General features: G+C 60.9%; 7 protein-coding genes across 13 annotated transcripts; 2 read left to right on the top strand and 5 right to left on the bottom strand.

The window, feature by feature from the left end:
- Positions 1-16,695: 16,695 nt before the first annotated feature.
- On the bottom strand, positions 16,696-25,225 carry LOC127676125 (neuroligin 4-like). The gene is given in 10 exon segments (XM_052172034.1): positions 16,696-18,126; positions 18,456-18,514; positions 18,516-19,089; positions 19,091-19,511; positions 20,036-20,221; positions 20,791-20,955; positions 21,782-21,844; positions 22,918-23,083; positions 23,085-23,724; positions 25,118-25,225. Coding segments are annotated over 9 exon segments (3,066 nt in total). The 5' UTR covers positions 23,382-23,724; positions 25,118-25,225; the 3' UTR covers positions 16,696-16,991.
- Positions 25,226-25,288: 63 nt separating this feature from the next.
- Positions 25,289-27,999, bottom strand: LOC127676124 (uncharacterized). The gene is made up of 10 exons (XM_052172033.1): positions 27,748-27,999; positions 27,465-27,602; positions 26,677-26,721; positions 26,554-26,577; positions 26,391-26,450; positions 26,191-26,283; positions 25,942-25,977; positions 25,798-25,833; positions 25,599-25,718; positions 25,289-25,487 (listed from the first exon to the last, which is right to left on the bottom strand). The coding sequence occupies exons 1-10, from the start codon at positions 27,997-27,999 to the stop codon at positions 25,317-25,319; spliced, it is 975 nt and encodes a 324-aa protein (XP_052027993.1). The 3' UTR covers positions 25,289-25,316.
- Positions 28,000-28,322: 323 nt separating this feature from the next.
- On the bottom strand, positions 28,323-32,388 carry LOC127676123 (translation initiation factor IF-2-like). Its single transcript, XM_052172032.1, has 8 exons — positions 31,443-32,388; positions 30,971-31,009; positions 30,304-30,354; positions 29,934-29,975; positions 29,760-29,846; positions 29,224-29,283; positions 28,878-28,994; positions 28,323-28,601 (listed from the first exon to the last, which is right to left on the bottom strand). Exons 1-8 carry the CDS (start codon positions 32,386-32,388, stop codon positions 28,585-28,587), a joined length of 1,359 nt encoding a protein of 452 aa, XP_052027992.1. The 3' UTR covers positions 28,323-28,584.
- A 2,979-nt stretch (positions 32,389-35,367) lies between these two features.
- Positions 35,368-40,507, top strand: Dhrsx (dehydrogenase/reductase X-linked). 5 transcript variants are annotated; one of them, XM_052172039.1, is made up of 7 exons: positions 35,368-35,514; positions 37,665-37,772; positions 37,995-38,066; positions 38,201-38,302; positions 39,079-39,307; positions 39,729-39,936; positions 40,236-40,507. In XM_052172039.1, the coding sequence occupies exons 1-7, from the start codon at positions 35,406-35,408 to the stop codon at positions 40,422-40,424; spliced, it is 1,017 nt and encodes a 338-aa protein (XP_052027999.1). In that variant the 5' UTR covers positions 35,368-35,405; the 3' UTR covers positions 40,425-40,507. The 5 variants fall into 5 exon arrangements, with proteins under 5 accessions (XP_052027999.1, XP_052028003.1, XP_052028001.1 ...); XM_052172043.1 differs by lacking the exon at positions 35,368-35,514 and adding an exon at positions 35,580-35,632; XM_052172041.1 differs by lacking the exon at positions 35,368-35,514 and adding an exon at positions 35,821-36,102.
- A 105-nt stretch (positions 40,508-40,612) lies between these two features.
- Asmt (acetylserotonin O-methyltransferase) lies at positions 40,613-43,220 on the bottom strand. Its single transcript, XM_052172031.1, has 8 exons — positions 43,137-43,220; positions 42,738-42,918; positions 42,483-42,612; positions 42,314-42,382; positions 42,035-42,153; positions 41,642-41,788; positions 41,144-41,266; positions 40,613-40,919 (listed from the first exon to the last, which is right to left on the bottom strand). The coding sequence occupies exons 1-8, from the start codon at positions 43,218-43,220 to the stop codon at positions 40,708-40,710; spliced, it is 1,065 nt and encodes a 354-aa protein (XP_052027991.1). The 3' UTR covers positions 40,613-40,707.
- Positions 43,221-43,679: 459 nt separating this feature from the next.
- On the bottom strand, positions 43,680-50,602 carry Akap17a (A-kinase anchoring protein 17A). Of its 3 annotated transcripts, none has more exons than XM_052172038.1 (6): positions 50,081-50,602; positions 49,802-49,989; positions 47,075-47,994; positions 46,474-46,622; positions 45,885-46,125; positions 43,680-44,722 (listed from the first exon to the last, which is right to left on the bottom strand). In XM_052172038.1, exons 3-6 carry the CDS (start codon positions 47,987-47,989, stop codon positions 43,901-43,903), a joined length of 2,127 nt encoding a protein of 708 aa, XP_052027998.1. In that variant the 5' UTR covers positions 47,990-47,994; positions 49,802-49,989; positions 50,081-50,602; the 3' UTR covers positions 43,680-43,900. The 3 variants fall into 3 exon arrangements, with proteins under 3 accessions (XP_052027998.1, XP_052027997.1, XP_052027996.1); XM_052172037.1 differs by having other exon boundaries at positions 50,433-50,602; XM_052172036.1 differs by having other exon boundaries at positions 49,802-50,602.
- A 169-nt stretch (positions 50,603-50,771) lies between these two features.
- On the top strand, positions 50,772-52,787 carry LOC127676128 (probable bifunctional dTTP/UTP pyrophosphatase/methyltransferase protein). Its single transcript, XM_052172045.1, is given in 9 exon segments — positions 50,772-50,968; positions 50,999-51,064; positions 51,066-51,095; positions 51,209-51,340; positions 51,475-51,522; positions 51,931-51,995; positions 52,090-52,151; positions 52,301-52,406; positions 52,503-52,787. Coding segments are annotated over 8 exon segments (648 nt in total). The 5' UTR covers positions 50,772-50,968; positions 50,999-51,001; the 3' UTR covers positions 52,645-52,787.
- The last annotated feature ends 1,752 nt before the right edge of the window (positions 52,788-54,539 follow it).

Raw genomic sequence — 54,539 nt, 5'->3', positions numbered from 1 at the left:
TTCATAAAGGGAGACAACCCTGGAGATAGAATACCTAGGAAAGAGATCGGGAGTCGTAGATGCAAACATCAATAAAATGCAAGAAAGAGAAGAAAGAATCTCAGGTGTAGAAGATGCCGTAGAAAATACTGAGACAGAAAAGTCAAAGAAAATGTAAATGCAAAAATTTCTTAACCAAAAATATCCTGGAAATCCAGGACAAAATGAGAAGGGCAAACCTAAGGTAGAGAAGAGAGCAAAAATTCCCAACCTAAAGGGTCGGTAAATATCTTCAACAAATTTACAGAGGAAAACTCCCCTAACCTTAAGAAAGAGATGCCCATGAATATACCAGACGACTAAAGAACTCCAAATAGAGTGGAGTAGAAAAGAAATTTCTGTTCTCACATAATCTATGCACCAAATGCACAATTCAAAGAAAGAATATTTAAAGCAGTAAGGGAAAATGGTCAAGTAACATATAAAGGCAGGTCTATCAGAATTTCACCAGACTTCATATCAGAAAATATGGAAGCCAGAAGATCCCGGGCAGGTGTCATAAAGACCCTAAGAGACCACAAATGCCAGCCCAGGCTACTATACCCAGCAAAACTCAACGTTAACATAAATGGAGAAACAACGTATTCCATGACAAAAACAAATGTACACAATATAATTCCACAAAATCAGCCCTAAAATGTATAATAAATGGAAAATGCCAACACAAGGAGGGAAACTCCACCCAAGAAAAAGCAATAAAGTAGTCTTTCAAAAAGCCCAAATAAGATAACCATGCAAACATAAAAATAACAGGAAGCAGCAATCACTATTCCTTAATAACTATTAATATCAATGGCCGATAAACAGAGTCTTTTTTTTTTTTTTTTTTTTTGGTTTTTTGAGACAGGATTCCTCTATGTAGTCGTGGCTGTCGTGGAATTCACTCTGTAGACCAGGCTGGCCTCAAACTCAGAAATCCACCTGCCTCTGCCTCCCAAGTGCTGGGATAACCGGTGTGCCCCTCCACGCCCGGCTCTGGCTGGAGTCTTTATGTCCACTTTACAACATTTTCAACTCTATAAAGATTTTTTACCACATGGTGAAGATAAGTTAGGAGAGAGAAAAAAAGAGGAGCAGGCAGGTGGGAAAGTGGGACATCCCCATGTACTGCTTAGTGCAGGATTGCCCAGGAGGAGAGCTACATGTGTCGTGTGGACCTTCAAGGAAAGCTGAAGAAGGTGACTGACCTCTTGGTGACAATGAGCCTGAGCAGTCATAGACTGTACCTGAGTTTTAAATATGTCATCTGCTTGGGAGGCAGAGGCAGGCAGATTTCTGAGTTCGAGGCCAGCCTGGTCTACAGAGTGAGTTCCAGGACAGCCAGGGCTACACAGAGAAACCCTGTCTCGAAAAAACAAAAATGAACAAATAGATAAATAAGTATATAAATAAATCATTCGGATCTAAGGGTTGTGGAGAAATGCCATGATGACCCTCTAGCTATTCCAATATTCTGTGGGCTTTTGTTTATTTCTTGATTTGGGGTTTTAGTTGTTGTCAGCATGCAATTACATCCAGGCTCCTTCTGTTCACACTGAACAACCGTAATGAAAGAAGGAGAATGGGAGTGGGTGAGAGACCTGCTGAGTGCAAGAGACAAGAAGGCCCATTTCCTTGATTTGCTTAAAAACCGAAGGCCAAAAATGAAAATTACCAACGATGTGTATGAGCCACTGCACCCGCCAGTGGTGGCCATCAAAGAACAGCCTGCCATTAGCCTGAACAAAAAACAGAATATGTTCTCTTCATAACAAATAATTATACACAGATAGTGAAATAACTTATACCACACACTTCATTAATAAAAACGGGGACGGGGGGGTGGAAGCAAACAACCAAAAAGAGTAAGCCAAAAAACAAAAACCAAAAAAAAAAAGACCAAAACAAAACAAAACAAAAACCACAAACAAACAAAAAACCCAACCAACTACCAGTTCAAAGGCACGAGAGAAGCTTGGGGCCTAAGCGCACCCCAGCCATGGCGCAGCGGGATCTGGGGCAGAGTGAAATGGACATCTATGCTCAGCTCAGCCTAGAACATGATCCTGGTCATTGTCCTACAAAGGCTGTGTGTTTGGGGATAGCTCTGAGACCGCAGTGGAAAGGGAACTTGTTTGTCAGAGTCAAGAGTGACTCACTCCCTGGAGCAGAACTGGCCTGGTCCTGGGTGGGCGTGGTCCTGGGTGGGCGTGGTCCTGTGTGGGCGTGGTCCTGGGTGGGCGTGGTCCTGGGTGGGCCTGGTTCTGGGTGGGCCTGGTGCATGGATCTCACCAGGGGACAGCAGCAGGTCCAGCCTGGTGCTTCCATAGAAGGCTCCAGGCAGAGAAAAGAAGACCAAAGGTTGTAAAGGCAGCATTATAATAATAATAATAATAATAATAATAATAATAATAGTGCTGTAAAGGCAGCATTATTCGAGCACCTACTCCCTTTGTGGGCCTCTGGTGTACTTTTCTTTTTTCATTGTCATTCTGTGGTCTGTTTTCTGTTTTTGCTTTGCACTTCCTGCTTTTTTATTAACCCATACACAATTACTTGTTGTCTGATTTTGCTGAAGCTACAAGTCAGACAATAAATACTCGCTGCAGTGATGTCTGTCCAGGTGGCTGAGTATACGCACTTCAGAATATGTGCATCCAAAGGGCATTGTTAAATGAAGGTGATTAATTTCGCCATTTTCGTTTATCTTATAGCATTTCAGGACAGACAGCTCACCCCACCACCTCTTCTGTTTACTCTTCTTGGGGGCGGTGTAAGACTTCTTCTTTTCCTAACACCTCCACAAAGTCTCAACACAAGGAGAAGGAGAGGTCGGCTCTTTGTAAATGTTGTAGTCAAAGTATGTCCACCTTGCAGCTGCTTACCAGCAAAGATCAGACTTGCTCGAAACATTCCTCCCTCATCCTGGTTCTCGGCCTTTACATGTCTGTAATTTAGCTTTCCTTGATAGTAAGCAGTTTTGCCCTTAAGATTTGCTATGCAGAGAGATCCCAGAACCAAAGCGGAGGAACCCAGTGTCTCTAAATCATGTTTATGTTTCTACCTCTCCTTAAGCTCTCAGTTACCTCATCTCAAGCAGCCGGACTCTGGGGCGAGTGAGCAGACGGTAGTGGAGCTCCTTATTGTGCTTGGACTTGTAAAGTGGTCCAAAGTGGGTCCATCTTTGTCTGACAGTGTATGCCAGTCTTGGCTAATTGTGGTGATTGCAAGAAGCCCAAACTTCTTTCCAGAGGTCAGGTGTCGCAGTGGGAGGAGCCTGGGAAGCCTTTTGTGGGCAACTGTGCAGGCATTGCATGAGAACATCCTGGGGTTCCTGATGGATTCTTGACTTGCATGTCTGTGCAGCACAAATTCAGACAGATACATCGTCTTCCCCACTCAGCAAACACCCCATGCTCTCTCTTTGTTCCCTTCGGAACAATCACAATCCTTCTTTCTGGATCCTGTATTGGGTTTTAGGTATTTTGTTTGTTTGTTTCTATTGCTGTGATGAGATACTGCACAAAGCAACTTTAAGAAAGAGGGGTTAATTTTGGCTTAGAGTTGAGAGTACATTCCATTGTGATAAGGAAGACAGACGAGCAGGGCGTGTGCCAGCCACGCGCACCAATTACCTGGGAAGCTTTAGCCTGGATATTTGAGTTTAAAAGCTTCCTATCCGGCCTTCTGCTCTGGTACTGGAGTTGCAGGGGACACTGAGGCCATTTATCAGGGGCCTGATGCTACTGAGCCATCCTTGCAGTGAAGTTCCCTGAATTATACATGATCCAAGAATGCTGGGAGATTCAGAAGCTTAAATTTGAATTTTCTAAGGATTTAAAAGAAAGAAGTTATTTGTATTAGTCATACTTTTTCTTTATTATGGCTTCGTCATAAAGCAGGACGAGGTGACGTCATAATCAGCTCCCGTTTTTCTTGTTGCTCTGCCCAGAGCCCCACCTCATGCACGGTGATGGTCTCACAGTTAGGGTGGGTTGTCTCGCTTCCATAAACCACGTCTAGAAATTCCACCTCAGACTCAGGGCCCACATCATAGTTACTTTTTTAAAACAACAACTTCCCTTTTCTTAAATCATGCTTAGCATTTTATAAAGAAGACGTTGTGTTGCATATAAAATTACGACTGCAATCGAACGTGAAGCTGAGATCGCAGCCAATGATTTAGAAAGAATTCTGCAAGAGCTCAGAGGAGTTTCTGACGGAACTTTCTTAGGGGCTCTGCTTTATCTGCGAGGTCAAAATGCCTTTCACCAACATGGCGGCTTCACGGTCGTGAGCTTTCTAGAGGACCGCGCCCTTCTCTTTATACCTCTACAAGACTACAAGATGATAAAAGTTCTACAATCAATGATGGTGACAAGATGGCTGCGTGGTTTTGATTGGATTGAGTGGGAAAGTGTCTTTCAATCCTGAGAGGGTTCAGACTTCGGGTCACCTTAGTTGGTGAGATGCATGGGAAAGGCTCTCCCTGCACCAGGATGTTTTTCTCAAGTCCTCCCTTTAGTGACGTAAAGTAGATGCCTCCTCAGGAGTCCTGGGGAACCGGAAGGGCTCTGTGACGGCGCGAACCCGGAACCGGAAGTGCACTGTGACGCCGTGAACCCGGAACCGGAAGTGTACTGTGACGGCGTGAACCCGGAACCGGAAGTGCGCTGTGACGGCGTGAACCCGGAACCGGAAGTGCACTGTGACACCTTGAACACGGAACAGGAAGGGCACTGTGATAGCGTGAATCCGGAACCGGAAGTGCACTGTGATAGCTTGAACACGGAACAGCAAGGGCACTGTGATAGCTTGAACACGGATGTATGAGGAAGAAAGAAAAAACTTGTAAATAATTATGTCTGGTTATGCTTAATAAATAAAAAGAATCTTGGTTTAGTTTTGTTTTTGAATGTTTTTGAGGCCATTGTCTGGGTATCTCTATAAATAGGAGTCCAAAGTTGTGCCTCAGACAAGCAAGCCCCACCCAATTAGTGATTCATTCGGTTGAATAAAGACCGTGGTACAGATAAGAAGAGAAGGAAAGGATCAGTTAAATTATTCAAGAGAAGAGAGAGACAGACAGAGAGACAGACAGAGAGAGAGAAAGAGAGAGAGAAAAGAGACTGAAGGTGGATTAGAAAAAGGGAGGGAATATAACTCCACTCATTTTTAAGTTGAAAATTAAAATCTTTATTGTTATTTTTGATTAGGAAATTAATACTTAAGCGACTCAAAATATCAAACACATATAAGTTAGAAAGAAAGTGGCCATATCTCTCCGCCTTTTATAGTATTGCTGTTATATTCTTCCAGACCCTCTACCTGTGCATCAATATTAAAAAAAATATTTATTTAATAAATTCACTTTAAAGATATTGTTTTGGAGCAGGGGATATATTTCTCTGGTAGAGTCCTTGCCTCGCATGTCACCAGCAAAATAAATAATAAGATAAAACATTTCCCTTTCCTATGCTTGCACTAAGGCTTAGGTTGTTCTGAGTTTTTATCCTATTATAACAGTAACATAATTTGTTTGAAGCATGACTTGCGGATATTTGCATTGTTTTCCCCTTCTGTTAATCGTTTCCATGGTGACAACCCTTTAGTCTCCGTCCACTAACAGGACACGGAGAGTCACGGGACCTGAGAACACAGTCCTGTGGCACTTAGCACAGCACTAATTAACGAGGCCTAGCCTTGGGTCTGCTGGAAATCCACGTATTAATACAGACATGTGAGACGGTCCTGAACCTGATGTGTGTTCCTTCTGTTTAGAAACAACAGCGAAGGCTGAAGTGCAGCCTGTCTGCCGTCTTCCATTCAGCCGCCATGTTGCAAGATGTCGGTGAGGCCACTCAGTTCGAAGTCAGCATCGGGAACTACGGCAACAAGTTTGATGCAACCTGTAACCCTTTGGCATCAACAACTCAATGCAGCCGCGCAGTGTTTGATGGTAAGAGTGGTGTGAAGTTCTCTCCTGTTCGTGCTTACAGAGGGTCCATCTCAGCACAAGAGGCACACGCTGTATTTAGCTCTGATGGCGTTATTATTATTGTTATTATTATTGTTATTATTGTTATCCCCAGCATCTCATTAGATAATGTAAGAAAGAGCATTGGACGTTAGGTACCCACAAGAGTCGTTACACCCATGGGCCAGTGTCCCAGGCTGGACACCAGAGTTCATGAAATCCCAAGGTGATGACCCCAGTAAATACCACACTCCCTCAAGCAGCTGTGCCCCACCTAGTGCAAATCCCCTTTAGATTCCTCAGCTGACAATGGCCGCACTCCGGATCAGACACTGGAAAAGCCCGGCTTTTGTTTATTACTAGTACTTACCCAGTTCTATCACCTGCTTCTCTTTTAGAAGATTTTTTTTTTCTTTTTAATTGTGTGTGTGTGTCCGGCTCTATGCACATAAACAGTCCAACAGAATTGCTATATTTTTACCTAATTTTTTTTTTGGCCATGCTGACTTAAAACATAAAAAGCCCAAGTAAGTGTGAAGTGTTTAGTCTGAATTGCAGAAAGTCTCCTGAGTAAAGCCACGCCCGTGCCAGCAGCCGAGGTTTGCAAAGAACAGGGGATGGGGTGGGGTTGCTCTTCCAGCTACAGCAATAATTTAAAAGAACAGTTTTCATGGAGAGACAGTGAGTCTAACCCCCAGTGCTCTCTGCTCTACCACGCCCTGTGACGTCATCGTCACGTGGTGCCACGCCCTGTGACGTCACCGTCACCCGTGTTCAGCTGTATGGTCCTGAGCCACAAACAGATCCTGAGCCGGTTGCCCTCGGTTTGCTGGCGTTTTAGAACAATTTGCTAAACAGATGAATGGACCATGCATTCCTCTGTTGCTTGACTGACTAACAGTGATGCGTCGGGATCGTAGTTCCCCGGGTGAGGCTCAGCAGTAGAGAACTGTCCTAGCTTGTGTGAGGCCTCGGGTTTAATCTCCAGCTCCCCAAACAACAAACAAACCTTAGCCAAGCCCGTTCTCCAGGCCACTCATTAATGAGTCGCTCCATCAGCACAACTGTGCAACAAACATGTTGTCCACTTCAAGCGTCCCTGTTTTCTGAATCCTGACTCTCCATATCAGGGAACTACTATTACTCCTTACCTTGGGCCACACAAAGCCCATCGTCACCCTGACTTCCTACTGGGAGGATATTAGTTACCGCCTGGACGCAGTGAATACTCTCCTCGTCATGGCAGAATGGCTGGTGAGTTATCTGTGCAGCAGTGACTGTTACCAGACAATAACGACAGCACGGGATAATAATACACACCCTAGGCATCTGTAGTACCAGGTCTCCAACACACAGTGGTCAACAGTAGAGCAGATTACCAACAACGGAGGGAAATGGTGCCCGTGCCTGTGCTTTCCCCCTGGCCATTCCGCCCTTTACTGAGGAGTTACCCCCATCCATCGCACAGACACAGCCGCACCAGGACACACAGCCGCACCAGGACACACAGCCACACCAGAACACACACCCTCCAGCCCAAGAGGAGGAAAACAACCGAGAAGGCGACAAGAGTCTCTCTTTAGGAAACACCCAGATTTCTGCTCACTTTCCATTCACCAGAACTCCAGTTGTGCAGCCACACCCACCACAAGGAAGCCATCTTAGGTTTAAGTGAGTGCTTGCTTTCTGACTGAGAAGGAAGGGCGGACGCCACAGGGCAGAGGGAAGGGAACTGGGGTCAACGTGATCTGCATATGAAGGGCGCCTTGTTCCAATCGCCGGGTTGGTAATTTGTGTGACTTTGCTCGATTACAGAGAGAATTCCTGCTGTGGGAAGGCCCGCCAGGCTCTGCTCCTGCTTCAGAGTGGGGGACACTCCTTCTCTGAGGCCTGGAGGAGGTTTGGGGGGGATTCTCTGGTAGACCTGCTTAAGAACAGACAAGATGGCCGCCCTGACACTGACAAGATGGCCGCCCTGACCCTGACAAGATGGCCGCCCTGACGCTGCTCGGCTACAAGAGTAAGGAGAAAGGGCCACGTTTGAGACACTTCTACTTCATGTAAGATACTAAGCTATTTCTATAAATCCCACCCAGCATTAATATTAATTTAGAGTGCAGATGGGGGGTGGGGAAGGAGTGTTTGGACATAATCAATCCATCTCATATGTATGGAAATATCACATTAACCTCATTAATATGTGATTGAAATAAGTTAATAACAATATTGTTTCAGTTTACAGTATTTGATAAATGTTAGACCAAGATACATGAGAAAATATCTGATGAAAAACTCTATAGCAAACTAAAATATTGCTTTTTGATATGCAGGCTGCTTTATATCAAAGATAGATAGATAGATAGATAGATATTGATGTAGATATAGATATTGATATAGATGTAGATGTAGATGTAGATGTAGATATAGATATAGATATAGATATATAAAACCATCTTTCTATACCACCAACATGGTGCATGTGAAAGTCCTGGCTGATGCCCTCAACAATAGCAACAAGGCCTGTGCCAGGTCCTTAGTAGGTTCCGAAGCCGTAGTCTGGTTTCGGCCTATGGCGAGGGATGTGGTTGCATGAGGGAACTGGAAATCACTGATGACCGCAGAGCTGAGAAGACCCCCACGGTGACCTCCGCGACCCGGCGGTGACCTCTGACCCCGGCCGTGACCCCGCGTCGTCAGAAGACAGAACCTCGCAGGCAGTGAGTGATCAGAGTGATCAGACTCCATGGAACCTGCAGCTTCAATCCATCGCTTGGATTCATTTGGCCGATAACCCCAGGGAGCATCACAGACCAAAGTCCTTACAAATAATAGTACTCCACGTGTCGGGGTGGGCGCACAAATACTCAAGGATGACTGGACATCAGTGTGATTTCCTGATTAGTAAAGATGGAATGGAGGCAATGGATCGATAGTCCTGTGACTCAGAGTGTTTGCCGCCCTTCCAGAGGACATGGGTTCTCGTCCTAGAACTCACAACCACCTGTAGCTCCCATTCCAAGGGATCTGTTGCCCATTTTTTGGCTTCCAAAAGCACCAGGCATATGTGTGGCACACAGACATACATGTTGGCAAAACACTTGTGCCCATAAAATAAAAAAACGAAAAAAAAATAAATTTAAATATTTATACATTTTAATTTATAAAAATTTAAAATTAATATTTGTAAAAATAAATAAAGCTGAAATTGAAATGCGGTATCATTTTTAGATGTATTTATTTATTTTATGTTTTTGAAGACACTGTCGATGTCTTCAGACACACCAGAAGCGGCATTAGATCCCCTTACAGATGGCTGTGAGCCACCATGTGGTTGCAGGGAATTGAACTCAGGACCTCTGGAAGATCAGTCAGTGCTCTTAACCACTGAGCCATCTCTCCAGCCCAAAATACAATATTTTTTTATTAGTTTCCATTTTCCTTCCTCAAGGGAGTTGGCGGAGAATCAGACAACCTTCTCATCATGCTGGGGCCATTCTTCAGGGTTTTGTTTTTTTGGTTTATGCCCTGGTTCCCCTTATCCTCTTCTTCCACTGACCGAGTTGTCTGAGCTCAGGCTGGTGTTGACAAAGAGAGTGACTTCCCTGACCTTGGCTAGGCAGAGCAGGCCACGCCCCGCCACGCCACGCCACGCCCCGCCACGCCCCGCCACGCCCCGCCACGCCCCGCCACGCCCCGCCACGCCCCGCCACGCCCCGCCACGCCCCGCCACGCCCCGCCACGCCCCGCCACGCCCCGCCACGCCCCGCCACGCCCCGCCACGCCCTTCCTCTCTTTGTTGGCAGATGCTCAGCTCTAGCACATCAGCATATGCTGGGCTTAGCTTGTACTTTCCCAGCTCCAGCCCTGAAATAACCATTTCTCTGAGATGCTGAGGTCATTTTAATAGGAAGTGACATTTGAAAAACAAGATCTGGGTACTAGAGTGCGCATGGTTACTATACTGTTGCTTATAGGCCTTGTGGCCAAGAAGTTCATGGTCACACTCATATGCATGGGCATATACATACATACACACAGATATATGTATAAACTTATTTCTATATCTGTTAAAATATTGAAGGCCAGAATGGTGCCTCCGATTTTAATCTACTACCAAGGACGTAGTCCATCTTTATCTCAGTGAGATCCCAGTTTCTGCTTCCCAACTGTAATCATTCATTTGTTCAAACTTCAACTCCACACATCAGCCACTGTGAGCAAGTTCACAGTGATTCAAGTTTGATACTTTTGGATTTCCTTTGCCCTGAAACTAAGGACAAATAGCTAAAGTACTATTATCTCAGGTTACACGGGTTAGTTCAGCTGTCCATCTGAAATATAACTGAGCCCATACTATTTCCACGTACATCCTTTTGTGGGTTCCCTCACCGATTCCTGATGGTTTCTTTCTGTTTATTTTTGGAGTACATAAAATATTTACATAGTTCCAAAGGTCAAGAGACAGGATAAGGTTTTCGCTATTGCTTAAACTTATCAGTGTCGATTGCATTTTGAATAAAGGTAAATAGCACAAAGCTATGGTAAATATCACTGAGTGAGAAACAAAGCCCTCTGGCTTCCTGTAACTAAATCTTTTTATGTCCCTGACCCCATGCCCGCCCTCTACCCTGCCTTGGAAATAACACTTTCTTGAGTATAATGGCAGAGTTATCAGTTCTCTCTCCTCTTTCTTAATTCTTCAGCAATCAAATATAGAGGCTGTAAAATCAGGGATCCAAGGTCAAATTCCTGCAAACCAGTTGGCGGAGGCGTGGCTGACGCTGATAGATGACGTCAGAGAAGACATGAGGTACAGCGACGCCGACGCTGAGAGATGACGTCAGAGAAGACGCGACGCGCAGTAATCGGCCTCCTTTCTCCTCATCCCAGCATGCCCTGAATTCTTAGACGGTAGGTGCTTCTCGAATCTTGTCAAGTTTTTCTCTGGAAAGGAAAGGAAAGGAAAGGAAAGGAAAGGAAGGAAGGAAGGAAGGAAGGAAGGAAGAGAAACGCATTTGGGCATTGTTGTTTTGGGCTCCTTGAAAGTCCCACCCCACCCCAGAAGAAGTTTCTGAATCACACAGAAAACCTCCATTCTCTGGTTTGGTGCCAAGTGTAAAGTAGCCCAGGGAGGCCCAGGCTGGACTCTGAGAATCTGGCCCAGCAGTCTGAGGCAAAGGGTGGGGGATGGAAGAGAAGGAGGAGAGATAGCCTGAGCTACCCTCCTGAAGAAGGACTTCTGACTTCCACAGAAAGATAGGATCATGGCTTCCACAACTCGGGACAATGTTCCTAATTCATGTCTTTAGAAATAGCTTGTTTGTGCTGTAGTTGTTGTTACTAAGTGTTTCAAGCACTCTGCGCTCCTTACGAAATACTTAACACTAAAACAGGAGTAGCAGATAGTTAGAACAGTCCCTAAACAAGGAAGACGTGCAAATTCATTATATACTAAGAAACAGAGAAGAAACAACAACAACAGCAGCAACAACAATAACAACACTAACACACACACATGCACACACACACACACACAAACACAAACACTCCAAGCTAAGTTAGACAAAGCCAGGACACAGGCTTAGCCAGAGGACATTTCATCGCTGTGACTTGAAGTAACTCAGATGATTTACCCACTTATCACTTCTGCCCCTCTCACGGCCAGCTTCTCACATTCAAAGGGCTCAAGTGTTGACTTCTGAGCGCAACAACATTCCCTTAAATGTTTGCCTTACGCGCAGCCACTGCAGGATCTTAAACCTTTACACACGTGCAGCCTCAGTTGTTACTGAAATCAAACAACAACATGCAGTCACAGCTTTCACTTGGAAAATGCCTGTGAACTGTGGGATTTGCCAAAGAAAGCACAGGCGTGAGAATGCAAACTATCTTCAAAGAAGCTTTCTAAATGTTGTGTAGCAGGAAATTCCATGTTTGAGGAAAACCATGCTAGGATATCCTTCACGCAAGGAGTTGGGTGGCATGCGAGTGACGGTAAATTCTAGGTGGAGACATTATGAGTCGAATTTTCTGCTACTGGTGACAGTCTTGCCCTGTGGTCTCACCTGTGTTTTCCATTTATCTTTAGTTTTATGAGAAAACGCTTTGCTTCCCCTTTCGATTATATTAGCAATGTTTTTATGTCCACCGTTTATTTGTATAAATTTCCCTGAAAGTTGTGAAATTGAATGAATCTTTCTATATTTCTTTACTTTCGTCAGAAATGTTTTCCACGTAAATCTCTGATTGCATCAGGAAATATTCATAATTCCACTTTAAGTTAATTTAGAAATGTGTTTCTGAGCACAAATATAATTGTATGATTCTCTATGATAATCTTCAATTTTTAACGTGTTTTCCTGTGTTTTTCATCACTTTTATTTTCCACGTTTCTTCAAATCTATCAGAAAATATTTACACTTTCTTCCTCAATTATTGTCCGAATGTCAACCAATTGATCAATGTTATTTTCCATTATAATCTTAAATTTCAATATTGTTCTCTATATTTCTTCAGTTTATCAGAAATGTTTATAATTTGCTTTCTCCCTGGAAGTCAACGAATGTCCGGCAGTGATAAAGTCTGACGTCTTTCCGTTAACGACAGTTGGCGACAGTTGGTGACAGTTGGCGACAGTTGGTGACAGTTGGTGACAGTTAGCGACACGCTGACCCCTTTCCATGAGGCAACAATGCACGGAAATCCAGAGGCTGAAATGTGAATTTTCTAAGGATTTAAAATAAAGAACTTATTTAATTCGTCATACTTTTTATTTACTATGGCTTCGTCATCAAAAGGGCGACGTCACGCTCGTGACCTTTCTACGTGACCACGCCCTTCTCTTTCTACCTCTACAAGACGATAAAAGTTCTCACAGCAACGGCGCACGGCGAGGCACCGAGAGACTGAACCGAGGGGTTGTGAGTTCAAAGCCAGGCTACGCACAGTGAGAGCGTGAGACAAAATGAAGCCCGCTCTTCACGCAGCCCCGCCCCCCAAAAATAAGAACACATTCACAGTGGAATCACACAGTTTTACATAATAATAATAATGATCAACAAACTTCATTTGACAGGCCTGAGTGACGGATGGCTGTGATTGACAGGCCTGAGTGACGGATGGCTGTGATTGACAGGCCTGAGTGACGGACGGGTGTGACTGACAGGCCTGAGTGACAGATGGCTGTGATTGACAGGCCTGAGTGACCGATAGGTCTGATTGACAGGCCTGAGTGACGGGCGGGTCTGACTGACAGGCCTGAGTGACGGATGGCTGTGACTGACAGGCCTTATTGCACTTTTGGAGAATAATAGTAAGCAGCTGTGGGAAACACTGCTGAGGAACCGGGCGTCGGCCATGACGTTTCCATGACGACAAAGCCTGGGGACTGAGAATCGCTCGCCCTGCAGCCCCGCCCTCCCCCCCAGGGCCAACCGAGTCCTGTCCAGGCTGCCGAGGACGTGGGTACTATTACTCAAGTATGGCCGACATCCGGTGTGACTCCAAGACACTGTTGTTGTCCTGGGTTGGACTCTTGGTGACGCTTTTTTTCTTTCCCTGTTCCCTGAGATTTAAGAGATATTTTCACAAGTAATAATAACGTGCTTCGGCCGAGAGGACTCACATCGCTGTTGTTGAGCAGACGACGCACGAGCGTTTTCTTTAACTCAACATTCACAGGGGTTGGAGGACTCGGGTAATAATACTCCCTGGATTCACGGAGACAACGACGCCCTCCGTGACGAGCAGCCGTGTTCTTCAATTCTACATCAACAATAGCGAAGTCCAGGCGTTATTGCAGAACTTGCGTTATTAATACAGAAAAAAAATGACAAAAAGTTTCAGTATCAAGGGTGAAAGGTGAAAGGTGAACGTGAATCTCAGGGTTCACCACGCCCCACAGTGGCCGTCGGTATTGTCTACGCATTGTCATACATTGCTGTGCATCACTTTAAAGGTGGAAAAGCCGTTTTCATTTTGAGTCGCGTGGAGTTGGAGTAAACAATAAACAAACACGCACTGCTCTTCTTTGTGGATCTCTGACCAGTAATAATAATAATAATGTTGTTTTTGAGCTGGGTTTGGAGAAGGTGCTGGGCTTAGGTGTTGCTATAGAATCCTCAGGTCAGAAGCACAGCGAGCCACGCCCAGGTCAGCGAGCCACGCCCGGGTCACCGAGCCACGCCCAGGTCAGCGAGCCACGCCCGGGTCACCGAGCCACGCCCAGGTCAACGAGCCACGCCCAGGTCACCGAGCCACACCCGGGTCACAGAGCCACACCCGGGTCACAGAGCCACGCCCAGGTCACAGAGCCACGCCCAGGTCAGTGAGCCACGCCCAGGTCACAGAGCCACGCCCATGCTGAGATGAGACCTGCTGCGTGGTCCTTGTGGAATTCTTGTCGGGGACAAAGAGAAGGGGCCGAGGGGCGTCAGATGCCCCGGCCTGAACCGGCCTGAACCGGTCTAATCCAGGGTTTGTGTTCCTGGGCAGCGCAGCGGTTGCCGTTGTCAGCTTCACTAAATCCGGAATGAACGACAACGTAGACTCGGGGGTCAACTACGACCCTGATCTGGAGACTCAGACATACAAGAATAATAATAATAATAATAGTAATAATAATAATAATAATAATGGATCTTGGCATGGAGACCTTGAAGCGCAGAGGCTGTGAATCCCTGATTAAGACGAGGAGATCTCTGAGTTCACGGTCATCTGGGATTAAAGGTGTGGGGGCCACGCCCTCTGCTGGAGGCCACGCCTTTTATCTGGACCACGCCCCTGCGCCCTGTGACTCTAGAGAACACAAACAATAGAGGGAGAAAAGGGATTATCATTATTATTATTATTATTATTATTATTATTATTTAACTTACACTCCCACATTGCTGTTCACCATTAAAGGAAGTGCAGACAGGAACTGCAGCCGGGCAGGGGCTCGGACGCCATGCTGGGTGCTGTGTACTGGGTGCTGCCCCCGGGTGCTCGGCTCGCTACCCACGCGGCCCGGGATGGCGCCGCCCACAATGCCCTGCCCCGCCCCTCCGTGCACCCGGGCCTCACGGCCGCCATGTTGTGTGAGACACGCCCCGAGAAGAAGTCAATCAACGACCACAGCTCAGTGAGCACCGTGGACTCGAGGGCGCCGAGCTCAGTGCGCACGGTGATCCCCGAGTCTCCCAGGGCGGGGTCGGGGTGTGGGATGTTGTTTAGTAAAAGTAACTTGTGTTTTACGTCACTGAGTACAGGGAATAAAATAATCATAGTCGCGGAGATCAGCTGAGGGGGAGGACATGTTGTGACGTCTAACGGCTTCCTGTGCGCCCTGCCCATCACACCACGGCCCCGCCCACCAGCCTCTTAGCCACGCCCTACTTAAGGCTGAGCCACGCCCACATGGAGGCCCCGCCTTCTCCCACACAGGGATCCACACAGGGATGGGCGGGGTCTGCTGTGGGCGGGGCTTAGCGTGACTGACAGTCATTCCCAGCCCCTCCCACGCCCCGCCCCGCCCTTTCTGATAACTCTCCCGGGTGCTGGGGGCGGGGCCAGGAATGCGGAGGGGGCGTGGCTCAGTCTGAACAGCTCATCGCCGCTGTGACGTGTGATTGGACGGCCAGAAGGGAATTGAGCGGGGCTCGGGCTGAGTGGGCGGGGCTGGTCTTCGATTGGGCGGGGCTTCACGTGCCAGGGCGGGGTTTCACCAGGACTTGACGTGGGGGCGGAGTTCAGCGGTGATGGGTGTGGCTCACCACGTGTTGGGCGGGGCCGGATCCGCCAGTGGGCGGGACTTGGACCGCTGTGGGCGGGGCCATCCTCACCGCGGCCCAGGCTGCCCCGCCTGCGTCTCCACTTCCAGGCCCCGCTCTCTGTAGCCCAGGCCGGCTCGGTTGTCCGTTAGCCACACCCACAACGCAGACCCCGCCCACCACCTCTTCCAGCCCCGCCTCCTGTCTTCCAACCACGCCCACCTGGGACTGCGCTGCCAGGCCCCGCCCTGGGACCCAAATCCCTGCCCCCATTAGACACCAGGCCCCGCCCCACCCCGCCCTACACACAGCCCACGTTGTCTGGATCTTCACACCTCCCACCCCAGGCCCCCCACGACCCGAGGCCACGCCCCCTCCCTCCGCCCCACAGGAAGTGACGTCACGCACAGCGTCCGTAATAACCTTTAATTAAATCTCTCGATATAAACCCTCCCTCGGGAGCCGCGGGCCACGCCCACCCGGGCCACGCCCCCCGTCCGCCTGTCTGGGGCGCAGGTTATTTCTCGGTCCGCGCAGTCAGCCAGCAGCGGGGCGGGGCCCGACCTCCGACCCCGGGTCATGTGACGCCACCTGGGCTCTGGAGTTGCTGGATGGGGCGGGGCCGGGCAGGGCGGGGCGGGGCCGGGTGGGGGCGAGGAAAAAAAAAACCTCACTGTTCCCTGCGTGGAGGGAAAAAGCGGGACATCCTGGGCTACGTTCAGATGCGGGGCCGCGTGGGGCGGGGCGTGGGGCGGGGCGTGGGGCAGCCTGGGCTACGGAGAGGGGAGCCGGGGGCGGGGCGTCAGGATGCAGGGCGGCCTGGGGTGTGGGGCGGGGGACTCGGGGCAGCCTGGGCTACGTGGGGGGGAGGGGGTGGAACAGCCTGGGCTACGGGGAACAAAAATATAAAAAACTACGAGACTCGGGGCCATCCCCCTGCCTCACACGGGAACCAGGGTCTCCGGGGCCACACTGCGCGCGCCCCACCCACAACGCCGTGGGAAGCGGAGGTGGGCGGGGCTCCCAGCCGCGACCTCAGGGCGGGGTCTAGGGCGGGGTCAGAGTCCGGTTCAATCCAGATCGGTGCAGCCCAATATGGTTCGTTGATTCCAGCTCAATCCGGTTCGAGCCTGAGAAGCCACGGTCGGTGTCGCTCAACGCGCGGGTTTTCAGTTTAATCCGGATGAGCCGCGTCAGAACCGGTTCGTTCCGGTTCAATCCGGTTCCTTTACCCAGGTCAAACAAGTTCAATCTGGCTCAATCCGGTTCAAACCGGTTTGTTCCTGTCGCACCCGGATTTCTCTGGACCGCGCCGCCCACCCCAAGTCTCCCTGCCCCTCCCCCAGCGAGGAGACGTCTCTGCTGTCCGTGGGGAAGGGGCGGGGCTTGGCGGGTGACCCCGGTGCATCCTGGGAACGCACGGTGCATCCCAGGGGCGACGCCATCACCACGGCCGCCGCGGCCCCGCCCGCTATACCCGCGTGGTGGAGTGTCCGTGTGACGTCACGGCCCCGCCCTGCTGCGGCCCCCGCCCCGGGCCCCGCGGGCGCGAAGGCGTTGAACCCGTGCACGGCGGCGCCCGCGAGCGACCCGGGGATGACGGTGGTGGCCGCGCCCGGCGGGGGCCCGGGCAGGAGCGCGACGTCATCGGGCGAGCGCCGCAGCGTCAGCGCGTAGTCAGGGGGGCGGGACGGGCACGCCGCGACCCCCGACCCCGCCGCGACCCCCGACCCCGCCGGGCCGTCGGACGGCGCGGGGGCGCGGCCCGGGGCGTGGCCGGCGGCGCGGGGGGCGTGGCCGGCGGGCGGGGCGGGGCGGCGGTTGGTCTCGCGGCGCCGCTTGTCCTTCTTGTAGTAGAGCGCGGCGAAGGCCAGGACGTTGAGCAGCAGCAGCGACGCCCCCACCGCGATCGTCACGCTCAGCTCCGTCGCGTAGTCCCGCCCCCCGCGTCGCGTCTCGATGAGCACGGCAGCGCCGTCCGGGGGTCGCGGGGTCGCGGGGGGCGGCGCGGGGGGCGGGGCGCCCTGGGCGGAGGACGATGACGACGACGACGATGACGTCACGGCCGGGCGCCGCGTGGCCGCGCGGGGTCGGGCGGGCGGGGCGCGCCGCGTGGAGGTCGCGCCGGGGTCACGGGCGGGGTCGCGCGTGGTGCTGCTGCCGTACTGGGCGGGGTCGGCGGCGAGGCCGTGCAGGTGCGGAACCAGTTCCAGCCAGAACGCGACCTTGGCGGCGCGGTAGTGGTCGCGCACGCGCGGGCGGGGCCCGATGTGCAGGTAGAGCTGCGCGCGCGGGTCGTACTTGGACCACGCGACCGCCTCGAACCGGTTCGGCCGCGTGTGGATGAACTTCGTGTCCTGCGGCACCGGGCGGTTCGGGTCCCTGCGGGGGGCGGGGACAGGAAGTGGGCGGGATCGGGACAAGTAAAGATGACGTCATGCATAGGCTGGGACTTGAACCCAGGACTCTGAGCGCAACCCGGGGCGTGAACCCGTGACCTGTGACCCCGCGTGCTCGACCTCACGTCTGAGCTTGACCCCAGACTCGTAAATCTGAACCTGTGACCTCTGACCCCACCCTGCCCGGGAATTCGGGACCCGCAACCTCCAACTCGCAAAAGTGGCCCCACTTCCTGCTCTAGGATTCGAACCCAAGACTCTGACCTCCAACCTTGATCCCTGACCCCGTGACACTGCCCACGTCGCACTCACCCCGTCTTGGCGAAGTTGGTCCAGTACGTCATGACGACGGCGCTGAGCATGACGTCACCCGCGTGAGAAGTTGCAGCCGAAGACGTCAGCCACGCCCGCGGCCGCCAGGGGCGCCCCGAACACGTAGGGCAGCTCGTCGCCGTGCGCCGCCCCCGACTCCGCCCACAGGCCGGGGTGGGCGGGGTCGCCGTCGGTCCCGCCCCCCGCGCCGGCCCCGCCCACGCCCGCCGCGCCGCCCGCCCCGGGGCCGCCATGACAGCGGTGGTAGAAGGCGTAGAAGTAGGTGGGGGAGCCGTAGCGCGCGTGCAGATCCGCGGTGGCCACGGCGGGCGCCACCCACTGGTGATCCGTGAACAGCGCCACCAGCGTCTTCCTGCGCGCGTCCGCGCTGCCGCGCTCCGCCCAGTCCGTGTACATGAACTTCACCGTCTCGCGCAGCGCGTCCTGCCCGCCGCCAAGATGGCCGCCGCCAAGATGGCCGCCGTCATGGCCGCCGCCGCCGTAGAGGTCGTCGACGAACGCGGCCACCGCCAGGTCGAACTCGCCCGCGGACACGCCCCCGGCCCCGCCCCCGTCCGTGTCATCCTCCACGCCGTCCCCGCCCCCGCCGTCCCCGGCCCCGCCCACCAGCCCCCGCCCCCTCGCCCTGGTTGACCCCGAGCATGACGTCATAGTTGAGGAACTCGCCCTGCTCCATGAGGATCTGCGGGTCGTCGGGGATGACGTCACCGTCCACCGTCGGCCCGAACGCCACGTGGTACGCGGCCGGGGTCACGTGCGCGCGCGCCAGCTCCGCCGCCGGCTTCCCGCGCAGACAGGCGAGCAGCGCGGCCGACGATGATGACGTCGCGGGGTCGCGGCCGGGGTCGAAGGTCACCGCCGGGTCGCGGAGGTCGCCGTCGGGGTCGTCACCGGGAGACGCGCGCCGCCCGCCGTCCACGCCCCCCGCGCACCCCACGCGCTCGGCCAGCGCCCGTGCGTACCGCGCCGGCTGATAGTTGACCGCCCAGCTGGACAGCGCCGACCCGCTCTGGATGATGGCCTTCTGGAACAGGCCTGGGGCGGGGCCAAGGGAGGGGCGGGGTCACAGGAGACGGGGCGGGGCCAGACGGAATGGGCGGGGCAGGGGAGATAGGGCGGGGTCACACAAGTGAGGTTGCAGAAGGGGCGGGGCCGCAAGGGTTAGGTCAGAGGAAAGGGGCGGGGTCAGACAGGAGAGGAGGGGCGGGGTCAGATGAGGCGGGGCCATGGGAGATGGGGTGGGATGGAGAAAGCAGAAAAAATGGGCGGAGTTAGAACAGTTGGCATCAAGATAGTGGGTGGGGTCAGGAGAGTGGGTGGGGCAAGGCGTGGGCGGGGTTCGGGGCGGTCCAAAAGGGACAGAATGGGAAGAAGGTGGAGTCAAGCGAAGAGGGGTGGGGTTAGATGACATCACCCGTGTGGGAACCCTGAGTCCCACAGGCAGGGCTCCGCCCCCCTTTCCCAGCCCCCTCCCACCAGGTCCCGCCCCTCGGCCCCGCCTCCCTGCAGCCCCGCCCCACCGTCCAGCCCCGCCCCTCCCTCCAGCCCCGCCCACTCACCCTCCGAGTAGTGGCTGAGCGTGAGGAGGGAGACGCAGGCCGCGCCCGCGCCCGAGCCGAACACCGTGACGCGGGCGGGGTCCCCGCCGAAGGCCCCCGCGTTCTCGCCGACCCAGCGCAGCGCCTGGATCTGGTCCAGCAGCCCGTAGTTCCCGCGCGCCGCCGCGTCGCCCGTGCTCAGGAAGCCTGGGGGCGGGGGCCGCGGGGTCACGGGGGCGGGGTCACGGGGGCGGGATCAGTGCGGGGCACGGGGGTCACACGGGGCCACGGGGTCACGGGGGCGGGGGCACGGGGGCGGGGTCAGTGGGGGGCACGGGGGTCACACGGGTCCCAGGGTCAGTGCGGGGCATGGGGGTCACAGGGTCGAAGGGTCAGTGCGGGGCACGGGGGTCACAGCAGGGACTGGTGGCCACGCCCCCTCTGAATTCGTTAGATTTGGCAGTTATTCTAATGAGGCTCCAGCGTCTTTGCATAAATTTGCATGATTAGCGCGCGTTTGCATATTTCTTACATGACGTTATTCTAAAGGGCATCGCTGGTGGGTGTGGCTTGGGCGTGGGTGGGGCCTACATGTAGGCGGGGCCTCAGCAGGGTTTACATGGGGGTGTGGCCGAGTACATGGGGGCGTTTCTAAGGTCAGTGGGCGGGGCATGCAGGGTGGGCGGGGCCGGCCGTGAGGAGGGGCGTGGCATGCAGGGTGGGCGGGGCCCGCAGTGAGGAGGGGCGGAGCCGGCCTGAGGAGGGGCGGGGCTTACCGAGCACGCCCAGGCGGTAGTTGACGGTGACGACGATGACGCCGCCGTAGCTGGCGAGGACGCTGCCGTCCACCATGTTGCCCGCGCCCTCCATGTAGGAGCCGCCGTGGATGTAAACCATGACGGGGCGGCGCCCGCCGGGGGCGTCCTGGTGCTGCTGCGCGCCTGCGGGGGAGGGGCGGGGTCACGGACGGCTGCGCGGCCACGCCCACTTCCTGCGTGGTCGACTTCAGGGCTCCTTCCGGCCCCGCCCTGGTCCGTGATGACGTCACCTCCAGCCCCGCCCACTGACAGCTCCGCCCCCGGTTCCGGTCCCTGCATGGACGAGCGACGTCCTGACGTCACAGCCGCGCCCCCTGACCCCGCGGTGGGAAAACGGGAAAAAAATCTTGAGGGAAAAAAAAAGTTTTAAAATTTCTAAAGTTTTTTTTATATGATTTTATTTTTCCTTTAAAAACCGAAAAAGTTTCGTTTTTTATTCAAGACCCGGAAGAAAAGTAAAAATAAAAGTTATTTTACGTTAAAAAAAAAAACTCGCTCAGGAAAACTGAGGCAAAATTTAAACATTTCCTGGGAAATAATAATAATAATAATAATAAATTCCTCTGAAAAAAAGGAAAATTAAGAAACGTTTTGTATTAAATAAAAAACCACGTGACGTTTTCCTAAAAACTGAATTTGCAATAAAACAAGATGGCCGCATCTTAGCCTCGGGGGGAAAAAAAAAAGTCGCGTCGCCATCTTGACGCCAAAAAACACGGAAATTCACAATTTTAACAGAAAATAAAAGAAATAAAACCCGCGTCGCGGTGTCGGAAAACCGGAGACGCCATTTTTTTATTTGGTTTCCGCGCGGGCGGGGCCGAGAGGAAAATAAACGCAAAAAACCCAAAATTTCCACAGGAAAAAAATAAAACACAAAATTACGAAAAAAAAAAAAAAACAAAATTTGGAAAAAAAAAAACAAAAAAACCGGAAGCCGCGCGTCTACCTTCGTCGTCGCCCCCGTCCGAGTCACTCGCGACGTCGTCCGCCATTTTCCTACCGTGGGCTCCTGGGGGGGGAGGGGGGGGACACAGAAAAAGAATAAAAAAAGAAAGAAAACAGAACCGGGCACCGGGCGGCGGCGAGACGGAAAAAACGCAAAATCCGGGGGCAAAAAAGATAAAAATAATTTATTATTGTCCCCGCGTCTCAGGTCAGGGCCGGGGTCGCCGGGCGGGGCAGGGGCAGGGCGAGGATTCTGAACGCACGGAGGCGGCCATGGCGGTTCCCGGACCCGCGTCTCACACTCACGAGACGAGAAAGATAATAATATAAACTTAATGTAAATAATACGAAAATAATAATAAAAATTAAGAAGTCATGCGTCTCCACGTTATTTGCCCAGGGCGACTCTTTGCTGCAGGAGGACCCTGGACCAGGTGCCCGTCAGCTCCGCCCCTCTTCCATTAAAGAAAAAAAAAAAAAAGGGAAGGAACCGTGGTGGGTGTGGCCCCGAGGGGGCGGGGTGGGCGCACAGAGACGCCCACAGAACACGGGGGAGGGGCGAATGCAAATTCATGCAAATCACACAGTGCTCGCGTGAATATTGATGAGTGGCGATGGGATGCAAATGAGGCGCCGATAAGGGGCGGGGCCCATGCAGAGGGGGCGGGGCCAATGCAGAGGGAGCGGGGCCGCGCTGACGCACCTGCGTCCCGCATGGGGATGACGTGAGGGATGGAAATGAGCATGCAAATGAGCGAGCGGCTCCTGAATATTCATGACCGTATGCAAATGACGTCCATGCAGAGCGGAGCGGTGGGCGGGGTCCAGGCGACCCAGATGAATATGCATGAGCGTATGCAAATCGCAGCAAATGACGTCATTGTGAACCTGCAGGGCAGATGCGGGCGGATGATGAATATTCATGAGCGCTGGCGGAGCGGTGGGCGGGGCCGGGAGTGATGGATGCTTGTGACGTCAGCAGATGTATGCAAATGAGCTGCGGGTGAGAGGAGGCGGGGCTGCGATGAGGTCAGCGATGAACATTCACGGCCATGCAAATGACGTCATCGGGAGGCAGCCAGACAGGAAGCGCGGGCCACGGCGCCCCGCCCCGCTGTGACGTCACGGCCGGCTCACCGTCGTCGGCCCCGCCCCCCGCGGGCACGTAGAGGTTGAGGTACAGGCAGTCCTCGCTCTGCTCGCGCAGGAAGGCGGCGGCCAGGGCGTCCATGTTGGCGGCGAACCAGGCGGGCAGCATGTCGCGGGGCAGCGCGCGCGCGTCGAGCGGCTGCGGGCACACGGGGGGCGAAGCGCGTGGCGTCGCGCACGCCCGGCCAGGACGACGGCGGCTCGGGCGGCTGGAACCGGCGCGCGCCGGTGGGCGGGGCCGCGTAGGGCACGCCCAGGAACTGGTCCACGGGGCCCAGCAGCTCCCCCGGCAGCGCCGCCCGCACCCCGCGCAGGCGCCCGTAGCTCGTGCTCACCACGGGCGGGGCCGACGCCCACGACGCGGACGCCGCTGGCCACGCCCACCAGAGCGCCGGCCACGCCCAGCACAGCGTCGCCCACGCGGGGACCCCGGGGAAACCCACGTGTGTCATGGCGGGGAGAGGCCTGGGGAGGCGCTTCCTGTGCGGAGGACCCGACCGGGGTGCCGTCCTGGGACGGCGGAGGTCACTTCCGGTTACAAAACCGGTCTTTTCCTGTGACACATGCCCACTTCCGGTTATGACAGTCACTTCCTGTTCGGCTGATGACTTCCGGCTGTGCTCTGATTATTCCTGTCGTGACGTCACGGGCATGTCCGGGTGACAGGCCCATGGGTAGGGCCGAGGGTGATGTCACCGTGATGTCATCCCTGTGAGCAGACCCGGGCGTGGCGTTGGCGTCCCCCTCGCACCTGTCATGGCCGCCGGCAGCTTCCTGTCTGTGTCGTCACGCTACCTGCATAGGGAGGGGAGACACGGGCGTGAGTGGTGATGGCGTCATGCGTGTGACACGTGACGTCACGCGACCCCGGGAACGCGCACGTGGGTCCGGGCCGAGCCCGGCTGCTCTGGGGGCGCGAGGGGCAGCGTGGGCTACAGGGGCGGAGCCAGGGGCGTCGCGGGGAACACGCGCGTGTGCCACACCCGGGGTTGCGGTGCGTGCGTTTTTGCGTCCTGACGTCAGACGCGTGACATGTGCGCTGCACACGTTGCCTGCGCGTCACGTGTGGGGTGGGGCTGTGGTAAACACGCGTGAGTGACGGACACACACGACACAAGCGCTCGTCACAGCTGGCCCCGCCTCCCACAACACAGGGCGCGCGTGTGACGCACAAGACCAGTGACGTTCGCAGCACCAGGCGCGTCGGGCCAACCCCGGCTACACACACACACACGCAGGGGCCGAGGCCGCGCGTCTCGCTGTAGCCCAGGCTGCCCCACACCACCAGCAGGCGGGTCAGGCTAGGAGGGCGGGGACTCGGCTCAGCCCCGCCCCCGGGGGCAGCCTGGGCTACGCAGACAGGAAACAGTGCGGCTGCTGTAGCCCAGGCTGGCCCGGCTGTCACCGCACGCGCGCGCGCACACACAGGCGTCAATCCCCGGCCTCAGCTGTCGGCCCGCCCCCCACCCCCGCCGGGGTCCAGCCTGCGACCTCAGACCAAAATCGGCCGAGAACTTGAACCCGGGCCGCGGGTCATTTACATCTCATTTGCATAACGGCGCGCGTCGCCACCGCCCGACCCCGACCCCGCGCGGTACCTGCCTCCTGCGCCGGGCGGGGTGGGGGCCGCGGTACCCGGGGTCGCGGGCGGGGTCAGGTCGGGCCTCGGCTACTGCGCGGTGACCCCCGGCTGCGGTGCGGAGGGAGGGAGGCCCCGACCCCCGGGCGCCGCCGCCGCCGCAGCCGCGGTTTTTCCCAGAATCCCCCGCGCGCCTGCAGCGCCGGCCGCCGCAGCGGCGGGGAGGGGGGAGCAAAAAAAAATGGCGGCGGTGCCCGGGGGCGGAGTCAAGGTCGCGAGCGCGGCGGCGTGGGCGTGGGCGTGGGCGAGGCTCGGCCACCGCGGGGACCGGGGTCCGGGGTCCCGGGTGCGGAGCGGGGGCTCGGGCCTGAGGGGGCCGGCGGGGGGCAGGGCCGGGCGCGGTGACGTGAGCACGCACGGACGCTGCCGCGCAGGCGCGGGGGAACCGGGCGGGGCTTCGGCGGGAGTGACAGGCAGGCCTGGCCTCCAACGCTGACCCAGCCCCGCCTGCTGCCGTCCAGGTCGGGAACTTCCGGTCACGGACAGGAAGTGAGGACGAGAGAGGGCGGGACTGCGCGGTGACGGACAGGAGGCCGACCTGTCACTCACCGGGAATCCCGGCCGCCTGCATCCATCTCAGCCCTGGGAAGGCGCCATGTTTGTGTCCGCGTCCCTCACCCGGAGACCGTTGGCCCCACCCTTTGACATACACGTGATGTCGTCATCAGTACGAGCCCATCTCGGTTCCCCCCCACCACAGAGACACACAGACGCACGGCATCATGGGAGAGAACTTCCGGTTGTCGCTTTATTCCGGGGCCACGTCCTCCCGGAAGTCCCGCACACAAGGCAGTTCCATACCCCGGACCGAGCTCAGCCCCGCCCCGTCCTGATGACATTGTTGACGTCCCGCGACGGGGGCGTGACTTCCTGAGGTCATCATAACGTCATCATCCGCATCAAACCGGGGCTGACGACTCTGAGAGACAGGGGAGGGGGCGGGGTTAAGAGGAAAGAGGATTCGCCCAGGGGCGGGATTTCCGGGCGTCTGCAGGGCGGGGATTCCTTCCCGAGTGTGGGCGGGACTCACCGCGGCCCCGCATGCAGGCCCCGCCCCCGCGGCGGGACCGGAAGTAGCCGACGGCCGCGCCCACGATGGCGAGAACAACGGCGGAAACCACGGGGGACACAATGGAGGCCACGGCGCCGCCTGCGGGAAGGGAGGGGGCGGGGTCACGCACAGCGCCACGCCCACCACAGCGCCCGCCCTCAAACCACGCCCCGCTCACCCTGCCCGCCTCCGTGCTCCTCGGGGCGACTTCCGCCTGTGAGGGAGGGAAAATGGGCGGGGCTGAGCGTCATGGAGGCGTGGCCGGGATGTGAAGGACAGTTCCCCAGCCCCGCCCTCAACCCTGGGCCCCGCCCTCTCTCACCGTGGGGATCCCCGTGTCCGCCGATGCCTGCGCTTCCTGCCCAGGAGAGACAAACCCCGCCCCGGCGGTGACGTCACTGAGCTTATAGAGGGTGCACACGGCACATTAGCATATTCATTACGTCATTAGCATATTCACGACCGGTTCTCGCCGCTTTGAGCTCAGCCAACGGAGAGGAGCCCTGACCCTGTGACCTCTGAAACCGGAAGACGCCTTCTGCTCGCCCCGCCCCCTGTCCCGCCCCCTCACCTCCGAATCCGTCCAGATCACTGGGATGAGGGCGTGGCTCCGGTCGGGGCTGTGGGCGTGGCTGCGGGCGCGGCCTCGGCGGCGGATACACGCCTGCGGAAGACCGGAAGTCGCGGTCAGAGCCGGAAGTCCCGCCCTGCCCGCCCTTCCTTCTCCCCCTCCCGGCTCCCTCTGCTCCACCGCCCCGTTCCCAGACTCACTTCCGCCTCCGTGAGCGTCCCCGGCGGAGGGCGGGTCCTGCGGGAGCGCGGGGTAGAGGCCTGCGGGGCATGACGGGACGGGGCGTCGGGGCGGGCGGGGGACACGGGGGCGGGGCTCGGGAAATCGGGAGGATGGCGCCCGGGCGGACGTGACGTCACTCACCGCCACCCGGCTTCGGCGTGGGATCTGGGTGAAAACAAACAAGATGGCGGCGGCGTGTCCCGCGATGCCCCGCGCCCGCCCGGCCCCGCCCCGCCGTCTCCCTTCATGCCCCGCGCGGCTCACCCGGCTCGTCCAGCGCGTCCGCGAGGTCGAAGTCGCCGCCGTCGCCTGCGTGGGGGGGGGGGGGGAACCGGGGTCAGAGGTCACCGCGGGCGGCTTCCGGGGTGGGGGAAGTCCCGCCTCCTCCCCGCCGCCGCGGCCGGTGCTTCCGGTTCACGCAGCCCTCGCCCCGGAAGTCTCGCATCTATCAATCACAGGCAGGGCCGCGGCAGGTTGTTTACATTGCCCTGGAACCGGAAGTCCCTCCCCCTGCGATGACGTGTGTCCCGTGGGCCCCGGAGCTGCGGCAGGGGAATGGCTCGGGGTGGGATGGCTTAGCCCGGGATACCCCGCCCCCTCCGCTGGCCTCGGCGGTTAGCGCGGGGTGGCCCAGCGCTGCAGGGCGGGCGGCGGTGACCTCAGGGCGACCCGGGTCAGAGGCCAGCGACGCTGAGCCCAGGCTGCCCCAGTGACTCGGGAGACATCCTGGGCTCACCCTGACCGTCGCTGACCTCTGACCCCCCAACCGGCGCTGCTCGGGGACACAGTGGGGGCGGCAGGCAGTGCGGCCTCTGGGGTCAGCCTCGGCTACGCCAGCCCCGACGGCTCAGCGGTTAGCGCAGGGCGAACCCTGACCCCACTGAGCCGTTCGTAGCCCAGGTTATCCCCGCACTGTGGCCTCAAACGCCCCCCCCCCACGCCGACTCCCAGGCTACGCCCACCCCCCAGCCCCGCGCTCTCTGACGCTGGCGAGAACCGGTCGGACAGGACGCAAACCGGTCCCAGCCGCCTCCGCCCCGTGCGGCCCGGACCTGCCTGAGCCGGCGCAGCCTGGGCTCGCTGCTCCCAAAAGTTTTAAACTTCAAACCGAAATAAACTTGTTTGTTCCGCGGCGCTGTTTGCGTGTGAGCGGACCGGGGTTCCCCCCCATGGACGGGGGCGTGGCTATGCTAATTCGCGGATTTGCGTCTCATTTAAATATTCAGTTTCAGTGACGGAGCAGGACACGCCCCCCAGCGCACAGACCCCAGGTTAGCCCAGGATGACCCCCGACCCCCGGGCTGCACAGTGGTCAGCGCAGGATGCCCCGCCCACCGCACTGATACCCCCGACGCTGGGCCACGCCCCCCGCGATTCCTCCCCCGCCCCGCATCCCCACGTGACGTCACCGGGAACCGGCTCGGGCCGGGCGTGGCAGGCGGCGAGGACGCAGAGCAGCAGCAGCAGCGCGGGGTCCGGGGCGGGGACGCGCGGGGTCGCCATCGCCCTCCTCGCAGGGAGCGCGGGCGCGAGTGAGCAGGGCGGGGCCCGCGGGTGAGTGACGGCCACGCCCCCACGGGGACTCATCCCTCACCGAACCGGTCTGGACCGGCTGGGCGGGGCGGCTCATCTCCCGGGAACCCAGCCAGCGAGGCCCCGCCCCCATGACATCACCACACTCACAGTCTGTGATGTGGAGCTGAGGCAGGGGGATGAACGCGAGTGTGAACAGGGAGACGGTGACGTCACAGCCCGTCGGAGGGGCATGCGGATGACGTCACTGACCCTAGATGAGTCGCCCCGCCCCTTCGGTCACCCCAGCCCCACCCATCCGACACTGATTGACAGACGGGTTCCCCATAGCGAAGCACGTTTATTGTTTCCTCCTTCATGGACCCCGGCCCCGCCCACCCCCGCCCCCACCCAGCCCCACCCGCAGCGCTGAAGCAGGGGGATGCCCGCGAATGGCAGTCTCGAGGTCAGCGGGGGTCGGAGCGACGTCGCAGTGGCCTCCAGGTCTGAGGGCGGGGCCGTCCCTGGCGGGCACTGATGATGTCACTTGCAGCGTCACGGCCAACGCCAGAGTCACGGCCAGCGCGGTCCCCGGTGTGGGTGATGACGTCATCGCCGTGACATCACTGAGCGCAGAGGCAGCCTGGGCTACGCTGGGCCTCACACGGGGGCGGAGCCTGCAGGGGGTGGGGCCGACACAGGGAGGCGGGAATGAGGGGTGGGCGGGGTCAGGAAGAGTGACGGGAATCCCCACCCTCCTCGCACTCGCGGACCACGCCCCCAATGCGTGACGCATTCCCCCCCCCAACCCCCAAGGTCCACTGCATAGGAACCCCGTGACCCCACCGTGACCCTACCGCGGCCCCGTGACCCCACCGTGACCCCACCACGACCGCGTGACCCCACTGTGACCCCACCGCGACCCCGTGACCCCACGGCGGCCCCGCCCTCACCGCCGCCCTCCCGGAAGCACAGCTTCTTCTTCTGGTAGGCGACGAAGCTCGAGACGGCGCCGGCCACGGCGGCCACGACAGCGGCGACCACGCCCGGGACCAGGCCCTGCGGTGCGCCTGCGGGGGCGGGGCGGGGTCAGTACGGGGCGGGGTCAGCCTGGGGCGGGGCTGGGTGAGGGTGGATGTGTGACGTCATCAACGTCTGGGGGCGAGACTTCCTGTCAGGCCGAGTTTCACAACTTCCAGCCTGGGGGCGGGGTTTCTGGTCGGCATTCCCACCATGGGCGGGACCTCCCGTCATTCTGTAATTAACGACTTCCTGTCGGGGGCGTGGCCTCCCGCTCACCCTCCGTCTCCGCCCCGCCTTTGCCAGCGACGTCCTCCAGGTCGCGGTCACCAAAGGATCCTGGAGGGGAGGAAGTGACGTCAGCGGTGACCTTTGTGGCGGGGGCAACGCCCTGACATCACAGGGTGCGCGTTAGCATACGTTAGCATACGTCAGCGTGAGTCTCCGCCCATTCGGCCAGCGCGGTGACGGACAGGTCCAAGCCACACCTCGTTAGGCTCCGCCCTCGCCATTAGCATATGTCAGTCAGCAAGCCTGGTTAGCACAGACGAGGATTAGCATAAGCCCGCCCACCCGCCCCGCCCATGTGATCATCAGCATAGAGCCTGCCACGCCCCCTGATTAACATGAGCCTGGGTCATTAGCATAAACACCGGAAGTGCGTCACAGCTCATTAGCATGCGCCAGCATGCACTGCTGTAGCTCATTAGCATAACAGTTAGTTGGCCTGCCTCATTTGCATACGCTGTCATCTCACGCCAGCCACACCCCACGCCCCGCCCCTCATCAGCACACGCCCACCCAGCCACGCCCACCTGAGTCTCCCTGTGTCCGAGGCGGCTTCACGTCCGGCGTGGGCGGCTTCCGGGGTCGGCCCGGCTTCTCGCTGCCACCATCATCGCCTGGGGTGTGGGTGGACCCGGAAGTGAGGAGGCCACGCCCACAGAGGGCCCCGCCCCACCCAGTCCCATCCGGATCCCAGAGCTCACCGACTCCACCGTCAGGCAGGGCGTCCGAAAGGTCGAGGTCGGCTGCCGGGGCGAGGGGCGGGGCCGGAAGTGCCCGTTACGGACCGGAAGGGAAGCGCAGGGGGAAGAACGGGAAGTAAGTCACAAACCGGAAGTGCACGCCAACCGGAAGACCCTGCGCTGCAGAACCGACGCCTGACAGGAAGTGCGTCAGTGTAAGGACAGGTGTGTGACAAGCCGCGCTGTGTGTGGGGAACCGGAAGTGCAGTGTGGGAACAGGAAGTGGTGAGGTGCAGCATGCAAGGGCTGACAGGAAGTGGTCAGAGGCCACACTGTAAACGGGGGCGGGACTCCGTGGGCGTGGCCTCAGCCGCACTCCCGCCCCCCTCACCTGACGGCCTTTTCGGGGTCGGGGCCTTGGGCGTTGGCTTCTTGTCAGCGTCTGCGCGGGGAGAGCAAAGGGGGCGGGGCGAGAACAATCATTCATGCAAATGAGCTCATCTGCATAACCCCGCCCAGCGAGTGACGTCACATCCCAGCGGCCTTACCTGCCCAGTTAACCGATTTGCATGTGGGTGGCCCCGCCCCATACGTCAAAATATTCAAATGAGCGCTCATTCGCATCCCCGCCCCCAGCGCGTGTGGAAGCCCAGCTGTCAACTGTGGCTCCGCCCCTCGCTCCACCCCTCCTGCCCAGAACTGTCCATCAGGCCAGGCCCCACCCCTGGTTCCACCCAACCTGTGACATCACACAAGCCCATGCCACGCCCACCTGGACCTAAACCTTCAAACAGCGCAGACCCCGCCCACCAGTCCCCACCCCCTTCTCCTGAATATTCCGTTATGTAAATCAGCTCATTTGCATATTGCCACCTATTATTTGCATGTGGTTGCTTAGCGACTTTTCCGTTGGGGAGGCGGGGCCCCGCTTTGTAGCCCAGGCTGGACCGGAAGTCACAGGGAGGCGCCCGCCCCGCCTCTCGGGGGTGGAGCACTTTTCCTTTTCTGTGCTGTGGGTTTGATCTCTGACCCCGCGACCCCTGACCCCTGCCACTCACCAGGCAGCCCGTCCTCCAGCCGGAAGTCGTTGTCCGCTGCTGCGAGGGCAGCGGGGGTCGCGCGGGGAGACCGGAAGTCGGGTCGGGACGGTCATAAAATAGAGGGAACCCGTCAGCTTTCAAAAACAGCAGGCAGGCCACGCCCACAAGTGATGTCACTTCCGGTTACTCACCCACCTGGCCCCGCCCCTGACCCCGCCCAGGTGACTCACCCAGGGGTCACCCGGGGATTCCCCCAGTGGAAACCGGAAGTGGCGTCAGAGCCGCGCCGTGATTCAAACCGGGCTCTGTGATTTCCCGGGGGACCCCGCGCGGGGGACGGCGGGAGCCAGGCCGCCCCCCCCCCCCGACCCCGACCCCCCACGCCGGGCCTGGCCATCCCCCTGCCGCAGCCCGAGGCTCGCAGCCAACGCGACCGGGACCCGTCATCCCCCTGCCTCAGCTCCGTCCGCGCGAGACCCAGTCGCCGGACCTCGCCATCCCGGCCACTCCCCGGCCGCTGCTCCGGGAGCATCCCCGGGCCGCACTCCGTCCCCGCCCGAGCACGCACGCGCCTCGCCCCGGGGATTCCCCCGGCCCCGCCCTGCCCGCGGCCCCGCCCTGCCTGCAGCTGGAGAAAACAGCGGGCGGCGGCCCGGCAGTGGCCCGCTAGCGGCGGCAGCGGAGCTGCGGCAGGGGGTTGACCGTGACTGCGCGTCCCCGGCGGCGGATCTACAGCAGGGGAGTGGCTGACCCTCCGGCTCTTTGCGCGAGCTCCGGGAGGGGCTGCGGCAGGGGAATGACCGGGACTGAACCAGCGTGCGTTCCCGGCGGAGCTGCGGCCGGGGGATGGCTCCGGCGGCGAGCGCGACCCCCGAGAGGCCCCCCACCCGCTTCCCGTGACCCCGTGACCCCCCCGCGACCCCGGTCTCACCCCCGCCGCGCGGCGACGCCCCGAGCAGCAGCAACAGCGCCAAGACCGCGATGCAGACGCGCGCCATGGCCAGTGATTGACGGGCGCGGCTGCGGGGCGGGGCCGGGGCGGGGCCACGCCCACCCGGGGAATCCCCGCCAGACTGGAAAAAGATTTCAGTTGATCGAGCGCAGTGACGGGCGGCCACGCCCACGGGACGCGAGACCACGCCCCAGGCAGGCCACGCCCTGGTGGAGTAGCCACGCCCACAGCCAGAAATCCCGGCCAAAAAAATAAAAAAGGAAAATAATTGAATCTGCGCGGGCCGGCGGAGGCCACGCCCATAGAGCCGCGGGCACGCCCACGGCAAGTTAGACACGCCCAAGACTGAAATCCCGCCAAAAATTAAAGCCGCAGGCCCCGCGCCCCGCCCGCGAGCCACGCCCCCTGCTGCCCGCGCCACGCCCGCCTTCCTCGCCTCACGCTGCCCATCCCGGCGCACCCCTGTCGTCGCTCCTCTCAGCATCCACCCTGGCCATTCCCCGGCCTCAGGCTACTCAGTCCCGGGCATCCCCCTGCCTCCGTTGCTCTGTCCGTCCTTCTGCTCACCACGGGCATCCCCCTGCCTCACACCACTCACCCTCCGTCATGCCCCTGCCGCTCCCCGCGCACCCGCGGCCATCCCCCTGCCGTCGTTCCCTTTCTGGCTGTCATTTTCCCTTCAACTTTCCCGCCGCGTCCCGCTAGGCCCCGCCCCTCGCCCCGCCCCCGGCCCCCGCCGCTCTCCACTGTGACTAACGGACTCTCCCCGCCGCAGACCACGCCCCGCGCCCGCAAGCACCGCCCAGCGCATCCCTTGGCGCGGTAACTGATGACTGACAGCCGCTCCCAGGGCTCGGCCCCGCCCCGCGCACACTCAGTCCCGCCCCTAACTAACGGATTCGCGGCGCTCGACCCGGCCCCGCCCCAGCGTGACTGACTGACAGCCGAGCTCTGGGCCAGGCCCCGCCCCGCGCTCGCTCAGCCCCGCCCCGCGCTCGCTCAGCCCCGCCCCGCGCTCGCTCAGCCCCGCCCCGCGCTGCGCTGACTGACGCGCCGGCTCTCAGCCAAGCCCCGCCCCGCGCTGGCTCAGCCCCGCCCCCGCCGCAGCCGCAGTCCCCGCCGCGCCGCACAGTGTCGCCGTCCGCGCGGCCGCTGCTCCTGCGCGGTGGGGGTCGCGGGGCGGGGCCTGGGGGTCGCAGGGGTCGCACGGGGTCACGGGGTGGGCGGGGCCCCGCGTCCGTCCGTCCGTCCGTCCGTCCGGGATGCAGTCGCTCGTGTCGCCCGTGACGAAGGCGCTGCTGGTCGCGCTCTTCATCTTCGCCATCCTCCTCATCCTCTACGTCATCCTGTGGTACATCTGCCGCGACGTGGACTGCGACCACGGCCTGTGACGTCAGCACACCGCGACCGCAGCCGCGACCCCGCGGTGACCGCCGCCGCGACCCCGAGCTGTGACCCCGCCGCCGTGACCCGGCCGAGAACCGACCGCGCGCGGTGAGTGACTGACGGCCCCCGGGGTGGGCGGGCCAGACGACGGACACGCCCCGCAGGAGAGCGGGGTCACTGCGGGGTCGCGACCTTGCCCGAGACCACGCCCCCTGCGGCGTGTGTGTGACAGGTGAGCCCTGCACACGCCAGGTCGCGACCTTGACTCAGGCCCCGCCCACTAGGTGAGTGACAGGTGATGTCAGGACACGGATCCGAGCCCCGCTCCCTGATGGGTGAGTGACAGGTGAGCGCCCAGCACACACCCGGTCTGACCTCAGGCGCTGACCCCGTCTAGACTCCGCCCCCGGCAGGAGTGAGTGACAGGACAGAGGGGGAACAGCGGTGACCCCTCAGGCACCGCCCCCTGCGGCATGACTGACAGGTGAGTGCCCCCAGCAGGCACCGGGCCGTGAGTGACAGGTGAGCACAGCTGAGGCCCGAGCCCCGCCCCCCAGGCCTGACTGACAGGTGAGCTCTCCATAAAACCACCAGGTCGCGACCTTCACTCGGCCCCGCCCACCCCGGGAGGTGAGTGACAGCTGAGTGATGTCATGGAGTCCAGCCACGCCCCCTGGTGCCTGACTGACAGGTAAGCACTATACACACCAGGTCGTGACCTCGCCCTCGCAGTCCCGCCCCCTGAAGTTTGAGTGGCAGGTGCAAGGACGAACCTGTCCAGAAGACGCAGGCCACGCCCCCGGGGGTGAGTGACAGGTGAGGTCACACGCACTGCACATTCCCAGCAGGCACCGCCCCCGGGGCCCAGCGGACCAGAGGTGACCCCATTGGGTGCCAGGATTTGACCTGTGACCTCAGGCGGAAGCGACAGTAACATCACCACTGACCCGAAGGCCTCCCCTCTCCCCTAGGGTCGCCGAGGGATGACGTCAGGACCCGCCCACTCCAGGGAAGCCGAGGTCGGCAAGGATGGCAGCTCCACCCCCAAGCACTGTCCATCATCGCCTCACAGAGCCATGAGTGGCCGGGAGCGAGGCCTGGGCAGGCTGTGACGTCACCGCACGCCCATGACGTCATCCTCCTGCAGGCGCCCGCACCCAGCCACTGTTCACTCCTCTCTCCGCGTGCCTCCTCCACGGCGGTGATGACCTCGCCGGAAGTGGGCGGGGCTCCCGAGCCATTGAGCCAAGCCCCGCCCCCGGGGCTGTCTGTCACCCTCCGTCATTGTGTTGTCATGTCCGTGCGTGCGTCCATTTTCTACCACGTCTCCCGCTTTCCTGGTTCCCGTCACGCCCCGAGGCCGGCCTGGCTGTGACGTCATGCCTGCGTCATCGCCTGCGTCCTGCCCCTGACCAGAAATAAAGTATTTTTGAAATCTAAGGTCAGAGGTCACGGAGTCTGATGTCACCACCCGAGTCGGGCAGGAGACCAGAGGTCAGAGGTCAAATGCCCAGGGGTCAGGTTCTGTGCAACAAATAAAAGTGAGGGGTCAGAGGTCACAGACCAGGTGTCGAGAGTCGATGCGGTGGGGTCAGAGGTCAAAGCGAGGTCAGGGCCAGGAACAATGGGACTGAGGCGGGGATGAGGCTCGGGGTTGGGGGTCGAGGGGTCATAGGTAACGAGTGTGCCATCCGCGTTCACCCCATAGGCTGGCAGGAGTCAATGTTTGGGGGGTCATGGGGTCACTCTGATGTCACAGATCAGCTCGGGGGCGGAGGTCATTGCAGTGACGTCAGAGGTCACCGCTGCAGGGAGAGGCGGAGCCGCAATGACTGACAGCTGCGGGGACTGATGGCCGGGTGGGCGGGGCAACCGTCAGCAGACTACAGAGCCGTGAGGGCGGCGTCATTTCCGGCCCTGTAATGATCCCCAGGGTCATATCCGGGTCCTGCCCTGGCTGCCCGGCCCCACTTTCAGCCCGGGGCACGGCGTGGGCGTGGCGGAGCGGGGCCGCGGGGCGTGGCGGCGAGAGGCGGGGTCGTGGCAGAACGGGGTCGCGGGGCGTGGCGGCGCGGGGTCGCGGGGCGTGGCGGAGCGGGGTCGCGGGGCGTGGCCATGTCCGCCCTGCGCGCGCTGCGGGCCGCGCTCCGGGTCTACGCCGTGGGCGTCTGGGTGATGTTTACGCAGCTGCTGCGCAGGCTCCGCGGGGGCTTCCGGCCGCCGGGTGAGTCACGTGGGGTGGGCGCGGGGTCAGCGTGGGGTCGCGGGGCGCCGCCGGGAGTGCGCAGGGACCCCCGAGCCGCAAAACAGCAGCTAGCCCCGCCTCCGGCCAGAAACCGGAAGTGAGTGTGTTGTGAGTCGGCCGAAGCTCCGGGCGCTATCTGCTGACGCGGCAGGGTCAGCCGGGGTCAGCCGGGGCGGCTGCTCGTGCACAGAGACCGCCGGGAACCGGGGTTACGTGGAACTAACGGGGATCCGCGGACGCCCAGTCCCGCCTCCGACCGGAAGTCAGGTCGGCGCGGAGTTCCCGGCAGCCTCTGCGTACGCTGAGGATACAGAGAGGGCGGAGCCGCAGGATTCGGCGCTTCCGGGAGCGGAAACAGCACTGAAGGAAAGCCGGAAGTGGGGGCGCGGGGTCCGCGGAGGGTTCGGGGCGAGCTTCACCGGCTCCGCGGGACCCGCGGCTTCCGGAAGCGGAAAAGCAGCAAAAGCGCAGCCACCGCCTCGGAGTCCCGCCCCCTCCCGGAAGCCGGACAGCGTCCGCGGCGTGGGCAGCGTGTTTCCGGAAGGGCCGGCGAGACTTCCGGTTTTGGTTTGTTTTGGTTTTTTTTTTTCTTTACCCGAGACTCGGGCGCTGCCCGTGATGCTCGCCGGGACCTCTGCACACCGGAAGTGACGTCTCCGGTTTCCCTGTCCGTCCCCGGGCTTTTCCGTGCCCGTTATCATCGGCCGACCGGGAGAGAGACCGGAAGCCGCTGGCGCTAGCGCCCGCCCCCACCCGGAAGTCGGAAGTGCGGCTTCCTGAGCTCATTTTTTTTAAATTAATTGTTTGATTATTTTTGTTTTTCCTTGATCACCGGGATTTATTTTTTCGAGTCTGATGCGGTCTTGGCCGGACCGGGGTCCCGGGGTCCCAGCATGCCCCGCGCCGCCGTCCGTCACCCGCGGGAGGAGGCAGATTAAAAACTAAGTATTAAAGTCGTTACTATTATCTGTGTCTCGCCATTGTTTATTCCCGGTGACGCGGAGGGCGGGATTTTCATGGCCGCTGCTCCACTTCCTGTAATTTTGGGGACAGGAAGCGATCCGAGGCCCGGGCGTTGGCTTCTCTCGGCCTCACGGCCCTGGTTTTCCATCTCTAAAATCCGTTTGTTTAAACGTTACTGTAACTTAATGTTGATTTTCCTTACGTTCTCCGCTGCCCCGAGGCTCCGCCCCCGCCGCGGCCGCCATTTCCGTTTTGGTTTTTTTTGGTTTTTTTTGTTTTATTTTGTTTTTCTTTTTTTTGTGTTTTTTTTTTTTTCTGTCTGTGTGTGAACACCGGAAGTCACTTTCCTGGGTTTACTCATCTGTCAATCATCGATCTTTCCCCGCCCTCCCAGGCCTCCTTCTGGCCCTGCTGTCACTCAGCCGCCAGCTCCGCCCACTGTTTTCCCAGTCACTGTGTCTGGTCTGTCAGTCACGCACCTGAGCCCCGCCCGTGCCCTCCCCGTGAGGAGCTGTCAGTTATCAGCTTAAGCCCCGCCCTCAGAGTCCAGCGTTCGTCACTTCCTGTGTCACTGAGTGAATGCAGTGAAGAATCCAGGACATCAACGGCCGCTGGCGACCGTTATTACCACGTTAATGAGCTGTGAATGTTAATGAGCTGTGTGAATATTCATGAGCTCTGTGTATGTTAATTAGCTGTGTGACTGTTGATGAGATCTCGTGAATATTAATGAGGGCGATGATTATTCGCTGGGCGGGGATTAACACACACCCCGCCCCCCTGCCCGGAAGTGGCTCAGTCTTTCCGACCCCGATGAATATTGATGAGCATCGGGTCTGGGAGGGGAAAGCCTGGGCTAAGGCCCCACCCCTGAATAGTGACTGACAGCGGCCCGGGGCGGGGCTTTCACGTGGGGGTGTGGCTATGATGGACAGTGTGGTTAGCCCAGGATGCCCCCCATTACCTCAGGGTGCTTCAGGCAAAGGTCACAGCGGTTAGCGCAGGCTACCCCGGTCATCATGGCGCCCGCAGCAGTCGGAACGGGGGACCCCGTGACCCTCGAATGGCAGACGGGTGGCGTGGGCGGGTCCAACCTCGTCTCTCTGAGGAGAACCCTCCGATGGGGGCTACCCTGGGCTAACAGTGTCGCCCCCCCACCCCCGCAGATCTCCCGCCGCAGCCGGGCCGCGTGGCCATCGTGACTGGCGCCACCGAGGGCATCGGGCTCAGCACCGCGCGGCAGCTGGCGCGGCTGGGCATGCGCGTCGTCGTCGGTGGGTGCGGGGTCCACCCTGGGCAAACGCGGGGTCACCTGGGGAGGGCGGGGAACGCGGGGCCAGCCTGGGCTAACGGGGAGGGCTGTGGACTGGGCGGGGCCAGCCTGGGTTGGGCGGGGTCAGTTGGGAAATAAAGGGGCGGTGCTTGCGACGTGGTCCAGCCTGGGCTATGCCACAGCAACCGGGCGGCCATTTTGCCCACACCCCCCACCCCCGCAGCCGGCCACGACGAGCTGAAGGGACGGGAGGTCGTCAGCGCCATCCGGGCGGAGTCGGGGAGTGACGAGAGCGGTGAGCGGGGGCGGGGCCGGGGGTGGGAGGGGCGGGGCCATGGGGGATGACTGACAGGCTGGGTGGGAATGATTGATGGGCGCGGGAGTGACATCACTCAGCTGTCCCCACTTCCTGTCCCCCGCCCCCTGCAGCGCACTTCCTGTTCCTGGACCTCGCCTCCCTGGCTTCCGTGCGCGGCTTCGTGCGCGACTTCCGGGCCTCGGGGCTGCCCCTGCACGTGCTCGTCAACAACGGTGAGCTGGGCGGAGCTTCCGGGGCGGGGCATCGGGGAGCGGACCTGGGGATTCCCCGTATGCAAATCACCTGATGAATATTCATGAGGCGCGGTCTCACGGATGGGCGGGGACTCCTCCGGTTATGCAAATCGAGTCGTGAATATTCATGGCCTCCTCATTTGCATGCGGCTGGGGTTCTGCATATGCAAATGACCCGCGCGTTCCCGTCCTCTCTGCATACGAATATCGGCCTCATTTGCATATGCCCCTGCGGGGGGCGGGGGCGGGGCGTGATGACATCATCTGGACCTCACGGCACCGCCCCCTGACCTCTAGAATCTGCCCTGACCTCAGTATGCCCTTCCTGACCAAGCCACGCCCACTTCTGGTTCCTCCCTCCTTATGTCCCAACTGCATCTCAGGCCCCGCCCCCTCCACCCTGGCCACGCCCCCCCACCCAGGCACCTCCCATTGCACAGGCCACACATATGCAGATGAGCCCAGGGTGTGGTTCTGTGTAGAGGGAAGTGTATGACGTCATGTTGCATTGTGGGCCGGACTTCCTGTCCACGGAGGGGACGCGACCTCCCACCCTGGCTGTCACTCTCCGATGACGTCTTCCCCTGGTGGGCGGGACTTCCAGGTCCTGGTTCCCCGAGACTCCAACTGCTGTGATGTCCGTCACCAGCTGAGGGCGGGACTTCCGGGTTCTTCCCCCCAATGGGTGGGCGGGGCAGTGATGTGCAGCTCTCTGTGACGTCACTTCCTGCCCTGACCCCCTGCCCCACCCGCAGCGGGCGTGATGATGGAGCCGCGCGGCGAGACCCAAGATGGCTTCGAGCGCCACCTGGGCGTGAACTTCCTGGGCCACTTCCTGCTGACGCGGCTGCTGCTGCCCGCGCTCCGCGGCTCCGCCCACGGGGGTGACGTCACCCGGAGGCAGGGGCGGGGCTCACGCATCGTCACGGTCGCCTCCGCCACGCACTACGTTGGAGAGATGGACATGGCGGACCTGCAGGGCCGGTGAGTGAGGGGCGGGGCCTACTGGGGGCGGGGACATGATGTCATCAACTCAGGGTGTGGCTGATGGGTGGGCGGGGCCAATAGTCAAACAGAAAGCTATGACGTCCTTATGGAAACCAAGGGACAGACAGGAAGTGGGCGTGGCTGTGAGGCTGGACCCAGGTGTGGGCGGGACCTGACATTAGACAGGAAGTGGGTTGGGGTCATGGAGGTGGTGGGCGGGCCTATAATGCCACTTCCTGTGACCACATTTGTCTCTCAAGGTGGGCAGGGCTGATGATGTCATCACTGACTCAAGTGTGACTATTGAGTGGGCGGGGCGTAGATGTCACTTCCTGTGATTGATGCTGTGTGAGGAGGTGATTGACGGGTGACGTGGGGTGGGCGGGGCCCCTGTGATGTCACCTGCCCCGCCCCGCAGCTCCGCCTACTCCCCGCACGCGGCCTACGCACAGAGCAAACTCGCGCTCGTCCTCTTCTCCCTGCGGCTCCAGCGCCTCCTCGCCGCGCGCCGCGACCCCGTCACCGCCAACATGGCCGACCCGGGCGTGGTCGACACCGCGCTCTACAGGCACACGTGGTGGGGCACGCGCGCCGTGAAGCGCGCGCTCGGGTGGCTGCTGTTCAAGGTGAGGCCCGACCCCGGGTGACCCCGGGTGACCCCACCCCACCCTGCGTGACCTGAGGATGACCCTTGACCCTCCTGGTGTGACACATGCATGACCTTTGACTCCCATTGTACTGTGTGACCCCCCCAATGAGTTCCTATGACCCCTGACCCCACTCCACCGTGAATGACCTGTGTGACCCCATGTGACCTCTGCATGACCCTGGACACTGTGCGACCCCTGTGTGACCCCTCACAATCCCCATGACCCTCCTCGTCTGTGACCCCTGACCCCGTGTGACCCCCTTCTCACCCCCACAGACCCCGGACGAGGGCGCCTGGACCTCGGTGTTCGCAGCGGCCACGCCCGCGCTGGAGGGGGTCGGGGGTCGCTACCTGCGCGACGAGGCGGAGGCGGAGCCACTGGGGGCGGCGCAGGACCCAGCGCTGCAATGGCGGCTGTGGGCGGAGGCGAGCAGGCTGACGGGCGTGGCCGAGGACATTGACTGACACACGCTGCGGGGGCGGGGCCACACCCGAGGTCACACCCAGGAAACCATTGAAGCAATAAAATTGTCCATCCCCCTGCCTCAGCGGCCTGGCTGCCCCACGTGACTCTCGAGCTCTCTGTGCGATGGGCGTGGCCCATGGGCGTGGCCTGGTGTTACCCGCCAGGGAGTCGGCATCAAGAAGGCGGGAGGCTGGGACACTCGGGTGAGGCGCGTTTATTGCCCCAGCTCCGGCTGTGACATCACTTCCTGTCACCCGACGTCACTTCCTTGCCAGCATGACGTCACTTCCGGGCCAGCATGGCCTCATACGGCCCCCCTGGGCGGCGCAGGCGCAGGCGCGGGAACCCGGCCCGGGCCGCGAGCTCGCGGTACTCGGCCTCGGTGCGCTCGCGCCCGCGTGTCTGCAGCAGCATGTTGAGTGACAGCAGCAGCGCTTCCGGGGGCCCCGCCCCGCCCGCCTCCAGGACGCGCTCCACGATGAGCACCGCGCTGCCTGTGGGGGGGGACCCTGCTGTGACCCCACTGTGACCCCATGACCCCACGGTGACCTCCAATGAACCTCTCCAGGCTACGGTGACCTATGACCCCCAACGGCCTTCACGATCTGACCTGAGCCCTTTTGACCCCCACCTGACCTCCACTTCATCCTTGTGACCCAAGATGACCCTGGTGACCCACTTGACCTCCCCAGACCTGCACGTGACCCCGTGACCCCACCTGGGCCGCCCGCGCGGTGCGCCCCCCGCAGCAGCGCCTCGCAGGCCGCGTCGCCCCAGTCGTGCAGCACCCGCGCCAGGACGTAGAGGTCGGCGGGCGGGAGCGGCGCGCGGAAGAAGTCGCCTGGGGGCGGAGTCAGTGGGGTCACCGCGGGGTCAGGGAGCAGAGGTCAGATCCCAGGGTGATGACAGGAATCGGATTATAACGGTTCCCTGGCTCATTTGCATAAATCACCATATGCATGAGCGGATTTGCATGGGGGCGGGGGATGGGATCAGCAAGGCCGCCATTAGCATAAATTTGCATCGCCCGGGCCTCGTTTGCATAAATTACCATATTCCCTGGAGCCTGACGGGAAACTGAATAAATAAATTAACGCGTGCGTCTCATTACCATAAATCTGCATGAATTACGGGGCCCCGCCCTGGTCCCAGTGCCACTCACATCCGGCCCCTCCCGCGTGTGATGATGTCACCCACTGACCCCACCCACACTCACCTGCGATGAAGCGCACACGCGGCCCCGCCTCTTCCTCATCCCCGGGTGGGCGGAGCTGCGACCCCACGACCTCGGGCGTGTCGAACACGGTGACGGTGCTGCCCGGGTAGAGACGGGCGGCCTCGCGGGCCAGCGCCCCAGACCCGCCTGCGGGACACGCCCAGTGACGTCACTTCCTGTCACAGTGGCAGATCGCCAGACACGCCCCAATGACGTCAACACCGTCACCTTTAACGGCCTCCCAAACATCTGCTGACGCCGCTTCCTGACTTTGTTCCCTGACTGACGTCACTTCCTGTCTCCATGATTCTTGGCTAGTGAGGTCACCAGATGACGTCAGCACTAATTTCACAGGCCCCGCCCCCAGTGATGTCACCCGACGCCCAGGCTCACCGCCAACGTCACAGATGACCCGGAAGGGCGAGAGGTCAAAGGCCGTGAGGACACGCCTCCCGCAGAGGCTCCAGGTCTCCTGCAGTGCGCGTGTGAACAGCACGCGGTCCGCCTCCGACCTGTCAGTCAGGGGGCCATGGGAGGGGCCAGGGGGCCAGGGGGCGTGGTCAAGGGTCTCAGTCACGTTGGGGGCGGGACCAGGACTGTCATTCATGTCTGGGACAGGGGCGGGGCGGGGCGGGGGTGGGGCGGGGGCAGGACGGGGGCGGGGCCAGGCACCTGTAAATGGCAGCAAACGGATCCTCGGCGTCGACGCCCACGGCCCTCGCGTACTGGTCACGCCCATCCCTGTGTGGGCGGGGCCGACGCATGTGACCCTTGACACCGTGACCCTCTGGGTGGCCCCACATGACCCCCGCGACCCCGCAACAGGTGACCCCGCCCGTACCTGACGGCGTCGGCCAGGTGGGCCCAGCAGCGGTAGGGCGTGCCCGCGAGGTAGCGCAGCATGCTGCACTGAGACAGGGGACTGCCCACCACCAAGAAGGTGTCGGAGAGCCGGGTGTTGGCGAAGGAGCCTGAGTGGGCGGGGCCGGGGCGTGTGACAGGGGCCGATGTCACGCCCATTCCTCTCACCAGGCCACGCCCACAGCACTGCCACACCCACCAAAACACGAAGTCCCTCCCCGCTGCAGTGCGTTGCTCCGCCCCTCACCTGGCCCCGCCCTCCTGAGCAGCCCCAGCCCCGCGCAGGTGTCCATCAGCAGCCGCGTCGCCCGGGGATCCGCCCCCGCCGCCCTCGCCACCACGTCCGCGCACACCGGGCCTCGGGCCGCCGCATCGAACACGCCCAGGTCGCAGGCCGCAAACAGCACCTGCACGGGGCGGGGTCACAGGGGTCACAGGGGTCACGGGGGTCACGGGGTTGGAGCAACTGTGTTGGTGTCAGGGGGTCAGGTTCAAAGGTCAGTAAGTCGAGAATGGGGAGCGGGGTCGCAGGGGGGAGGTCATGGGTCATGGGGTCATGAGAGACAAGATGGGGTCAGGAGGGTCATAGGAGGTCACGGAGGTCTGGGTGGGGTCACAGGGGTCATGGAGTCACCTGGGAAACCATGAAGCCGTGGGCGTGGCCCATGAGGACCCGGAAGTCGCGGTCCCGCCCGCGCTCGTCCCCTCTGTCCGCCATGTTGGCACCTTCAGCCCCGCACTGCATCCTGGGCCGGGAGGGATGAGCCGGCAAATCCCCCTGAGCCAAGGCTAATCCGGATCAGACCGGACAGGGGTGGAGTGGCCACGCCCCAAGTGACGTCACAGTCTGAGACTGAGCCGCCCCACCCCCTGGCCCAGGCAAGTTCACCAGGGGCGTGGCTTGAGGCCACTTCCTGTGTGTGTTCGGCAGGTGGCCCCGCCTCTTCGTGTTCACCTGCACACGTGACCCCACGGACTCAGCCTGCTGACGTCATTGGTTCCCAGGATGCCCTGGGGTGGAGTTCTGACCTCAGTGATGTCACCGAGTCCCAGAATGAGTCCCGCCCCCACGTCCAGCTCCTGTGACTGACAGGGCCCCGCCCTTTCTCCACCCTGAGCCTTGAGTTAGGACGAAGCACCGCCCACCGCACGGCGCAGGAAGTGACGCACACCGGGCTCGCGTGAGAGTCACCGCATTTATTACCCACCAGGGCCCCACCCACGCCCCTCACATGTCAGTCACACTGGACCCGCCCCCCGGGGAACATAACTTATCAGATGCACCTGAAAACACAAAATGGCCGCCCATGCGTGCAGGTAAGTTCGTGGGCGGGGCTCCAGGTGGGCGGGGCTCGGGGTGGGTGTTGCCGCCGCCTTCCTCACACAACCCGGGTGCAGTCACCGGTTCCAGGCGGGGCGGTGCCGTGGGGAGCGCGACCTCGAGCGACCCCGGTCCTCGCGGTGACGCCGTGCGCGCTTCCGGTCGCGTCCGTGCTCGCGGTCCTTGTCCCGGCGTCGCTCGCGCTCCTGGCTCGCTGCCCGCGGTGGCTCCTCCCCCTCCTCGGTCCCGCCCTCCTCGCGAGGCTTCCGCTGCGGGCGTGGCTCGCGGTTGCACTTGTCCCGCTCTGACCTCGGGCGGGCGTCACCCCCACCAGGAGGGGTGGGCGTGGCTTTGGGGGGGGCGTTGTCAGTGATGCAAGCAAGGACCTGGGTTGGCGCACTGGGATCCTTCTCTCCCGCCACGCCCCCTGCGTTATCGGTGACATCACTTCCTGTCACCAGAGGTTCGCTCCCAGGCTTCACCAGGCCACTTCCGGGTTTGCTTTTGCCACTTCCTGTCTCTGACTCGCCACTTCCGGCTTCAAAGTCACAGCTTCCGACTTTAACCTGTTCACTTCCGGTTTCAGCATCGCCGGTTCCCGCCTCAGTCTTGCCGCCCCCGGCGTCCCCGCCCCCCGCCTGCGCCCGGGCCACGCCCCGCAGCACGTCGAGCAGCACCGGCCGCAGCAGGTCGCCGGCGCGGGCGCGGTCGGGGCGTCGCGCGAGCAGCAGGGACACCAGGCGCTGCCGCAGCTCCCGCTCCCGCCGCTGCAGCCCCAGCGCGCGCCGCTTCTCCTCCTCCACGCGCCGCAGCTCCGCCTCCTGCTGACGTCGGCGCTCCGCCTCCCGCGCACGGCGACGCCGCTCCTCGCTCTGCGCGCGCTCCCTGCGGCGGGCGGCCTGTGGGGTGGAGGGTTGTCGGTCACTTCCTGTCTGAGCTGTCAATCACGCCCAAGCCCCGCCCTGATTCTGCCCACCCATCCTGGGTCACAGCTGTCAATCACAAACCTGAGCCCGCCCCCTTATGGTTCTGCATTGGTGCCCTGCTGTCAATCAGGCCGGAGTCTCACTCTCCCGCCTCCAGGTGTCAATCACAGGCCTAAGCCCTGCCCACACTGACCAGTAACCCACTTCCTGTCTGAGCTGTCATTCAAACCCAAATCCTGCCCACTGGGTCCTATCTGTCAGCCTAGCTCCGCCTCCTCTGGCTGTGCATGTGTTCCCAGCTGTCAATCACAGACCTAAGCCCCCCACACAATCCCCGCTTCCTGTCTGAGGTGTCAATCAAGCTCAAGCCCCGCCCCTTTCCCACTTGCCATCCCCACCCTGCTGTCAATCAGACACTGTGCCCGCCCTCCGAGTCCAACCTCTCAGTCATGGGACTCAGCCACGCCCACACCTGTCAATCAGGACCCAGCTGTGATAATTCACAGGAAACCTGGGTCTGAGCTGTCAATCACAAGCCTGAGCCACGCCCTACTGCCAATCATGATCTTAAGCCCCGCCCACAGAGTACAGCATCCAGTTTCCTATTGAGCTGTCAGTCATGCCTGAGCCCCGCCCTCGGTTCCCAGGGAGCCTGGACCCCGCCCACACCGTTGTGCCCTAAGCTGTCACTCAGGCTCTGCCCCCTTGTGGCTTCCTCTTACCCTGAGTCCTGGCTGTCAATCATGACTCAAATCCCGCCCACAGTGACACAGTTTGAGCTGCCACCTGAATAGACAGACAGGCCTAGCCCCGCCCACCGGGACCTGAGCTGTCAGTCACAGGCCGGAGCCCAGAAAGAAGTCAGTCAGAACAGGAAGTCCCTCAATCTAAACCGGAAATTCCCAAATTCATCCCGGACAGGAAGTCCCGCCTTAACTGTAAGTCCAAGCAATCGAGCACCCTTGGTCCCACGTCAGTCAGCAGCACAGAGCACAGCCAACCCGGAAGTCACCACCCACAACAGGAAGTCCCACCCTCCAAAACCGGAAGTGCCTCGGTCTTACCCAAAAATGGCTGGGATCGAACAGGAAGCCCCTCCCACCTGCCCTAAGCCCCGCCCCGCGGCCCCACCCACCTCGGCGCGGCTCAGCAGCTCGGCCACCAGGCGGATGGACTGCAGGTTGCGCTGGGCCAGCAGCAGGCGCCGCTCCTCCGCGCGCACGCGCTCCCGCAGCCGCCGCTGCTCCTCTGCCTGCAGCCGCTCCACCCGCCGCCGGCTCCGCCTCTGCTCGCGCGCGCGCTGCCGCTGCTCCCGACGCCGCAGCTTCTCCTCCCGGCGCCGCGCGCGCTCCTGCTCCTCCGCCTCACGCTGCTTCCTGCGGGGGAAATGATGTCATCGGTGACGTCACATACCCCACGACCTCATTTACAGCATCATTTATGACGTCATAGCGGACGGAGTCGTCATCCTTAACGTTGATGTCACTGATGACGTCACTGGCCGTTCTTAGGCAAGGTTGAACTCAGCATCAATGATGTCATCATCAGTAATGACACCAAGATGACATCACCAACTGTAATTCAGTCATGGGTGACGTCACCATGATGACATCACCAGCAAGACCTTCGCCATCACTGATCCTTGTGCTGGTTCCAGCCCGGGTGACGTCATCCTTCCCCGCCCCACCCAGAACCCGCAGTGACGTCACCGGCCCCGCCCTCACCGCTCCTCCGCGCGCCGCCGCTCCTCCGCCTCCTTCTCGCGCCGCTTCTGCTCCTCGCGCTGCAGCTCCAGCTCCTGCAGCTTCTGCCGCTCCAGCTGCCGGCGGCGGATCGAGGCGTCGCTCAGGTGCTTGGTGGCGTCGAACGACACCTGCGGGGGCGGGGCCGGGCGTGATGACATCACCTGGACTTCACGGCACCGCCCCCTGACCTCTCGAACCCGCCTTTACCTCAGTACGCCCTTCCTAACCAAGCCACGCCCACTTCTGGCTCCTCCCTCTTTATGTCACAACTGCATCTCAGGCCCCGCCCCTCCACCCTGGCCACGCCTCCTCCTCCCAGGCACCTCCCATTGCAGAGGCCACACAATGACAGGGTCTGGAGCTGTCAGTCAGTAGCCCTGTTCTGGTTCCGCCCCCATGGGTGTTACCCGCCCTCGGCACCACCCCTCCGCTGAGACCACGCCCCTGACAGGACCACACCCACATTTCCATGTCACCTGTATGTTTCTCCATTAACTGACCATGCCTACTCCCCTACCCTGTCAGGCTCACAGTGGCTCCGCCCACCCGACGCCGCAGGCCCCGCCCCGGCCCCGCCCACCTTGATGCCGCAGGCCACGGCCTTGCCGTCCTCGCCCTTGAACATGAGCTTCATTCCGCGCAGGGCGGCCATGGCGCGCGCGAAGCCCGCGTACTCGCGGTACTGCACGTAGGCCTCGAAGTTAAGATGGCCGCCGAAGCTGAAGGTGTGGAAGCTCCGCCCCCCCGCCATGTCGCCGCGGTAGGGGTCGAGCATCGGGATGTCCACGTGGCGGATCTCGCCGAACGCGCCGAACGCCTGGCGCAGCAGGGCCTCGCTGGGCCGCTCAGAGGCGGGGGCGGCGCCGGGGCCCGACAGGGCGGGGCCCGCCCCGGAAGCGGCAGAGCCGGCGGCGGCGGGACCGGAACCGGAAGTCCCGCCCCCCGCACCGGAAGCGGCCCCGGAAGTCCCGGCGGCGGGCCCTGCGGCGCCCTCCCGGGGCGCGAACCAGCGGCAGGGCAGCCCCTCCAGGTGGATGGTGTCGGGGCGCTCGCCGGGCAGCGCCTCGTCCATGTCGCGCGCGTCCCGGAAGAAGGCGTCCCAGTCGTGGCGCGACGGGAAGTCGGCGCGGAACTCGGCGGCGCGCACGCGCAGGGCGTCGGCGAAGCCGCTGAGCTTGATGGTGCGGCCGTCCAGGCAGGCGAGCGCGGCGCGCACGGCCGCGCGGTTCTCCACCTCGCCCTCGAACCGCACGAAGTCCAGCGTGCTCTTGGCGATGCGCAGCGCGCTCAGCGGCGCGTGCGGGGCGGCGGCCGCCACCATGGCCTTCAGCCGCTCCATCACCTCCCAGTTCGAGATCGACTTCCCGGGCGTGCGCAGCGGCGGCAGCGCCACCGAGATCGTCATCTTCGTGATCGGCTTCAGGTACAGCCCCAGGGCGGGGCACAGCGCCACCGCCTCCGACGTGTCGTGCACGATGGTGGCCGCCGACGACATGGCGCCTGCGGGCGGGGCGGGGTGGGGCGGGGAGGGTGTCAGGACGGAGCACTTCCTGCCCCAGGAACGTCACTTCCTGTTACACACAACCACTTCCTGTGCCAGCAGAGCCACTTCCTGTTCGAATAAAACCACTTTGTGTACTCATTAAATCACTTCCTGTCCCCACACTCACTTCCTCTGCCTATTACGTCACTTTGTATACAACTGACGTCACTTCCGGTCACAACGCAGTCACTCCCTGTCACACAAAGTCAAAATCCTGTCCCTTAAAATCCATTTCCTGTTCCTATAACACCATTTCCGGCCCTTGCAAAACCACTTCCTGTCTGTATAAAGCCACTTCCTGTCCCCGTACAGCAACAACCTGTTCCACAAAGTCCACTTCCTGTCCCACTGAGGCAGTGTGCTTAATGCCAGGCCACGCCCACAGATCCAGGGCTCTCAGACCACGCCCCAAAGAAAAGACATCAGTCAGGCCACAAGAACGTCATTCAATCGAGGCCACGCCCACACTGTCCTGTTAATGTCACAGGAACCAAAGAACACGTGCCACGCCCACTGCATGCACCTCACTTACTCCCCGCCCCTCCCACAGGCACCGCCTCCACATCAATCATCACAGACTCCACCCTCCATGCGCACCCCACCCCTTCTCCCTAGGCCCCGCCTCTCAGTCCAGGCCCCGCCTGCTGGCAAGAGGCCACGCCCCACTCCTTCTGGAAACTGTCATGGCTCAGGCCACACCCCTACCTTCCAATCAGGAGCAGGCAAGACCTGAGCCCTAACCTGACAGGCCACGCCCAGTTCACTGCTCCGCCTCCCCCCAAGCTATCACTCAACCCCCAGTCCCTCCCATGCCGGGAATGCCACGCCTAGATCATCTGAAGCTCCTCCCACAGACCTTAATTCCATAGGCCGGACCCCTTGTCACTCAAACAAATGGTTCAAACCTGCCACCTGCCACGTCAGGAATAAATACTTCAGGCCCCTCCCACTGCCTGACAGGCCCCGCCCTCTCCATGCCCACTGCCTGACAGGACCCGCCCTCTCCACGCCCACTGCCTGACAGGCCCTGCCTCCCTCTTTCCACTTCAGGAAACATGTCATTCAATAGCACCACGCCCACAGAGCTATTACAGAACAGACCACACCTACAAACTGATGACGTCATTCAACCCACGCCTGCATCCGTCTCAGTCAGGGCCCGCCCACAACTGTAGCTCGTCACAGGTCACGCCTACTGAGTGAGGATTTCTAAGGGCACGCCCACAACATTCCCTGCACTCATACCACGCCCACAGACAGTTTGTCAATCACTGCGGACTCCTCCCCTCATATTCGGCCACGCCCCCACTCCAGCCACACCCATTCACAGGCTTCAGATGACATCATTCTAAAGAGGCCTTGAAGCCCCACCACTGAGCAGTCCACGCCCTCAAGGCCTCTCAGGGCACGATTCAGTAAGCCCCGCCCTCCATCACCTGACCCCGCCCATCCCTCAACCCCGCCTACACGCGCCAGGCAATCAGCGCGGCCCGGCCCCCCCCCCCACAGCAGCCACTCAGGCCCCGCCCCCGCCTAGGCCCCACCCTGGAGCCTTCACCGGGATTCTGACAATAACTGGGGTTTACCAGACTCCGCCCCTGTGATGGACAAGCCCCACCCACTCCACCCACACTCCGCCGCCCCGCCTCCCGTCCCGTCCCGCCCCCCCCCCCCCCCCCGCCCCGGTTCTAAACCCCGAGCCGCCGCGAGCCCGGCGGAAACCGGACAGACCCGGCCCGCGCATGCTCCGAGGCCGCCGCTCACCGCCGCTAGGCTCCACCCACGTCCCGGAACCGCGCAGCCGCCACGGTCACACCGATTCCGCCGCGCTCCGTCCCCGCAGCGACCGTCGCTGTCTGCCAGGCTGCCTGTGACGCACTTCCGCTTCCGGCCTCAGGACGGGCGCTGAAGCTTTCCGCCCGGTCTACGCGCGCAACTTCCTGTTACCAGTCCTGCAAAACAACAGATTGGATCGGTGCAAGCGCTTCCGGTCCCGCTCACCCCTGACACCGGCGAGCGGAAACAGCGAAGGCCGGCGCGCACGCGCAGAAGCTCGTTCTCCTCCCTTCCGGGTCCCGGAAACCGCGGCTGCCGCGATCTCGTTTTTCTCCGCTTCGGAGACCCCGCGACACCCGGCTGACACGGAGTGACGTCAGCAGCGAGCCACCCGTCCTCCGGTTCCCTCAGCGGCCGCTTTTAGGAAGCGTCGCCGCGATCGCGCCGGCGGAGGGGGGACTTCCGGTCTTGCATACACGACACCGGAAACTGCGCGGCCGGGAGCGCATGCGCACCAGAGCCTCTCCCTCCCCGCTTTAGCCTCTGCTCCGTAGCCGATCGGCGCGCGGACCACGCCGGTGACCCCGTGACCCCGTCGCCCTCCGCCTGACGTTACAACCTCCGTTCACTTTCGGGTCAGTCCCATGCGGAGTGCGGAAGCCTCTGTTGCGAGCGAGCGCAGTCGCGTCGCGCCCCGTGACGTCACAGCGCGCGACAGGCACAGACGCTCCCAGCGCGCAGGCGCCGAAGGCTGCGGCCTTCACTCGCGGACGCGTATACCGGGACCCGGGCGCGTCGCAGCCTTGCGCGATTCCCTGCGCGGAGCGGAGGAGCGTTGTCGCGGCGCCGGGCTTGTCGCGGGGCTGTGACGTCCCGACGCGCGAGGCGATCGCGGAACCCAGGGGAGTGCTCTGTGACTGGTGTATGCGTGACGTAATTAAATGACATGGTGATCTCCTTTGTTTTGAATTTTTTTCCCTTCGTCGTGGGGCGTGGCCTGTCTGCGGAGGGGGCAGGGCTGCACTGCGCATGTCCCGCTGTACGTGGGGGGCGTGGTCTCGGCCGGATTCCGGAACCGGAGCGGAGGACACTGCGGTCCTGTGTTCCTGCAGCGCCCGGACGTCTGCGACCCCGCGGTAACCCCCGCGACCTCCCCGTGACCCCGCACCGTCCCCGCCTCTTTCCTCCATGGCGCTGACGCCGCTCGCTCCGCGCCTGCGCGGTTTCCGCGTTGTCCTGGCGAGCACGTCCCCCGCGGCGGAAGGAGATCCTGGCGCTCGCGGTGCGCTTCCGGGTTAAGAGACGTGGGAGCGAGGCGGGATTAAGTGGATGAGTGACGGCCGGCCCTGCATGAGTGACTGACAGGCCGTGGACATCTCCCTCGCCCCGCCCTAGGGCGTGGAGTTTGAAGTCATTCCTTCCGCATTCGAAGAGGCGTTGCCCGCAGGAGCCACGCCCCGTGCCGAGGACCACGCCCGCGACATGGCGACTGGGAAAGCCCTGGAGGTCGCGACCCGAGCAGATGAGGTCAGGGGGGCGGGGCCTCAGGTGAGGGAGGTGCAGTTGGGGAGAGGGCGGGGAAACGCCCCCTACTTCTTCAGTTACCTGCCAGAGACCACGCCCACACGTGGTGACGTCACTGCTATGGCCCCGCCCCACAGGCTGACGCGAGGAGCCCACGCCTCATCATCGGTGCTGACACCGTGGTGGTGAGTGATAGGCGAGGGCGGGGCTGAGGAAAACAGTGGCGTAAGGACCAGGGCGGGGACTTAGGTTTGACTGACAGTCATCACTCAAAGTGTCTTATTGAGCAGCGTGGGTGGAGCTTAGAGTCCTGATTGACAGTTCAGAGCGAAACTTCCCAGGAATACTCGGAAGGAGGGGCTAAACCCTGATTGACAGGGAGGACTGGAGGGCGGGGATAACACGTGATTGAGGACCCGGCAGAGATGGAGAACAGGAAGTGGCTGGGCTGAGACTTATGACTGACAGCTGGGGCGGGGCTTAGTGGGCGGAGTCAGGGGCGGGATTTGGGCTTGATGGACAGCAGAGAGAGGAAGCGCATTACTGGATGGTGTCCAACCGTGACTGACGTCTCCCTGTCCCCGCCCACACAGGAAGTGGACGGCCTCATCCTGGGGAAGCCATCAGACCGTGAGGATGCGGAGCGGATGCTGCGTAGGTGGGGCGGGGCCACTGCTGGGAGGCGGGGCCTAGAAGTGGGAGGTGGAGCTTACCTCACAGTGACACCGCCCCTTGTTAAACTCCGCCCCCAGGCTGAGCGGGAGGCGGCACCGCGTGGTCACAGGCATCGCTGTCGTCATCGCAGGCGGGGTTGGTGAGTTCCCGGGGGCGGGGCATCCAGGGTCAGGGCGCGGGTTCATCTGTGATCACTGACGTCATCTGGGGTGAGTTCCTCATGTAATTGGTCAAGCGAAAAGGTCGGGCCCGCCCCCTCCGTGACCCCCGAGGCCCCGCCCACCCCAGGCAGCGACCCGGAAGTGCTCTGCTCGTTCCATGAGGAGACTCGCGTGACGTTCTCGGAGCTGTCAGACGCAATGGTGCGCGCTTACGTGGACACCGGGGAGCCGGCGTGAGTGACCCCTGACCCTGTGACCCCGGCGCCCCGCTTGGCCCACACCCAGCGCCTCCGTGCTCTCTGACCCCGACTGTGACCCCCAACCCCCAGGGACAAGGCGGGCGCGTACGGCATCCAGGCCCGCGGCGCCATGTTGGTGGAGCGCGTGGACGGCGACGCCCTCAACGCCGCGGGCTTCCCGCTCAACCGCTTCTGCCGCGAGGTGGCGCGGGCGCTGCCGGACAGGAAGTGACGTCATCACTGCACAGGACCCGGATCCCGGGCCTGGCCACTCCGCCATCTGAGCCCTCTGACCTATGACCCCACAGCTGGGGATTTTGGGGAATGGAGTCGAGGGGGCGTGGCCGCAGGGAAATAAAGACAGGAGAGAACAGAGGGCTCTGCGTGTGACCTCTGACCCTGGCGTCGCCCCATGATGACCCCGACTTTGCCATTCAGATGTCCACTTCCGGTTCCCACTCCGCCCCTTCTAGGCCACAGTGTCCCCCCAGTGACCTCTCACCCCTGGTGGTCCTGACCTTGTCACCGCCTGTCTCAGCCCCGCCCCTGCCTGTCAGTCATGAGTGGGTGGGTGGGGTCGAGCATTGATGGACACCACGTCTCCCAGAATCCCCTGCGGTTTATTGTCCCCTCCCCGCCTCAGGCGCTGTCCATCACAGCCGTGACCTCACAGTCCTCGGGCTCTGCCATCCATGCGACCTGGGGGACACGCCCACGGCCTGTCAATCACCTCGCCCAACACTCAGACCCCAGACACGCCCACATGCCTGTCAATCAACCCTGGGACACGCCCACCTGTGAGTCAACCACAGGACACGCCCTCCCAACAGTCACATCATGGACACGCCCGCCTTTCCATCACTCATTCCAGGACACGCCCACGTGTCACTCATTTGGGAACCTGTCCGGGCCCCGCCCCCACGCACCACCTCCTCGGGCGCCTCCACCGTGACGCGCATGCGCGGGATGGGCGGGAACAGGCGGGCCAGCAGCAGCGGCTTCCTGTGTGGGCAGGACATAGATGTCAGTCACCGGGTGCTGGGCACGCCCCGCCCTCTGGCGTCATTCACAGGGAGAGGAAGTGACGTCACAGCGTGAGGTCACATGAGCGGTGTTAACTCAGAGGGATGGCGGCATAGACATGGCGGACCGCGCTAATTAGCATAAATTAGCATAGCCACGCATGCGTCACCGTGGTGACCAGGACCCGCCCACCCGCGTCAGAGCCTCAGCCTGGACCCCGCACACATTAGCATAAATTATCATAAGGTGGAGGAGATGGGGGTGGGGCGGCTGCTTAGGAGTCAGGAGTTAGCGTGATGTGAGGGTGACGTGTGCCGGTGACGTCAGTGAGGATGACGTGTGCCGGTGACGCGTCACGTGACCCCCGTGATTGGCGCGTTGCCCAGATCCACAAAAACCGCGCAGAGCCCGCGGCCAGGCCTTTAATTGGCGTGCCGGTGTCAGGGTCTGCACACCTGTCAGTCAGCGAGGCCCCGCCCCCTGACGTCATCGTTACCTCCAGCGCAGCAGCAGCGACGTCACCCGCCATCGCCGTCAGCCCCGCCCCCACGCCCAACAACAGCGGCCACAGCAGGGTCCTCGCCGGGGTCGCTTCCGGGTCGCACTCTGCGGGAGGGGAGGAGCCTGGGGTCAAGCGGAAGCGATGTCATGGGGCACAAGAGTTGGGCCACTAAAGCAGGAAGTGACGCCATCAGAAACGGGAGGGGCAGAGGGCAACCGGAAGTGTCAGTGTGGAGGGGAGGGACCAGGGGAACAGGAAGTGAGGTCAGCGATGATGGACAGGCAGGGTCAACCAGAAACCGGAAGTGCTGTCACTACAAAAGGGCGGGGAGGTGGAGGCGGTGGGCGTGGCGTCAGGGGCGGGGCTCACCCAGGCTGTAGGCGGGGCTCCACGCGCTGACCTTGTCGCCGTCCTCGGACACCGCGCGCACCCGGACGGACAGCGTGGGGCCCGGGTGCGGGATGCGGTGCTCAGTGACGGAGAGCTGGGCGGGCCGAGAAGTGACGTCACGCCACCGTTGACCCCGCCCACCCCGGAAGACCACGCCCTCCCCCCTCACCTCCTCTGTCCATGAACGGGAGCTCTGTGGGCGGGGACCGAAA

Source organism: Apodemus sylvaticus, unplaced genomic scaffold, assembly GCF_947179515.1.
Source record: "Apodemus sylvaticus unplaced genomic scaffold, mApoSyl1.1 scaffold_231, whole genome shotgun sequence".
NCBI classification, from domain to species: Eukaryota; Metazoa; Chordata; class Mammalia; order Rodentia; family Muridae; genus Apodemus; species Apodemus sylvaticus.
This window is presented reverse-complemented; position numbering and strand designations above follow the sequence as displayed.

What these genes read in the sequence shown, in the direction of transcription:
- LOC127676124 (XM_052172033.1), bottom strand. Translation starts at nt 27,999, where the DNA reads ATGAGTCCCCGTGGGGGCGTGGCCGTCACTCACCCGCGGGCCCCGCCC. An exon ending in GGAGCACGGAGGCGGGCAGG is followed by an intron (nt 25,719 to 25,797) that starts GTGAGCGGGGCG and finishes CCCTTCCCGCAG; the next exon opens with GCGGCGCCGTGGCCTCCATT. An exon ending in GGCCTGCATGCGGGGCCGCG is followed by an intron (nt 25,488 to 25,598) that starts GTGAGTCCCGCC and finishes CCTGTCTCTCAG; the next exon opens with AGTCGTCAGCCCCGGTTTGA.
- LOC127676123 (XM_052172032.1), bottom strand. Translation starts at nt 32,388, where the DNA reads ATGCTGAGAGGAGCGACGACAGGGGTGCGCCGGGATGGGCAGCGTGAG. An exon ending in CCTGCCTGACGGTGGAGTCG is followed by an intron (nt 29,847 to 29,933) that starts GTGAGCTCTGGG and finishes CCCACACCCCAG; the next exon opens with GCGATGATGGTGGCAGCGAG. An exon ending in AGGCGGGGCGGAGACGGAGG is followed by an intron (nt 28,995 to 29,223) that starts GTGAGCGGGAGG and finishes CCGCCCCCGCAG; the next exon opens with GCGCACCGCAGGGCCTGGTC.
- Dhrsx (XM_052172039.1), top strand. Translation starts at nt 35,406, where the DNA reads ATGTCCGCCCTGCGCGCGCTGCGGGCCGCGCTCCGGGTCTACGCCGTG. An exon ending in ATGGCGGACCTGCAGGGCCG is followed by an intron (nt 39,308 to 39,728) that starts GTGAGTGAGGGG and finishes CCCGCCCCGCAG; the next exon opens with CTCCGCCTACTCCCCGCACG. An exon ending in TCGGGTGGCTGCTGTTCAAG is followed by an intron (nt 39,937 to 40,235) that starts GTGAGGCCCGAC and finishes TCACCCCCACAG; the next exon opens with ACCCCGGACGAGGGCGCCTG.
- Asmt (XM_052172031.1), bottom strand. Translation starts at nt 43,220, where the DNA reads ATGGCGGACAGAGGGGACGAGCGCGGGCGGGACCGCGACTTCCGGGTC. An exon ending in GGTCATCTGTGACGTTGGCG is followed by an intron (nt 41,789 to 42,034) that starts GTGAGCCTGGGC and finishes CGTGTCCCGCAG; the next exon opens with GCGGGTCTGGGGCGCTGGCC. An exon ending in GCACCGCGCGGGCGGCCCAG is followed by an intron (nt 40,920 to 41,143) that starts GTGGGGTCACGG and finishes CCCCCCCCACAG; the next exon opens with GCAGCGCGGTGCTCATCGTG.
- Akap17a (XM_052172036.1), bottom strand. Translation starts at nt 47,989, where the DNA reads ATGTCGTCGGCGGCCACCATCGTGCACGACACGTCGGAGGCGGTGGCG. An exon ending in CCGTGGCCTGCGGCATCAAG is followed by an intron (nt 46,623 to 47,074) that starts GTGGGCGGGGCC and finishes CCGCCCCCGCAG; the next exon opens with GTGTCGTTCGACGCCACCAA. An exon ending in CGGCGGCGCGCGGAGGAGCG is followed by an intron (nt 46,126 to 46,473) that starts GTGAGGGCGGGG and finishes TTTCCCCCGCAG; the next exon opens with GAAGCAGCGTGAGGCGGAGG.